Here is a 72,089-nt window from a genome sequence, read left to right as displayed (position 1 = left end):
GACTTATTGACACATAGCCAACAAGGTTTCGGAAAATATCGTTCTTGTGCAGCACAGCTAGCCCTTTATTCCCATGTAGTAATGAGTGCTGTCGACATAGGATTTCAAATCGATTCCATATTCCTAGATTTCCACAAGGCTTTTGATGCCGTTCGTCACAAGCGACTAGTAATCAAATTGCGTGCATATGGAGTATCGTGTCAGTTGTGTGACTGGATTCGTGATTTCCTCCCAGAGAGGTCACAGTACGTAGTATAGACGGTAAATCAACGAGTAGAACAGAAGTGATATCTGGCGTTCCGCAAGGTAATGTCATAGGCTCTCTGCTGTTTCTGAGTTCTATAAATGATCTAGGGCAGTCCCCTTAGACTGTTTGCAGATGACGCTGTAATTTACCGTCTAGTAAAATCATCAGATGATCAATTCCAATTACAAAATGATCTAGAGAGGATTTCTGTATGGTGCGAAAAGTGGCAATTAGCACTAAACAAAGAAAAGTGCGAGGTCATCTACATGGGTACTAAAAGAAATCTGATAAACTTTGGATATACGATAAATCGCACAAATCTTTGGGCTGTCAATTCGACTAAATACCTAGGAATTACAATTAGGAGCAACTATAATTGGAAAGACCACATAGGTAATATTGTGGGGAAGTCGAAACAAAGACTGAAGTTTGTTGGCAGAACACTCAGAAAATGCGACAAACCCACTAAAGAGACAGCTTACATTACACTTGTCCGTCCTCTGCTGAAATATTGCTGCGCGGTATGGGATTCTTACCAGGTAGGATTAACGGAGGACATCAGAAAAGTACAAGGAAGGGCAGCTCGTTTCGTGTTACCGCGTAATAGGGGTGAGAGTGTTACTGATATGATACGCGAATTGGGGTGGCAGTCACTGAAACAAAGGCCGTTTTATTTCCGGCGAGATCTATTTACGACATTTCGATCACCAACTTTCTCTTCTGAAATGCGTAACTATTTTGTTGACACCCACCTACGCAGGGAGGAATGATCCTCAGAATAAAATAAGAGAAATCAGAGCTCGAACGGAAAGATTTATGTGTTCCTTTTTCCCACGTACCATTCGAGAGTGGAATGGTAGAGAAGTGGTATGAAATCGATGAACCCTTTGCCAGGCGCTGAAGTGTGAATTTCAAAATAACCATGTCGATGTAGATATAGAAGAGGTGCATGTGATACGCAACCAGTGTATGATACCTTGCACGTTCCACTGAACCCATGGATGCCCATGTGAATGTCCCTAAAACAAAATGGACCCACCACTAGCTTGTCTCCGTCCTGCAGCACAGGCGTCAAGGAGCTGTTCCCCTGTAAAACGACACATTTGCGTCCTCCCACTGCCTTGATGAAGAAGGTATCGGGATTCATCAGAGCATGCAACACTCTGGCAGCGCACTAACGTCTAGCGCCGATGATCACGTGCCCATTTCAGTTGTAGTTGCGGGAGTCGTGGTGTTAACATTGGCTCATGCATGGACCGTCGGCTGGAGAAGTCCATCGTTAGGAGCGTTCGTTGCACTGTGTGTTCAGACACACTTGTACTCTGTCCATCATTACACTTTGATGTTAGTTCCGCCACAGTTCGCCACCTGTGCTCTTTTACCAGCGTGACCAGAGTCCGACGTCCGACATCTGCAATGAGCGGGGGCTACCCAACTCGACGACATCTGGAGGTGGTTTCATCTTGGTTTCGCCACGTGTTGAAGACACTCGCCACAGCACTCCTCGAACACCCAACAAGTCGTGCAGTTTTCGAAACATTTGTTCAGAGCCTCCAGGCCATCACAGTCTGCCTCTGTTCAGACTCATACAGATCGCCCGCCTCATCTACACATGGACAGCACGCTCACTGATACTACCTGCCCGGTGCGTGTGTCTGACGAGCAGTCATTCCTCGCCAGGTGACGCTGCTATCGTCTGGACGGGTTTATCATCCTCAGTCCGTGGTTCCACAAACCTGGACTTCGAAGTTTTATTTCGCAAAGCTTATGAACAGTTTCTATCGACTTAAGAGCTCTAGTACACATTTGTGGAAGTTCCATTGTTTCAGTCAATGCCACTAGATTGCACCACAATTTGCTTGCAGCACCCACTATGATGTTTTGAACATACGGTCGGCGAAATGGCTTCACACGGTGCGCGCTCTGAAGGTAATTCAAAATGGTACCTTATTCTATATCGTAAATTTACTTTTTTTGCTTTGCATTGTAAAAATAGTCAAAAATGTGAGTGATATATGTTTTTTCCAAAATTATCTCTTGTTGCGAGTACAGTGGACATCAAAAGTCGAAGTACACATACGTGTACTTCAGTCTCAACCTCAAAGTTTTTCTGTTTACCTTATTCATTGTGAAGTTTTAATTGTTATGAAATTGTTTCTGGAAATACTCATGATTATCCTATGGTTGAGGCAGAATGTTATACAGGGTGTCACAAAAAGGTACGGCGAAACTTTCAGGAAAGATTCCTCACACACAAAGAAAGAAAATATGTTATGTGGACATGTGTCAGGAAACGCTTACTTTCCATGTTAGAGCTCTTTCTATTACTTCTCTTCAAATCACATTAATCATGGAATGGAAACACACAGCAACAGAACGTACCAGCGTGACTTCAAACACTTTTTTACAGGAAATTTTCAAAATGTCCTCCGTTAGCGAGGATACATGCATCCACCCTCCGTCGCATGGAATCCCTGATGCGCTGATGCAGCCCTGGAGAATGGCGTATTGTATCACAGCCGTCCACAATACGAGCACGAAGCGTCTCTACATTTGGTACCGGGGTTGCGTAGACAAGAGCTTTCAAATGCCCCCACAAATGAAAGTCAAAAGGGTTGAGATCAGGAGAGCTTGGAGGCCATGAAATTGGTCTGCCTCTACTAATCTATCGGTTACCGAATCTGTTGTTGAGAAGCGTACGAACACTTCGACTGAAATGTGCAGAAGCTCCATCGTGCATGAATCACATGTTGTGTCGTACTTGTAAAGGCACATGTTCTAACAGCACAGGTAGAGTATCCCGTATGAAATCATGATAACGTGCTCCATTGAGCGTAGGTGGAAGAACATGGGGCCCAATCAAGACATCACCAACATTGCCTGCCCAAACGTTCACTGAATATCTGTGTTGATGACGTGATTGCACAATTGCGTGCGGATTCTCGTCAGCCCACACATGATGACTGTGAAAATTTACAATTTGATCACGTTGGAATGAAGCCTCATCCGTAAAGAGAACATTTGCACTGAAATGAGGATTGACACATTGTTGGATGAACCATTCGCAGAAGTGTACCCGTGGAGGCCAATCAGGTGCTGATAGTGCTTGCACACCCTGTACATGGTACGGAAACAACTGGTTCTCCCGTAGCACTCTCCGTACAGTGACGTGGTCAACGTTACCCTGTACATCAGCAACTTCTCTGACGCTGACATTAGGGTTATCGTCAACTGCACGAAGAATTGCCTCGTCCATTGCAGGTGTCCTCGTCGTTCTACGTCTTCCCCAGTCGCGAGTCATAGGCTGGAATGTTTCGTGCTCCCTAAGACGCCGATCAATTGCTTCGAACGTCTTCCTGTCGGGACACCTTCGTTCTGGAAACCTGTCTCGATACCAACGTACCGCTCCACGGTTATTGTCCCATGCTAATCTATACATTAAATAGGCATCTGCCAACTCCGCATTTGTAAACACTGCAAAACCACGTTCGTGATGAACACTAACCTGTTGATGCTACGTACTGATGTGGTTGATGCTAGTACTGTAGAGCAATGAGTCGCATGTCAACACAAGCACCGAAGTTAACATTACCTTCCTTCAATTCGGCCAACTGGCGGTGAATCGAGGAAGTACAGTATATACTGAAGAAACTAAAATGAGCTCTAACATGGAAATTAAGCATTTCCGGACACATGTCCACATAACGTCTTTTATTTATTTGTATGTGAGGAATGTTTCCTGACAGTTTGGCCGTACCTTTTTGTAACACCCTGTATAATTTTTACGATCTCGATTGTTTAAACATCAACAATCAATTTATGGCGTTATTTTCAGTAATCAACATTGAAGAAATACTGCGGAAACTGGAGGAGAGTGACTTCAGTTCACTTTCAGACGATGACAGTCAACAATTTTCCGATGCGGAGGCTTTCCCTGAATCCGCTGTCGCTACTCAACGCGCAGAAATAGAAATAGAAGACCCTACCACTGAAAGGTCGCAGGGCAGTGGACGTGAACATAAGGTACAATGGACTTGCTCAAAAATGAAAAGCAGGGAAACAGGTGAATATAATTTCGGAAATCTGACGTGTGGTGTGTTAAGGGATCTTACTGAATACCTTCTTGAATATTATGAGAAGAATTTTCGAAATGTTGATGCAGAAGAAACAAATCTGTATTATGTGCAAGAATTTTGTTTGTTGGGTTTGAGATTCTAATGGGTACCCTCAAGCTATCACAAGCCAAGATTTACTGGAGTAGGTTACATGGCCTGCCTCTCATCAGTGATGCTATGACTCGGGACAGGTGTTTCAAGTTACGAAATAACTTACATTACGTAAATGATTTACATGATCATGATAGGACTGGCAAACTTTGGAAAGTGGGGCCTATGGTTAATTTTTTGAGGAATAAGTGTCTCACCTTGCCACGATCTAAACATCTCTCAGTTGATGAGCAGATGTTTCCATTCTATGGCAGATGTGCGATGAGAACTTATGTACCAACTAAGTCTAATCCTCTAGGGTTGAATAACTTTATTTTAGAAACTTCAGATGGTTTAGTTCTTGGCTTCATAATATATACTGCCAAAGGAAGAATGCCTGACACTGAATTAAAAGAAATAGGTTTAGGTGCGAGTGTACTTAAGCTTTTGATTGTGACAGTTCCAAAAAAATGGACAGCATGTAATATACAGTGACAGATTTTTTACAGGCACTAAGTCAATTGAGCTTCTCTTAGGCAACAATGTATATCAAACAGGAAGTGTAATGTAAAACAGAATTTATGACATGGCTTCAAAATTCAAAACTGATTGTGATCTAAACAGAGGTGAATGGAATAAATATGTGAGGGAAGACAAAAAGGTGTGTGCAGTTAAATGGAAAGATGATAAGTCTCTTATTTTGGTATCATCTTGAGTCGGGATTGAGCCGTGAGTTACTAGTAAGCGATGGTCAAAGGCTCAATAAAGAATTATCGATGTACCACAACCAGCTATTCCAAGAGTTACAATTGTATCAAGGGTGGTTTTGACCTATGTGACAGATTCATGGCCTTCTACAGGTGAAATACCAGAACAAGAAAATGGACAATCGGATTGTTTAACCATTTTACTGATTTAGCTACTATTAATTGTTGGATTATCTACAGAAGAACCTGTGCAAAAGAAGAAGCACCAAAGTGTAACAGACTGTCCCTAATAAACATCAGACTGAATTTGGCAAATGTACTGATAAAGTGTTCTCATGTCAGAAGTTCCTCACAACTCTCCAAAGAAATAACCTCGGGTGAACAAGAGATCACTGACAGCTCAGGAGAAGACGATGACAATAAATCCAAAAGAAGAAAAGTTGTTTCGATGCCAAGGAAGCCAATTTGGTGTGACCAGATTGATCATCTTCCTCAATACGTAGAGGAAAAAATTCTTCTAACTGTCGCTTTAAAGGTTGCAAATACCGCACAAGAAACTTGTGCAAGAAGTGTAATGCTTATTTATGTATGAACAAAAACAGTTACAATATGTTTTTCAGTGTATTATTTATTTACCTGTTAAGACCTGAAGTTCACATACGAGTACCTCAAATATTTTTGACTGTACAAAAAATAAGAATACAAATCTAATGCTGAATGTAATTATGTGCAAGACTAATAAAAATAACACTAAAACAGTTTTCCTCACTTATTTTATCATCGGGACACAAGAGGTTATATCGATAATAGCTCGGTTGTCATAATGCTCTGGCTGACCAATGTATATCAAATACAAAATACACACGGCATATTCTCAATCACTCGAAATATTTTCTTCCTCTTGTTTTCTTCGCTTCCCATTACTGTCTGCTAAAGCTTATTTTACTCTTAATACATTGTGTAAAACATTAAAATTTCATATAATAGTACACTTCGATATCTGTTTACATTTTACACCCTATCAATCAGAGGTGAATGCAAGGGTGACGTTAAACTATATTTTATGCCTCATGAAGCTAATATTCTGAAGAATCAGGAAACTCTTTAACAATTTCCGGTCACATTATTGTCCCAGAGAAGTCGTTGATGACAATAGCTTGCCAGTTCCATTTGTCTCTTTTGAGCTTGTTGTAAAACTGTACGATCTTTCCAAACAGTAAAAATCAAAAACTGCCTGGGAACTACGAGAAAATCTAATAATACAGGACATTACGATAAAATGAACGTTTGTTCTACCTATGCAATTTTAAGTCATACTTTTTTAGCGGCAGTGAAGTGTGCAGTACAACAGAAAATACTTTTTCTGTTGCGTCAACTGCATATTTTATAGGGAATTTACATTAATGTCCTCGAGCAACAGAAAAACTGGAAGGAGTACAGCTGTTGAAGACAAATGTTGTGATGCTGTACAAAGCCTCACGAATGTTATTAAGCTGTTTGAGAATCGGGAATATAAATCCTGGAAAACAGGAGTAGTTCTGACAAGTACTACAGCAGTTGGCAGTCAGAATTTCTTCTGAATAAAAAAGTTTTCCACTGTGTTTTGCTGTGTAGGCTTTCACAAGATGCCCTGGAAAACATTTTCATCATAGTCCGAGCAAATAATTCAGTTCCATATTCCATCAGGTTGAAGACAATTCTAAGGCTTATTGCTACGTCACCGTAGTTTCGTCCCAGTCGCTGTTGCAAACACCACACAGAACGCAGATGTAGGTGAGATAATATAGTCTCTACATTATCTAGTTACGATAACTGTAAAACAAGTTTAGCAGAAATATATGTTATGTGATGTATTCCTTCAGCAAGGCAGCAGTATGAATGAGAAAGAATTCCTATGTTAACCTACCTCAAAAACTACACTTCCGACGACAGCTTAGAAAGCGTATTGATAGCAGCGGTTAACATTATTCAACCAGCAATAAACGTTTTATGTGTCAGTGAAAAACATATTTTGGAGTAAGCTTTTAACGTTAACCAAACAGCAGGAAAGGTTTTTATATCAATGAAAACCAGATTTTAGAGTCGACGATGTCAATTCAAGTACTGAAGAGAGGTGCTTGGAAAGCAGTCCACAAACTCCTTCACAGTATTCCGTCGCCGGCCGGAGTGGCCGAGCGGTTCTAGGCGCTACAGTCTGGAACCGTGCGACCGCTACGGTCGCAGGTTCGAATCCTGCCTCGGGCATGGATACGTGTGATGTCCTTAGGTTAGTTAGGTTTAAGTATTTCTACGTTCTAGGGGACTGATGACCTCAGAAGTTAAGTCCCATAGTGCTCAGATCCATTTGAACCATTTGAGTATTCCGTCTTGTTGCTCTATCAGGGAAAATTGTGTATGTATTCCTGGCAAAACGTTGCATATTCTTTTGAGGAAATATTACCGTCAGCTTGAGATGTGTGCCACTACAAGATGTGGTAGGAAAAGTATAGGCAAGAGAAATGCAGTAAGGTTATTTTAAGAGGCCGTCAGAAGGCAGATAATTTACTTCCTATATTTTTTGGCTAAATAAGATAAGTTGGCTGTTATATAAATGGTAAGCAACTTGTAATCTGTAGAGCATCTGTAAAGAAACATAAAGATGTTAACATGTATACAGAAGTATGCTCTTTTATTTCAATAGCGTCTGCAGTTCCCAAATCTCTAGTTCAAACTATCTATCTATACTGCTATTATATCTAGAGCATAATTTACTTAGCATAAAAGTAGCTGTGAAGAAGCTTTGCTCAGATGACTAGGAAAATAAAATGCCATAATTTCACTGACGAACTTACGAAAATCATCATTTTTAAATTCCGTCCATAGTGCAGCTACAGCCACAGTGGTTCAAAATGGCACTCGCCACCGAGTTGGCGGTGCTTTTTTTTATATTAATCCGTGGTGTCTGTCTGTTCCTTCGGACACGTCTGCCTTGATGGGCTATGAATCCACCACCTTCAGTGAAAATGCACAAATACGTTCGTCTTGCAACGGGAATCTCAAAGTAGCGAGCATGGATGACATGCACGGGGGCTACGTTGGAATGTGGGTCAACCGAGGGGCGTACTCGGATAGTTAGCACAGTTATGATAAACCTGCGTCTGGGTGGCGAAGAGGTTAACGCAACTCCCTAACGAGCAAGAGGCCCTTGGTTGGAATCCTGGTTTGATACACATCTTCAGTCGACGCTGTTGACTCCGAATGAGGTCCCGATGTAGCTGACATCATGAGTTCCTTTCTGTTCCTTTCTTTTCTCCTTCCCCCAACTTCTATTTACATAATAGGTACCTTCTTTATTCGGGCCTTTAGCTGAACCAAGGAGCAGTTCCATCTCAGACACCCGAGATGTCGTTGTTGTTCCTGCCGCCCAGAATTATTCCGATTTTCAGAAACTCCGAAAATTTTCCGTCATTATCTCTTCATTTTATAGAGAGTTAAATTGTATAACTACTGTGCTTATGGGACAAGCGCATGTGCATAAGTTGCAAATACTTTACTTACTGAGAAAAGTATAATGCAACACTCGATCATTACAGTTTCTACGCTGACAATCTGCAGCATCTTTATAAACTTTCTAACATTCTGCGTGGTGTCTGTTGTTCTATGTCGTGTCTCCCTACCAACGCACGTTACAATGAACGTGAACCAAAGATTTTTTTTATTATCTTCTTCACCTTTTGTTTTCTGATACTATTCACAAAACTAGTTAGACGCAACATGATTCATTCCCATAGCAACTGGTGGACCAAACCATCAGTAGCCATCCTTGCTCAAGATTTAACCTACAGCTGGTATATCTTTCTTCTCATACTTACAGGTGTACAGCTTCGGTGTAGAGATACATAAAGGCAAATTTTAACAAGAAGTCAAGGTCGCGACTGGATACAGAAAGCTGTTGAATTAGTGATTGTCACCCTAATGAAACCGATCATAAAGCGTCAGTTACACGAGGACGAATTACCAGTGTTAATAGGGCAAGGAAAAACTGAATTTAAAATGACACTTTCAAGAAGACAAGTATACCAGTCGCCAACAGCAGCTGACCTGTTTGTAGAATCTTTCGGTTTACTGCGCCGTTCTACACTACTATGCACTCTAATTGCTGGCCGCGCGGGTTAGCTGTGCGGTCTCAGGCACCTTCGCACGGTTCGCACGGCTCACCCCATCGGAGGCTCGAATGCTCCCTCGGGCATGGGTGTGTGTGTTTCCCTTAGGGTAAGTTAGCTTTAGTTAGGTTAGGTAGGGCGTAAGCTTAGGGACCGATGACCTCAGCAGTTTCCTCACATAGGATCTTACCACAAATTTTCAAATTTCTAAATGATGTACCCGATGTGGGGCATTGAGTGCACAAGCGAATCAAGTCACGATAAGGAAGATCTGAGAAAAAATTACATAAAGCTTTTTCTGAATAATTGGTTACAGGAAAAAGTTTACTCCATTTTATAATGCTTCAATGACGGAAGGTATTTTGTATAATATATTCTAATGATGATGCTGCTACATATTACCTTGAATAGAAATGTAAAATTTTATACTTGGTTATTTTGTGCACTGAATGTACACTGAGAGGACCAAGGGGATATCGATATGCACATATGCAGATGGCTGTAGAATCGGGTACACAAGGTATAAAGGAACAGTGAATGGGCGGAGCTGTCATTTTTATTCAGGTGCTTCAAGTAAAAAGATATAAGATGTGATTATGACCACGCGGCTGGAATTAATAGACTTTGAATGCTGAATGGTAGTAGGACCTAGACCCATGTGACAGTCCATTTCGGAAATCGTTAGGGAATTCAATTGTCCAAGATCCACTGTATCAAGAGTGCGCTGAGAATACCAAATTTTAGGCCGAGAGCAGCGGTGTTTGAGCAGAGTTGTCACTGCTAACAAACTAACAATGCTGTGTGAACTCAATCAATTTGGTAAATACGACGAACGTATCAATTAGGGCAATGCGGCGAAATTTGGTGTTAGTGTGCTATGGTAGCAGATGTCCGACATGAGTGCCTTTTCTAACAGCACGCAGCATCTGCAGCTCGTCTTCTTGGCTAGCAGCCATATCAGCTAGACACTAGACGACTGGAAACCGTGGCCTGGTCAGCTGAGTCCCAATTTCAGCTGGTAAGGCTTCGAGTGTAATGCAGACCCCACGAAGCGGTGGTTTCAAGTGGCCAACAAGGCGCAGTGCAGCTGGTGGTGACTCCATAACGGTGTAGGCCATGTTCACTTGGGATGGACTAGGTCCTCTCATCGAAATGGACTAACCATTGACTGTAAATGATTCTGTTTGGCTACTTAAAGACCATTTGCAGCCAAAAAAAAAAACGGAATATTTATGGATTACAGTTCACCACATCACCGAGCGACAGATGTTCGCTATTGGCTTGAAGAACATTGTGGAAAATTCGAGGGAATGATTGGCCACCCAGATCTCCCGACATCAATAACATCGAACATTTACAGGACACAGTCGAGAGATCAGATCATGCACAAGATCTTACACCTGCGACACTTGAGCAATTATGGACAGCTATCTCTATAGCTGCAATGATCCTTCAGCGACTTGCTGAGACAATGCCACGTCAAGTTACTCAAGTGCGACTGGTAAAAGGAGGTCCGAAACGATATTAGGAGCTATCCCATTACTTTTCTCACCTCTTTATTCCAATCTTCAGGTTTTATTGAGAAAATAGTACAGCAAATACATCCCTGGAATATACAGCTATAATTTTATTTCCTATGTCTGCTTGTAACAGATATATCCAAACAGAGTTTGTAAGTAGGCTGTTTAGGTTTTTATGTTGGTAACGCCACGTAGCGCTTTGTATGAAAATCACTGACTGTGCTGGGTGCAGTCTATCGCTTGTTCGCATTGTTGGAATTTTTGATATTGCAGTGTTGGGCAGTTGGATGTGAACAGAGTGTAGTATTGCGCAGTTGGAGGTGAGCCGCCAGCAGTGATGGATGTGGGAAGAGAGATGGCAGAGTTTTGAGAGCAAGCAATCTGGACGTGTGTCCGTCAGGAAAACGAAATTTGTATGACTGGATGTCACGAACTGACATATATATTATGACTTTTGAACACTATTAAGGTAAATACATTGTTTGTTCTCTATCAACATCTTTCATTTGCTAACCATGCCTATCAGTAGTTAGTGCCTTCAGTAATTATAATCCTTTATTTAGCTGGCAGTATTGGTGCTCGCTGTAATTGCAGTAGTCCGAACAACAAAGATTTCTGCGAGGTAAGTGATTCATGAAAGGTGTAATTTAGTGTTAGTTGGGGCCATTCTTTTATAGGGATAACTGAAAGTCAGATTGTGTTGTGCTAAACAAATATTGTGTGTCAGTTTAGTGATGAACAGAATAAGTAAAGAGAGAAATGTCTGAGTATGTTCAGTTTTGCTCAGCTGTTTGAAAATCAAATAACGTAAGAGGTTTATCAGCACAGTAATTCATTACTTTTTCTAAGGGGAGGTTTCATACGGCGACCCTGAGAAAGCTACAACGTTTCTGAGATTTGGCTGAGGTTTTATGATGTTATTATTATAACAAAAATGTGTATTATGCTGTTGAGGTATGTTTATGATCAATAAGCTGAAGCTACAGTATATGAGGACTGTGATTACCTGTTTATATGTATACGAAAAAGGATGTTGGAAACCAAGAATCGTACTTTAATAGTTATGACTTGTTTGTCCATGCGTGAATGTATCACAACACTGTTATTCATGAGATGTCGTTTCTACACATTTCTTCTGTAATTTTTCGGTCTGTGAAACTTCATTGGTATTAAAATGTCACTGTAGCGGAAACTGCCGTCGTAAAGCTTTGGTAAGAAAGTTAAGTGACCTTGACATAATGCGTTGTGGGCGCCCAGCTGCGCCAGTCGCATACAGAAAAAGCCATTAGGTGGAGAAAAAAGAGGCCGTTAACTTTGCTATTGACATTCGTTTGTAGAAAGCATCAGAAATATGACATGCTATTACTTGGAAACATATGATTATACTGTGGAGCTCGTACTTTGTGCTACTTACTGAAATGCTTATGAATTGATGGGAAATATTCTTACATCTGCACACCTGATTATGACAAGTGTCTTTCTACGAGAGGTGAGAGAATTTATACTGACCTATGAAATGCCACATGGCTATTGAATGATGTTTTTATGCTTTGCTTTGTACATAGTTGCTAATTTCATTTGATATTTGGTTTCCAGCTGTATTGCAGTATTGGTTTTATAAAATAAAATTAGATGCATTTTCTAAAGTGAACACTTTCTGTCTACAGACCTGTTAAATAATAGTTTTATGATCCCTATTCTTCAAAAAAAAGGAGTACTTGGAAAGGAAAGAACAATAAGAAGGGACTAATATCAGTAACTGCATACATAATTTTCTTTTCAAGTAGGTGGTAATTTTTTTTTTAGAATAAGTTGTGGTGCACCACTGTAATGATATGGACATTAAGATGGAGAATAGACATTTTCTTTATCTGCATTGTTGTCTTTAGTGTACTATTTTTTCTGCTTGTGGGTTTGTCAGGTTTAGATATAAGTTATTGCATTTGCTGCTACTGTTTGCCCGGCATAGTGCTAGTGAAGTTCTGTTTGTATTACTCTGTTAAGCCAGTTTTGCTACTGATTTTTTTTCTTGTTTGCTGCACATTGCCTTATATTAGTTGTAATAGTGCATTTGCTTGCTGATTTAGATATACAGCTTCTTGCTTTGCCAATTTGCATTTTTTTGTCATTCCTGTTTGTGTTAATTGGTTTGTGCTGCAGCATTGCCTCATCCCTTAGTTTATGCATCTGAGCTCATTAGATTTAAGTTAGCTTAAAAAAGGGTAGGCTATAAACGAGAATGAGTTGCAATGAATTGGAAGAAATGCATTGAGAAGTTATACGAAAAAAGTTTGTACAAAACATGTACTGTACAATGAAGAATAATTGTTTTGAAAGAAGATATGAATAGAATACAGAAACCAGGTATAGATATGACTTTTTGGGAATAATGATGAACGAAGAGAGATCTCCAAGAAATAAAGAAAGTTTTGTTTGAAAAATACTGCAGCAAAACAAACCCTGTCCTTTCCTTTTATGTTATTCCGCTTTGTGTTTGTGTACCCTTGTGTATTTGTGTTCTTCCTGTCTTTATGTGCTTAGCTAAAAAGAGTTACGTTGTACAATTTTTCTATTACTCGTCTACAGTCACTATTATGTGGAATACTGTTACCCTCAAATACAATTTGCATTTATAATATGTTATTTACTTTGTAAAGATGTTTAGACATTATTTTGGAAAGCTATTCTGATCTTTTATGTATTTACTTATGTCATAATTTCTGTAACACTGACGTTTATGTTCAATTCTATTCTTTTGTAAAGCCTGTACTACTACAAAGGTTATCTGTGTTGTTATGTTCTTTAATGATATGTTTTGTACCTTTGTAATTGTATTCTTATCTTGTAAATTTATAATTGTGTAGACACTACTTGTTCAAATTAAGTTTCATTTCACTGCACACGTTTCTGTTGGCCATAGTAAATGCACAATATGTGGAAAAAAAGGGACTGTTATTGCTCGCACATGTGTTGATAATTCAGCAAGGGACTGGTTAACAGCATTGTTGGTTCTAAGGACACCAAAAAGTTTGTTAGCGCACAAGTGGTGGTTTATGGACTTGCTATATTTCCAAAAGACTCTTCAATGGTGATTGTGCACCTGCACAGTCGCTAGAGATGGCTGCTGGCTGTCTCTATAAGGACTGCAGTGGGTCTGCACCTCTAGTGGCCCACCAATACCATAATCGATAGCAGGACTATAGTGGGACTGCTCTGTGATGACATACCTACCAATATTCTTCAAACCTTCGACTGACTCTGCTGTGGCTTTGCTCTGTTGCGGTCCATTACCTGTCTACATGCCAGAGCACTGTCTTTCCATTGGAATTACAACACTACTTCTTCAAGACTGCATGGAAATCCACTATTTCTGTGTGCATTTTCATTTACTGCTCAGACTTTGAGGAAAAAGAACGAAAACTGTGATTACTATTGTGATGAATGATCAGGACTGTCTTTATGAGAACAATTTTTGCTTTTGACCAACATTGTATCAATAAGTGTGTGCATTTGATATTTTTGTTAATGTATTTATGAAACATTTTATCAAATCATTATTGGGCACTGCCCAAAACAATTTGTAATTTTTTGGTGGGGAGCATGGGGGCTATGTAATTAGGCTGTTTAGGTTTTTATGTTGGTAACGCCACATAGCGCTCCATATGAAAATCACTGACTGTGCTGTGTGCAATCTATGGCTGGTTTGCATGTTGGAATTTTTGCTGTTGGAAGATGGGCAGTTGGATTTGAACAGAGCATAGCGTTGCGCAGCTGGATGAGAGCTGCCAGAAGTGGTGGTTGTGGGAAGAGAGACGGCAGAGTTTTGAGAGTGGACGATCTGGACATGTGTCCGTCAGAAAATCGAAATTTGTAAGACTGAATGTCTTTTGAACACTATTAAGGTAAATACATTGTTTGTTCTCTATCAAAATCTTTCATTTGCTAACTATGCCTATCAGTAGTTAGTGCCTTCAGTAGTTAGAATCCTTTATTTAGCTGGCAGTATTGCAGTAGTTAGAGCAACGAAGATTTTTGTGAGGTAACTGATTCATGAAAGGTGTAGGTTGTTGTTAGTCAGGGCCATTCTTTTGTAGGGATTATTGGAAGTCAGATTGCGTTGCGCTAAACAAATATTGTGTGTCAGTTTAGTGATGATCAGAATAAGGAAAGAGAGAAACGTCTGAGTACGTTCAGTTTTGCTCAGCTGTTTGAAAATCAAATAACGTAAGAGGTCTATCAGCACAATAATTCATAAATTTTTCTAAGGTGAAGTTTCAAGTTATACAATATAGACTCAAAGAAAAATGTATTTGCTTTCGTCTGCTTGCTCTTGAAAAACCGAGGATACTCTTGTGGTAATGTCACACAGTAGGATTTTGAAAAATGGTGACACACAGCCGCAAGATATAAACGCTCCATGTCCTTTCCCTTCACGTTTGTTGCTGTCGACATTAGGAGCGCCCTGCTGTTTGCTATAAAATTATGTATTGGGTAGCTGGGGTTGTCCATTAAGTCATTTTCCTCAGATTACATATCAAGGTATAAGGAGATTGTGTTTCATACTGTAACCATCTCATAGTCAGTCAGTTCATGAAGTAATAAACAACCTTTTTTTCTGTTCGTTACCGACTTCTCCAAGTTTCCAGTGTGTATGAAGTCTGAGAATTTCATTTCAATGGTCTCATATCTGGGGGACGTTTACTTTGCTGATCCAATGCTATTTTCAATTGGCATTCTTCACTAAACAAAAATCAGAGGTGCTGGGTAAGTGAGAATGTCTTGAAACCAATAATTTGTTATCAGTGGCTGAGGCTTCACATTCGGATCTTGATATAACTTCATGAAAGACAACGAAATTTTAATGTTCCTGTTTTTGCCGGTAAAATAGTCTAAATGTAAGATTATTTTAATTTTTGTAGAGGTTAGATACTCTTACGGATCTCACTCCAATCCATAAGTGATATATAAAGCTAATGTCCTTAGGATTTCCGGAACCAACACTTTTCTGAGGCGTTATAATTAGATCTGAGTTAACAAGTTTGTAAGGCGTCTCGATTTAACGACAGGACGATACAGTGTCAGATCATCAGAAAATAATAATTATATTATATCATAAAAGGCAATTGCAGTTAATCTCATCTACTGAAAATGAACAAAACCATATCTAACATATATGGACTGGAATGAACAAGCAATTTAAAATGAAAGCAATTTTTAGACGAAGTGAGCAGGTGGTTAATGATATTATAAAACTCCCTATTAGCAAGATAACAGCGAGATTCAGCGCAGAAAGAGATAACGCCAGAAGAATACATTATTCCTTTTAATCTAAATAAGGCCAAGACTGAGTGTAAGTGGCTACATGTCATTAACAGGGCTAGGTTGCGACCCAGCAAGAAAAATAAAATTGTATTCACCTCTAGCGAGATGGTGATTGGCTGAAGACATACTTCTCATGGCAGACCACACAAGTGTGTCTGAAATAAGCGAGGACGTTGAGGTCTTTGCTTTCTGTGAAGTGAGGACCATATGCTTCATGTATTGTGGCAACAGATGGCAAAGCGGTAGTAATTAATCGTGCAGGAATTATTGCGGGCAAAGAAATTGTGCAAATCGCTCCGGCCCATAGCGAGTATGAAATAGCCATTATTTTGACTAGGGAAAGTTTAATGTTCTACGGAATGCAGGATAGTTGCGACTGAGTGAATTCAGTCAAGATCAGAGTAGGGAATTAGCATTTCAGATCCATCATGGAGACAACACTATTTGAGATGCCACTTGGTAAAGTACCATCATGTATTAGACAACAGTAAATGTTGAGTCTAGATTTTCCTCACTCCAACTTGCATACGCTTTCACCATTGAATATCAAAAGCTTGGATACTAACCTACCCTCATGAGAATTTTTTTCATTGCTTAAAAAAGTAAATTTATTCTCCATCAACTCAGTGCATGACCAGCTACAACAACATAGATTTAAATGAGCTGATGAGGATTTTTAATGACCTTTCTTTCCAGTGATAAAAAATTTTCATGTGCAGAGATAACGATTTTAATAATCGTCATTTCAATATGTCGAGGAATTAAATATTTTGTTATGGATTGTCAAAAGTAACTGAACATTATTGTTGTTTATCAATTGACCCCTGAAAGCAACAGTTGATAAATTATATGTACAATAAAAAAGAAGGGGATAGCTGAGTTGTTTTTCTAGAATAGACCACAAACTTTCAATTTTATTAATTCATGCATTGTAGGTACATGACAGCAGCATTTCTAACGATTTTTATTACTATCCGCACCTGATATTAGCCATCTTACAGGGCCAGGGCCATATTTATTTAGAATGTCTGTTTGACACCCTGGGCTTCAGAATACAGTTCAGTCGTTTTGTCCATTTGTGCTTTAAGTGGTAAGCTATGTTTGCACACATTAGTACACTCACTGTGCAGATACAATGATCAGACTTATGACAAGTCACTGAAGATACAGGTTTTTCCAATTGTAATCAGTTTCTAGAAGAAAGTAAATGCATTTGCTCTTCATTCATAATTATCAGTCCGCTTCAATTATAACTTATATACTGACAAACCAAGCCATAGAAACTGTTAGAGTGGGAATGTTCCCCCTTTGTGCTCTAAGCAAAAGACTTCTTTCCTCCATGCTAAGCATTGCTGTCATTCCTATTGATGTTATTTAAAATACCTGGATTTGAATCTTTTGTACTAAGAAAACAGCTTCACAAACAGTAATTAGAAGATGACCAACAATGTACTTGATTCCCTTGTGCTCTGAACGCCACATTTGTGGATGACACATTCGTCGTCAGGACAGATGGAGAAATCGAATTTGGCCTTTTCCACCAGCATTTAAACCAATAACAAGACAAAATACAGTTCACGGTGGAAATCTAAAAGGAAGGAATCTACTTGTACATTTTCTCACAGTTAAGGTCTATACAAAACATAAAAGGAAACTCATACACAGAGTTCATGTGGCGGATAAGTAGTGGACAGGTACCTGAACACCATGTCCTGCCGCCACTCAAACCAAAAGATACCTTAAATACCTTAAATGTATTCCTAATTCCGAATATGGACAACCATCAGCTGCGTAATGGAATGGCAGCAGTGAAAATTTGTGCCGGACTGAGGCTCGCTTATCGCGAGCAGCCACCTTACCATTTGGCTATGTGTGCAGGAGTCACAGCCTGACTCAAACTTCCGTATGTTGTCAACCATCCATCTACAATCTGTACTCGTACATTCATTATGTACATTCCCGTACAGGTGAGATATTTTACTTGAATGTCGCTTGCCCAGTGTGGGCAGATAAATACGATATTGCAGTATTGGCAGTTGGGAACTTGGGCAACCATCGGTAGTTGTACATGCATGCATAATTCAGAATAACACAGGCATTGCAATATCGTATCAGACAAAACAGAGGAATTCCGAAGTTTATACAGCAATCACAAGACCCCACTGAATCAATGGCACTGATAGCCTGGGGGGAGGGGGGGTGAAGTAAATAAGCTATGAAACATTCGAGAAAATGACAGCAGTGAATGTACCGTAAGGAAAGCTATCACACAAGGAGCGCACGATCTTAGCTACGATAATGGACCGGCTTGTATAATTGAGATGGAGCACTCCATCAACACACATCTTGCAGAGAGTAGGAGATGCATATGGCTTGGTTGGCATACTAAAACGTCTGTGGAAGAACAAGTGTGATGGGCCAATACAATCAAACAAGCTCTTGTTTTAAATATACCGCTGTCTAACACTAAGCGAGAAATGAGTGATGCTTTCAAGATAGTTAAGGAGCCATCCGGTATGAACTGTGAAAAGGTGTATACATACTCGCTGTCTTGGCTGACAATACTTACAAGCCAGTGAGCTGACTGTGCTAGCGGAATCGCCCAGTTAACGTTACACTAGAGGCAACTGCGAACACAGAAGAATTGCAGGCACCACAGACCATTACGTAAGAAGCACCACATCACGACGGTAGCTTTCGCCCTATTCGCCAATGACAATCAATAAAAATTCACATAAAATTTCCCAGCAACAGCAGCTAAAACCCCTAGCCCTTGATTCTGTCCGCCCAATCAAAACATAGTACGCCATATCTTCAAATAATAAATGTGAAGCGGCAAGTAGACACCACGCTGAAAGTTGCCTGCAATAGCAGCCAATACGTCAGTGATTTTACCACATATGACTCAGCCACACATGCAAAAAAATTTTGTTGAAGTGGGCTCTCATAATTGTATTGTTACTCTGTAAAGAACCATTTGAGACCCAGGTCCCCAATACCAAAATACTCAGAAAATATCCCTGAACAACCCCTTATATTTCAAAGATGGTTTAAGACTTAACTCTGTTTGTGTCCTTTCGATTTCAAGTACATCTGCTTGACATTACTGAGAATGTTTATTGTTCAGATGTACGAGTCCTATAATTAGTTGTGTGAACCTAAACTGCAGACACCTATCTATTTCAACTCTTGAACATGGGACATCCATCATCTACACGATGAAATGCTTATATTGTATGTTCATACTGAATAGGTGTCCTATACTTTTATTTATACAATGTGTTTTACGTGTTTTCTATCTCATTTTTATTATATGTTATGTTATTTCATTAAAAAAAACAGAATGTGACGTTGACCACAGACTAATTATTTGGGAAGGTTATGTTATATAACTGAAATCATGATTGAGTATTACAAGAAAGTGATAATAAAAGGAGTCATCCATACTAGGTGTCTTTAAAGTTTAGTATTCACCATAAAATAAAACAGACATAACTGTAAAAAATTTATTTTAGAACAACATCATAGAACGAAATCTTACTTTCAGCAGTGTCCTGCAAGTTTAAATTCTCACAAATGGCTTTCATACATCAGTATTATACACAACCAATGTTAACTAACAGTAATTTGAGTTCATGGTATTCGCTGACCAATAAATCCAGATGATTTAACTATAAAAATTCCTCGATTTTTTGTTTTGTTTTTCATATCAATCTTTGCATATTACAGTTGAAACAGTTGGAGTATTTTTTGAAACGTAATGGCTGGATGCATGTCTATGGGGAATGGAATTATAAAGTGATATCAGAACATGTCTGTTCTAGCAAGTAGTTTTACACATCTGTTTCCGTATTGCTCAAAATAGAAAGCATTCTGAGACATGCACTGAAAGGGAAAGAGAACCTCTAGTGGTAGGCACCCTTGACAACTTTACGGCCAAAGCCCTTGATGACCAACTCCGCTATATCCCGGACAAACCCACCATCAGAGCTGTCAGAGCTACCGAAGCTTCCAGAACGACCAGAGCTACTATCGCAGTCAGAGCAACCGGAGCTGTCAGAGCTACCAGAGCTACCAGAACTACCAGAGCTACTATCGCAGTCAGAGCAACCAGAGCTGTCAGAGCTACCGGAGCTACCGGAGCTACCAGAGCTACCGGAGCTACCAGAGCTACCGGAGCTACCAGAGCTACCAGAACTACCAGAGCTGCCAGAGCTGCCAGGGCTCCCAGAGCTCCCAGAGCTGCCGGAGCTGCCAGGGCTGCCCCCAAAACCACCAAAATTGACAGGATGCCTTCCAAAAGTATAATCAACTGAGCTGCCAGATGAATAGCCAATTCTTGGATATCCTGCTCCACTGTTAACTAAGGAACCAGAGTCAAAGTCAGCACTGCCTACATGTCCAATAGGACCAACTCCACGACCTGCATGTCCAGCACCTCTGTAAAGTCCATTGTAGCTTCCAGCTCCACCAACCAGGCCAGGACCAGGAACTCCATAACCAACTCCCACTATTCCAGTTCCACCACCACTTCCAGGTCCCCAATGGCTACTTGTAGAGTCATGACGTTGGAAGCTACCAGTACCAGGGCTGGCTATACCAATAATTCCTGTTCCGCCAATAGGTCTATCTATTTCTTGTCCAAAACCTCCTCCATCAGATCCACTATGACCCAAATATCCTCCAACAAATCTCATAACAGCAGATCCAGATGAGAAACCATGAGAGTCTCCAGAGTATACTCCTTTAGCCCCAACAGTATCAGCTGCTTCACCAGCTCCCACACCATGTGCTGTACCACTAGGGCCATTGTGGTGTAACAAACCACCTGTTCCACCAGCGCCACTGTGACCAATTCCGCCAAATTTTGGTCCACCTCCAATACCGCCAACTCCTCCATAGCCTCCTGAGATACCAACAGAAGAATCTGTGCCTTTAAATCCAGTGGCACCTGGGTGAGAGCCCAAAGGTCCACTGCCAAATAAACGGCTGTCAGATACAATTTCATGTCCACCACCTATTACTGTGGGTCCACCAGCTAAGCCTCCAAGTCCACCAGTTATTCCTCCAGGTTCACCACTTAAGCCTCGATCAGCTATACCCCAATATTGATGTGCCACATCACCATGTTCACCTGCTATTCCTCCATGTCTGCGAAATCCTCCAAATGTACTTTCTCCAAGAGCAGTTTGTACAAATTCAGTTCCTCCTGTTCCAGGGTTGGCTCCTACACCACCTAGTCCCAGTACATCACGTCCTATGCCACCAGATTCAGTTCCAAGACCACTTCCAATAGCTCGAACACCATCTGTGTAGTGTCTGTATCCTGTTCCCTGTCTCCCAATTTCGCTAATGAATCCACCATGTTCATCAGCTCCTATTCCATGTGATCCAGCTCCAGGGAAAGGTGCTCCCAAATACCTTGATGCTGACTCTGAACTAGACCCTGAGCTGCTGCCACCTGTTGAGACAGTTGCAGAGTTAGACAATTGATTTCAACACGAAATAAAGATTGAAACAAGAAAAAATGTATTACTTTCGTTCTCATAGCATTCATTTTTCTTTCTTTTGTGGTTGAAGTAAATGAAAGTTGAACAAATATAATTGAAATATCACATAGGTCATTTGTTCAGTGATATACTCTATATCTTTTGCATCATAGCTAAAATATATATTCACCACAACACCCAAATATAAGGAATGGATGAAATAAAATTAAAGTTCAAATGTGTGTCAAAGAGAAAGCTATTCCCCTATGTGTCGATATTATTTGTAAATTGAGCAATGGCTGAAACCAATCCAATTGTTGTAAGATACGTGTTAAACAAATGTATAACGTTGTGGAGATTGACATGTAGATCGTGATCGTTACTAAAGACAAATAAATTAGAAATTATAAAAACTTTCGAAGGTGTATAAAGATACATTAAATATAGCGGACAGTTAGAGAACCCATTATGCCATTACTGCTCTTTACCTTATATGGTCATATGATAATCGTAGTTTAGAAGATTTCAGTTGTTTATTGAGGGAGATGGACACATATTTTAGACGCTAGAACCTGTTTTTAGAGGAGGAGCTTCAGTTCCATTCCAGATTCCTGTTGAAGTTTGGAGTGGATTTTCTAAATTACTATCGTTTCACAACTTTCTTATCCAATCTTGATTTACCCATAATAAAGGATCATAAGTGTTTGACATCCAGTGAACAGCGGGAACATTAGCTCACGTGGGTCAAGTGAGGGAAGGGAATTGGCTGTGTCCTCTTTCAAAGGAACCATATTTGTGTGTGAGTATGAGAAACAGGGGAAACCTAAATCATGAAGGGAGTACAGAGACATGAACTCTGAAACGTCCTAAATGCGAGTCTGGTGCCTTAACTACTGTGCAGCCTCGGAAGAGTTAATGGATATTTCCCACTTGTCCCTGTCATTTAAATGGCGCTATAGCAACAAGAGACCTACACCAATGTTTTTACAAGTTGGAGAGCCTGCAATAATTCATGAGGTGTTGTTCTACATTTCGGTCTTTCCACTTGATGTTTTGATCACATACTTCCACGAAGTTGTAAGAACATAAGAACATGAGGCAAACATCTTGGGTTAGGAGTTTGTTGACTGCTCATAAAGTATTATTGAGTGTGGAGTTTAAAACCAGACCCAAAGGTGTCAATGACTGTCTCATATGATTCTCACAATAAGTTTCGAGTATTTATGGCTCCATCATAAGGTGAACTGAATTACTGTTGGTACGTCGATTTCATGTATGACCTAAGTATCCTTCAATCATCACAATAATACTGTCATTTGTTCCTGAAAAGTCAGAGTCATAAGAAGCCACCAGTATTTTAATTCACCTGACGATTGATACAAAAATATTATTAAACACACTGTAAATTATGCAGAAAAAATTGTGGTTGGTTTCCTCTGAAAGTGACTCATCACAATGATTTTGACAGTAATTAAGAAGGGGTGACATGAATTGTATCTCCCTTGTGGACTACAGGCTTATCCATTGATCGTGACCGGGTCTAGTAGCTCACGAAACAAGCGTCAAACGAAAAAACTATAAAGAACGAAACATGTCTAGCTTGAAGGGAGAAACCAGATTGCGCTATGGTTGGACCGCTAGATGGCGCTGCCATAGGTCAAACGGATACCAACTGCGTTTTTTTAAAAATAGGAACACCCATTTTTATTGCATATTCATGTAGTACGTAAAGGAATATGAACGGTTTGGTTGGACCACTTTTTTCGCTTTGTGATACTTGGTTACAGGTAGGTTTTTTAAATTAAAATACAGAACGCATGTACGTTTGAACATTTTATTTCCGTTGTTCCAATGTGATACATGTACCTTTGTGAACTTATCATTTCTGAGAACGCATAGTGTTATACCGTGATTACCTGTAAATGCCACATTAATGCAATAAATGCTCAAAATGATGTCCGTCAACCTCAATGCATTTGGCAATACGTGTAACGACATTCCTCTCAACAGCGAGTAGTTCGCCTTCCGTAATGTTGGCACATGCATGGACAATGCGCTGATGCTTGTTGTCAGGCGTTGTTGGAGGATCACGAAAGCAAATATCCTTCAGCTTTCCCCCAGAAAGAAATCTGGGGACGTCAGATCCAGTGAACGTGCGGGTCATGGTATGGTGCTTCGACGACCAATCCACCTGTCATGAAATATGCTATTCAATACCGCTTCAACCGCACGCGAGCTATGTGCCGGACATCCATCGAGTTGGAAGAACATCGCCATTCTGTCATGCAGTGAAACATCTAGTAGTAACATCGGTAAAACATTACGCAGGAAATCAGCATACATTGCACCATTTAGATCACCATCGATAAAACGGGGGCCAATTATCGTTCCTCCCATAATACCGCACCATACATTAACCCACCAAGGTCGCTGATGTTCCACTTGTCGCAGCCATCGTAGATTTTCTGTTGCCAAATAGCGCGTATTATGCCGGTTTACGTTACCGCTGTTGGTGAACGACGCTTCTTCGCTAAATAGAACGCGTGCAAAAAATCTGTCATCGTCCCGTAATTTCTCTTGTACCCAGTGGCAGAACTGTACACGACGTTTAGAGTCGTCGCTATGCAATTCCTGGTGCACAGAAATATGGTACGGGTGCATACGATGTCGATGTAGCATTCTCAACACCGACGTTTATGAGATTCCTGATTCTCGCGCAATTTGTCTGCTACTGATGTGCGAATTAGCCGCGACAGCAGCTAAAACACCTACTTCGGCATCCCCATTTGTTGCAGGTCGTGTTTGACGTTTCACATGTGGCTGCATACTTCCTGTTTCCTTAAACAACATAACTATCCGGCGAACGGTCCGGACACTTGGATGATGTCGTCCAGGATACCGAGCAGCACACATAGCACATGCTCGTTGGGCTTTTTGATCGCAATACCCATACATGAACACGATATCGACCTTATCCGCAAGTTGTAAACGGTCCATTTTAACACGGGTAATGTACCACGAAACAAATACCGTCCGCACAGGCGGAATGTTACGTGATACCACGTACTTATACGTTTGTGACTATTAAAGCGCCATCTATCACAAATCGAAAAAAGTAATCCAACTAAAACATTCATATTTCTTTACGTACTACACGAATATCTAATAAAATGGGGGTTTCTATTTTAAAAAACGGAGATGATATCCGTTTGATCTATGGCAGCTCCATCTAGCGGGCCAAACATAGCGCCCTCTGGTTTTCCCCTTCAAGCTAGACGAGTTTCGTTCTTTGTAGTTTTTCCGTTTGGTGCTTATTTCGTGAGACATATCAACCAATATATTTCATTTCGAGACCAGAAGATATATCTGGTACATTACATCATACGACTCTGTGATTGTGGAAGCTATGGAATCTTTATAATGAGGGTCACCAAAAACGCTTTTGAAATACTATGGTAAGTTGGTGCAGGTTTCAATTACAGCTGGAGCAACGTGTAAAGCTTATTGTACCCTATGAACAAACCTGAACGATAGTATAGACTCAGTAAGGGCAGCATACTTTATGGGAAAACGTGCCAGTAGCTAAGCAGAGCCTACACCACAAGGCAGACTATCATCACGTACGGACATGTATTACTCACTGAAATGCATCATCAGTCTAGTGATTGAATAATAAAGAAATCGTGATACTTACAAAAAATTTAATTATTTTGAGAGCCAAACACTGGCCATGTCACAGATTAAAAATTAAAACAATAAAGACGCATAATAATAAGATTATGTCTGTCAAAATTAAAACGATTAAGGCGAACGTAGACGGAGCTACGCCGGCCATGATATAAGGACCACACGTGAGCGGCACGGAAACTAGGCGTCGCGAGCACTTCCGCGGCGAGGCTCGGCCGCCGCCAAGCGCATGCGCGAGCGCAGGCGCGAGAGACAGACAGTCTCAAAATTACTCAGAGCAAATATACATATAAACAAAATGTGACTGAAAGCCGTCCTACAAATGGACAAACCTATCTATTGGTATAGCAACATTAAACAATTTACCTGAGAACAAACTACAAAGCCAAGGTATAAACAATTTTTTACATTTATAGTAAGAGGGCGAAGCCCCGCTACAGTAACTAAAAAATTAGTGTCTAAACCATGCGTACTAAGCATAAAATGTCTTTAACATAAAAACGCCTTAGCAACTATGCGTCATTACCAAGCATATTACGAAATACAAAGAAACGCATCTACAATCGCACTATAATAAAGCGACAAAGCAGATAGCGAAAACAGCATTGGCCATTCGAAGCGGACTGTGGGTCAACTCCGCTGGAGTAAAAGTTGAAATCCTTCGAAATAACTTGCGTTTGCGCTCGCGCATGCGCTTGGCGGCGGCCGAGCCTCGCCGCGGAAGTGCTCGCGACGCCTAGTTTCCGTGCCGCTCACGTGTGGTCCTTATACACTCCTGGAAATGGAAAAAAGAACACATTGACACCGGTGTGTCAGACCCACCATACTTGCTCCGGACACTGCAAGAGGGCTGTACAAGCAATGATCACACGCACGGCACAGCGGACACACCAGGAACCGCGGTGTTGGCCGTCGAATGGCGCTAGCTGCGCAGCATTTGTGCACCGCCGCCGTCAGTGTCAGCCAGTTTGCCGTGGCATACGAAGCTCCATCGCAGTCTTTAACACTGGTAGCATGCCGCGACAGCGTGGACGTGAACCTTATGTGCAGTTGACGGACTTTGAGCGAGGGCGTATAGTGGGCATGCGGGAGGCCGGGTGGACGTACCGCCGAATTGCTCAACACGTGGGGTGTGAGGTCTCCACAGTACATCGATGTTGTCGCCAGTGGTCGGCGGAAGGTGCACGTGCCCGTCGACCTGGCACCGGACCGCAGCGACGCACGGATGCACGCCAAGACCGTAGGATCCTACGCAGTGCCGTAGGGGACCGCACCGCCACTTCCCAGCAAATTAGGGACACTGTTGCTCCTGGGGTATCGGCGAGGACCATTCGCAACCGTCTCCATGAAGCTGGGCTACGGTCCCGCACACCGTTAGGCCGTCTTCCGCTCACGCCCCAACATCGTGCAGCCCGCCTCCAGTGGTGTCGCGACAGGCGTGAATGGAGGGACGAATGGAGACGTGTCGTCTTCAGCGATGAGAGTCGCTTCTTCCTTGGTGCCAATGATGGTCGTATGCGTGTTTGGCGCCGTGCAGGTGGGCGCCACAATCAGGACTGCATACGACCGAGGCACACAGGGCCAACACCCGGCATCATGGTGTGGGGAGCGATCTCCTACACTGGCCGTACACCTCTGGTGATCGTCGAGGGGACACTGAATAGCGCATGGTACATCCAAACCGTCATCGAACCCATCGTTCTACCATTCCTAGACCGGCAAGGGAACTTGCTGTTCCAACAGGACAATGCACGTCCGCATGTATCCCGTGCCACCCAACGTGCTCTAGAAGGTGTAAGTCAACTACCCTGGCCAGCAAGATCTCCGGATCTGTCCCCCATTGAGCATGTTTGGCACTGGATGAAGGGTCGTCTCACGCGGTCTGCACGTCCAGCACGAACGCTGGTCCAACTGAGGCGCCAGGTGGAAATGGCATGGCAAGCCGTTCCACAGGACTACATCCAGCATCTCTACGATCGTCTCCATGGGAGAATAGCAGCCTGCATTGCTGCGAAAGGTGGATATAGACTGTACTAGTGCCGACATTGTGCATGCTCTGTTGCCTGTGTCTATGTGCCTGTGGTTCTGTCAGTGTGATCATGTGATGTATCTGACCCCAGGAATGTGTCAATAAAGTTTCCCCTTCCTGGGACAATGAATTCACGGTGTTCTTATTTCAATTTCCAGGAGTGTATCTGGCCGGCGTAGCTCCGTCTACGTTCACCTTAATGGTTTTAATTTTGACAGACATAATCTTATGATTATGCGTCTTTATTGTTTTAATTTTTAATCTGTGGCATGGCCAGTGTTTGGCTCTCAAAATAATTAAATTTTTTTTGTAAGTATCACGATTTCTTTATTATTCAATCATTAGACTGATGATGCATTTCAGTGAGTAATACATGTCCGTATGTTGTTTAATTTATAGGCTCTGAAAAAGATTCCATTACTGGAACCGAAACCTTGGTAAACGAATAAAAATTACCTTGCAACTGAAGGCTGAAAAAATTTACTTACTGTACATTTCACGGTTGCTGTACACGCTGCATTATGTTGAAGATTGGTATATTCCCTCATTAGTATGCTCGAGGCGTAACACGACCTAAAGCCATAACGACGAGCCACTGTGGTGGTGTGCGCTCTCACCTGCTCCGTATCCTGCCTGGCTGGCGCTGTGGCTTCCAGACGCTGAGCCACCCGGGCCTCCCAGGGAGCCGGCGGAGGAGGAGGACGCTGAGTGGCTGCTGGAGCCGGAGCCCGAGCCTCCAGCGCCGTAGGAGGAGGAGCTGCTGCCCGATTGGCTGCCGCTTCCAGAGCCGCCGCTGGACGACGACCACGACGACGAGGAGGATCTGGAGAAGCTGCCCGAGCCCGTACCAAAGTTGCCAAATCCGGGATTTAAGGCTGTGCAGACAAGAAATATACACCATCAGCAGCTACAGTAAATTAGTATCAATTCTGAAGGGGTAAAATACAGGGAGCGAAAGGTTATACACAATTTGTACAGAAACCAGATGGCAGTTATAAGAGTCGAGGGACATGAAAGGGAAGCAGTGGTTGGGAAGGGAGTGAGACAGGGTTGTAGCCTCTCCACTACGTTATTCGATCTGTATATTGAGCAAGCAGTAAAGGAAACAAAAGAAAATTCGGAGTTGGTATTAAAATCCATGCAGAAGAAATAAAAACTTTGAGGTTCGCCGATGACATTGTAATTCTGTCAGAGACAGCAAAGGACTTGGAAGAGCTGTTGAACGGAATGGACAGTGTCTTGAAAGGAGGATATAAGATGAACATCAACAAAAGCAAAACGAGAATAATGGAATGTAGTCGAATTAAGTCGGGTGATGCTGAGGGAATTAGATTAGGAAATAGACACTTAAAGTAGTAAAGGACTTTTGCTATTTGGGTAGCAAAATAACTGATGATGGTCGAAGTAAAGAGGATATAAAATGTAGACTGGCAATGGCAAGGAAAGCGTTTCTGAAGAAGAGAAATTTGTTAACATCGAGTATAGATTTAAGTGTCAGGAAGTCGTTTCTGAAAGCATTTTTATGGAGTGTAGCCATGTATGGAAGTGAGAGATGGACGATAAATATTTTGGACAAGAAGAGAATAGAAGCTTTCGAAATGTGGTGCTACAGAAGAATGTTGAAGATTAGATGGGTAGATCACGTAACTAATGAGGAGGTACTGAATAGGACTGGGGAGAAGAGGAGTTTGTGGCACAACTTGACTAGAAGAAGGGATCGGTTGGTAGGACATGTTCTGAGGCATCAAGGGATCACCAATTTAGTATTGGACGGCAGCGTGGAGGGTAAGAATCGTAGAGGGAGACCAGGACATGAATACAATAAGCAGATTCGAAGGATGTAGGCTGCAGTACGTACTGGGAGATGAAGAAGCTTCCACAGGATAGAGTAGCATGGAGAGCTGCATCAAACCAGTCTCAGCACTGAAGACCACAACAACAATAGTGATATTTTAAAAATTTTCCTGTCCCTCTAGAAAATAGTCCTTCACTGTATGAACTGTCTGATCCAAGGCCGGCCAGAGTGGCCGAGCGGTTCTAGGCACTACAGTCTGGAACCACACTCACGCTACGGTCGCAGGTTCAAATCCTGCCTTGGGCATGGCTGTGTGTGATGTGCTTAGGTTAGTTAGGTTTAAGTAGTTCTAAGTTCCAGGGGACTGATGACCTCAGCAGCTAAGTCCCATAGTGCTCAGAGCCATTTTTTGTGTGATCCAGGTTTTAATCTAGAGGAAGTTTCTGTTGACATTGTAGGAAGAAAAGACTGCACAAAACGCGCCAGTGATCGTCTTAACTCTCTTACACATGTACAGATATCCAAACACACAAGGGACTTTGTTATTAGGTCTGGAAGTATTGTCCAAGAAATAAGTAAAGCTAGATCAAATTCTACAATTCAATCCTGTGTTAGTGGTGGGTTTCTCTTACTCTTAAGGATAATTCCAAAATTTGAAATCCCCTCCAAATGTTCCCAGCTGGAACTCTTTCTGTGCCACTATAAGCTCGGCTGGAATTTGACTAAAAAGAATAATGCTTTGGGATGGGGAATAAAACACATGTATTAAAAAACTGCATACATTCCACATGTCGAACAAGTCGTCAACTCATCTCTCTTTCGAGAAAATACGCTATACCATAATATTTTTGATTAGTATATTTTATCTTATAAATATATAAAACATAGCATATATTGTTCAGTTAAAATTTACGGGGTGAGAGGCCGTGGTCGATGTATAAAACTGCTTCCTGACGTTTCGTCTCCAGCTTCGGGAGACATTGCCACCCAGGCTTGAATGACTGTAGCATTTAAAGAGCATCTGGGACAACCGAAAAATCGGCCGCAGTAGTGAATTTCTTCGAGATGAGAACCACGAAATGAAATTCAGAGACACGAGCATTCTAGCAAGGACATCGCATTATCATCCGTGCATGTGTAGTGAAGCATTAGTGAATCATAAATACCATCATAATTTTAATAGAGAAGAAAGAGGTTTGAAGTAAGATAAAATATGGTGCCAAAAGAATGAGAAGCGATTATTTGTGTAGTTCATCTGACTAAGATGTGCGCAATTGCACATATGGATGCTTCTTGAGATTACATCTGTTACGAGGGAGCAGAAGATAAGAGAATCTTCTTCACTAAGATAGAAGCATTTGAGTTTTGAACGCAGGGTTAGTTGCCTGATAGGTCAAATATCAATTAATTTTTGAGTGTTGCGTTGAACTCGACATACCAGGGAGTCAGTCATGGATCTTAACAGAGTGGTAGCTTAGTTGTATGATGTGGAGTGGAGATGATTGGATGGCTGATAGGGGGTTAAGGGACTAAATAGAAAGATCATCAGTCTCTCGTTCCAGGGAGAGCTCATCCAGAATTAGTGAAGCCCATGAAGGTAGTGTTTTGATGATTAAACTATGTAGGAGCAGTAAGGCGAAAGTATTGAAGACCATACTGATGCCGGAGATGTGAAAGAATTTAAGGAGAAGTATATGGATTGGGGCAGTAAGTAAGTCAGAGCAGATGAAGGGGCTCCCAGGGTTCATCCACTGGCCCCACCATGCATCCAACCCTCGCCAGCCCGATGTAGGACAAAGACAGTTACAGAGCAGGCTAAAATGTATTGGACATTGCTTGGATCATCAATAACAAAAACAAGAGGAGAGAAATATGCAAGGCAGGAGCACTCCCGGATCTAAGACATTTCCGAACGGGAGCAGAAACATTATAGTGGTGCCTGACACCCTCCCCAACAACCACCACTGGAGCGTTTGAGATAGGATGCCAAAATTTAAAAAGAAACGATTTTTTAAAAATATCTTCATTTTGCAGGGCACATATTTATGAAGTGCTTGATATATAAAACACGTATGTTATGTGTTCGAGGAAATGTAGGACGTTATTTGGTTTTAAGTGTGCCCAAGTACAGTGCCACATGTCTTCACACAGCGTTCTTCTACTGCGCGTCACTGTATTTCGCTGTGTGACATTCAGGCGGATTTAATTTGTAAATTCAGAATTTGTATATTCAGAATATATTCAGAATTTGTATATTCAGAACAGTGCAAATTAAAGTGTCCTGTTGTTCCTCTCCTGCTATCAGTCGGCTATCGGCCGGTTTGAGATCCTACAGCCTAGAAAGAAAAAAACAACCTTAGAATTAATACTGGGTGGGATTATTTGTGACAGGGAGAATAAGAAACTTTTCAAAAAATTTGCACTCTCTATTGCCTGTTAACTAATAACTTTCCCTTTTGTGTGACATTACATTAAATATAGAAACATCAAACCAGTAAAAACAAGAGACAATCAAGACAGTACACATTTCTTCAATCATTATGTTCCAGCATTTTTCCCCTCTAATCTTGATACAGCTTCACAAGGCGCGCATTCCTTTCTGCGAAAGAATCTGTTACCTCATCAAATTTCGTCAAACGTTTTGCTACATGAAAACTCAAAGTGTCGTTGTCTAATACTGAAAAAGTTGTTAGCACGAATAGTACCCAAGACTGATGTGGTTTCTCGATTTGGTTACGTATATTTCTTCACTGTCTGCTAGATAAAATGAAACAGCTCTTTCTATTATTGCAAGAATTGAATCAAACGCCAAAAAGCGAGACTCTTTCGGAACAAATGGTCATTTTTATGTACCTCATTTTCATAAACAACACGACAGAATATATTTCACTAACTACCAATTGAAACTTACTATTATGTATAAAGGAATGTAAGGCGAAAGGTTAGGGCCCATATAACATCATGTGTCATTTCCTGCTACTACCTTATTGACATAAATGCCTCTGAAACAGGTAGGCCTTAGGCAATCACTCAGTTAATTACAACACAGATTGAGTAAGATATCAGATCTCAATAATAGGGCCATAAAAACAGGCAGGCCTTGATTAATAAGTATTCCAACTAACCCAAATTACAAACAGCTCTTAATTGTATTAAGAGGCAACAGGCAGGCCTTCAATAATAACAACCTCAGTTACGTAAAATTACCAAATGGAAAACAGGCAGGTCTTCTTTAAAAACGGCTTCAGTTAAGTAAATTACCAAACACCAACAGGCAGGCCTTCACTAATAAGAGGTTCAGTTAAATAAAATTACCAAACAGAAAACAGGCAGGCCTCCAATGATAATAACTTTAGTTAAGCAAAATTACCAAATGCAAAGAGGCAGGCCTTCAACAATAAAAGCTTCATTCATGTAAAATTACCAAATAGCAAACAGGAAGACCTTCAATAATAACAGCTTCAGTTATGTAAAATTACCAATTCCAACAGGCAGGCCTTCAATAATAACAGCTTCAGTTAAGTAAAATTAGCAAATACCAACAGGTGGGATTTCTTTAATAACATCTTCAGTTAAGTAAGACTACCAAATAGAGAACATTCAGCCGTTCATGAATATCTGCTTCGGTTAAGTAGTCAAGAGTTTGAATTGCCCCCTCACAAGGGGTGGACCAAAAAGCTTATACCCGAGGGAGTGGCCGAGCGGTTCTAGGCGCTACAGTTTTGAACCGCGCGACCGCTACGGTGGCAGGTTCGAATCCTGCCTCGGGCATGGATGTGTGTGATGTCCTTAGGTTAGTTAGGTTTAAGTAGTTCTAAGTTGTAGGGGACTGATCACTTCAGATATAAAGTCCCATAGTGCTCAGAGCCATTTGAACCATTTTTTTATACTCAAGGGCTCAAGACTACCAAATAGGAAGGCCAAGAAAGTGTACAACGAGAGGACTGGCCTTCCTTTCGTTGGGTACAGACTGGTAAAAGAAATATTAACACAGCAAGATTAATTACGTGATAGCAACAATAACTAACCAAACGGTGTACCTGAATCAGTACAAGATGTCGCCTCTACAACGACGGCAAAACGCCTGAAAGAAAACCGGGCTGACAAACCCAATTAAACAGCCTCAGCAATTGCAAATTTTGACACGAAAGCATTCTCTAAGCAAATATAATTAACAAAGCGATGACGTCTGCAATGCCCGAAGGTATCTCAGAACCGGCACATGGTCGTATTACAAAAGAAAGGTACTAATCTGGTGTTAGAAGACTTTTGGTAGGGAGGTCGGTTAAAACCCAACCATCTAGGTACTGCGTGACGACAAAGAATTTGGATGGCTATTCTTGGCATGGAGAGCCAGAAAAAAGGGGGCTTCCACTGAGATATTTGTTACTGTCTGTAAGCCTTCACGACTGCAATGAGTGAATGGCTCGTTAAATCAAATAAAGTTATGGGTTATCTTGGAATGCCTTATGTGAGAACGACATAAAAGAGTAGATTCCTTTCAAGAGAAACGGAAGGAAGAGCTCCATGAAGCAATAATCTCCATTAGAGTGCGGAATAGCCAACCAGATGTCATCTCATTTCTGATGAGCAGTAATGTGCTTTGCTCACACAAATCTGCATGTGGGTCTAGCAAAGCGAATGGGATGTGAGTAATCGCTCTTATAGGTAAATGGTCCTCCATTCCTTGGGATACCCATATGACTTGGGACACAGAGAAAGACAACCAAGTAGTTATTAAGACTAAGCTCATCGAGATGGTAATAAATATCAGAGGTCACAGTGTGGTAAAAGTAACAACGGCCAGTAGCCTAAATTGAGCCACTACGTATTAAAACACAGTAAACGGAGGCCTAATAAAATGGAGGACTCTGTTAATGGCTATCAGCTCCACTGTGTCAAGACTGAATATAATGGAAGCTGAAAGGTTATAGGTATGACTGAGACTTTAGGACCTTAAAATAGATCGGTCCTACTTCATCGTTTGGGTACCAACCAATTGTGGGGAGGGGAGTGGGGTTGCATGAGAAAACACAGGAGAGGTGGAGATTCTGATAGAAGGCTGTAAGGCATATTTGAACTGGTAATTCCATCTGAATGTGAGTTTCAGGAGGTTGACGCTCCTCTTGTGCAAAACGAATGGGATACGTTGGATGATGAGGGAATTGTGGAGGGCAAATGTATAGGAGACAAAGAGTTGGTACCATCAAAATTAAAGAGATAAGATCCCCACTACGACAAGGAGACTGTCTACAGGACTAGTCTAGAAGGCGCCAGTGGCCAGACGAACTCAACAATGATAGACTGGGTCTAACAATTTCAAAACCGAAGGTGTCCTTGATCCATAAACCTGGCAACTGTAATGCGGTCTAGATGAGTCAAGGTTCCAGTAAATATGGAGAAGAGTAGCATGTTCTTCACTGCAATAGGTGTGGGCGAAGAAGTAGAAAGTGTTAAGCTTCTGGATACAACCAGTCTTTATAAGACGGATATGGGACAGACAAGTCAGTTTTATCAAAAAGGAGGTCCAAAAAACGGACGTGAGCAACAACTTCCGAGAGCTCGGTTCTGAGCAGGCTTCAGGGTCAGGATGGACCCTAGTGCCAAAACAGAAATTGATAAGCCACGTTTAGCAGTCGAGAATTGGAGACCATGTGAAACGGTCTATGCAGAGTCCCATTAAATGCCACTTTGGAGCTGACGTTCAGCTGAGGCTACTGAGTGGGATATGTACCAAATGCAAAAGTAGTCCACATACAGTGCAGACATGAACAAATTCCCTACAGAGATCACTAGCTGATTGATGGCGATGAGGAATAGTGCGACACTGGAGCCCAGTGAGAGCTGTTCTCTTGGATCAATGAAGAGCTGTATGAAGTATCAACTTGAACCTAGAACAGCTGGTGGAATAAAAGTTGGCGAACAAATATCGGCAAGAAGCCTTCAGAGCCCCAGGCATGGCGGTTAAACAACATGTGGTGGCGCCAAACAGTGTCGTATGGCAATTTTTTTTGGGGGGGGGGGGGTGTCATCAGTTTTCTGGCTGGTTTGATGCGGCCCAATTCCTCTCCTGTGCCAAAATCTTCATCTCAAAGTGGCATGTGCAACCTAAGTCTTCATTAATCTGCAGGCTGTATTCCTCTTTCTGTGTTCCTCTACAGCTTTTGCCATCTACTGCTCCCTTTAGTATCATGGAAGACTTTCCCTGACGTCTTATCAGGTCCTATCATCCTGTCCCTTCTCCTTTCCTCTCAAGTTCTGCGCAGAACCACCTCATTCCTTACCTTAGCAGTACATCTAATTTTTAACATTTACTCTGTAGCACCACATCTCAAATGTTTCTATTCCCTCTCTTTCTGGTTTTCCCACAGTCCAGGTTTCGCTACCATTTTATCAATGCTGTGCTCCAAAGGTACATTCTCAGAAATTTCTTCCTCAAGGTAATGCCTACGTTTGATACTAATGGACTTCTGCTGGCCAGGAATTCCATTTTCGCCAGTGCTAGATTGCTTTTGAAGTCCTCCTTACTCCGTCAGTCATTGTTAATTTATCTGCATTGGTAGTAGAACACCTCAACATCATGTACTTCGTCATCATCCATCCGCGTGTAGAGTTTCTCGCTGTCCTCATTTCTGCTATTTCTCATTAGTTACATTTTTTTCTGATTTACCCTCAATCCATAATCTGTACTCATTATACTATTCACTTCATTCAGCAAATCACGTAATTCTCCTTCTCCTTCACTCAGGATAGCAATGTTAGCGAATCGAATCTGTGATAGCCTTTCACCTTGAATTTTAATTCCGCTGCTCATTATTTTCATCATTGCTTCTTCGATGTACAAATTGAACAGTAGGGGGAAAGACTACATCCCTGTCAAACACCCGTTTTTATCCGAACACCTCGTTCTTGATCGTCCACTCTTATTATTCCCTCTTGGCTATTGTACATATTGTATATTGCCGGTTCTCCCTATAGCTTACCCCTATCTTTTACAGAATTTCGAACATCTTGCATCGTTTTACATTGTCAATCGCTTTTCCCAGGTCGACAAATTCTATGAACGTCTTTTGATTTTTCTTTAGTCTTGCTTCCATTATTAAACCGCAACGTCAGAACTGCATATCTGGTGCCTTTACTTTTCCTAAAGCCAAACTGATCGTTATATAACAAATTCTCAATTTTCTTATGGCTTATGTAGATTAAAAAACTACAGTGAAGTTAAGCGCCGGATCGCGGTTTTCAAGGCACCAGATGGTTGGTTATGTATCATCGCGCCCAGAAGAAGCACTGATGGGTCGAGAACCCAGCGTAAACAGTGGGCAACCATCATTTCTAGTTGTTTGCAGATCATGTTGGCGAGGCTAGTCAGTCGGTAGCTTTCGAGATATGTTGGGTTATTGCCTGACTTGGGACGACCATACTATCTCGTCATTCAAACCAAATACTGTCGAAGATCCCGTAGAAGATGTTTGTTCGTCTGATTGTGAATGAGCCAAGAGCCTGAAACAGTTCCCAGTCAGCGAAAATTTCATTATATGATTGAGCTCGGTTTCGTTTCTGCAGTGGAAAGGCAGCTGGATAAGAAGAGACGCTGATGCTTTCGCAAAGTTGGTCAGAAGTTGATCACCAAGAACTGATGTATCAGTACAAAGACCACCCCCAGAACAAGATCCACAACAGTTGTTGGTCGTTGGCAGCCCAGAAGACTACGGAGCCTGGTCCACACCTGGAATGAAGAGGCATTCGTTTGCAGGGAAGAGACACAATGCTCCCACCATTTCTTCATACTATGTTTAATTAGATAGCGAGCCTTACAATGAAATCACTTAAAAATCATATCGTTGGTCTGCAAAGGATGTCGCTTGAAACGTTGTAGGGCTCTTCACCAACATTAAACAGCTACTGCAGTGCCATTGGTTCACCATGACATTAGCCAGCGGTGTAGATGACCTGCAGAAACGGGAATAGCAGTTCAAGCAGCGTGGATGACAGCGTTGGAGACATCTTGCAGAACTTGATCGATAGAATCTGACAGAGAAAGAGGGGTGGTAACAGACTGTTTAAGGTGTTCTTCCTCAGTCGGTATTCTCAACAGAAAGATTTGGAAAATGAAGATCAAACTCAGAAGAGGAGCACAAATTACTTTAGCCGAATAATGGTGAATGAAAGAACATTCCAAGAGCCTAAAGAACAACTGGGTCAACATAAATGGTTGCCTCCAAGAGAAAGAGAGCAAGAGAAGCAAAGATAATCAGAGATGACAGATTGCATTACAGGACAGGAAGAAAGTGCTGCAGAAGTTTGGGACCCTGTGCTCGCCACGAAGGAGTGGATATGATTTTGACCCTTCCGATTTTTTAGATTGAGGGCTCTACTTTAGTGTGCTTGTTCCGCGGTAACCATGTGACGAGTCTTAGGGCTCGTAGAAAACTAGAGTAGTTGTTGACTTGAGGAACTGACTTGGTTAAGTTTGTACAAGTGTGAATAAATTACATTGGTGCCATCAGCACGTAAGTGAGCTTTCATTATTTAACTCTGAACAGTTTTCAGTATCACTGCGACTCTCTTCCTTTATTATATCCCAGGAATAATTCGGGAGATAAGGTGAGAGTGTTAGTGGTGGACAGTTTTCAATTCAGACAGAAGCAGGCATCAAGCCAGTGATGTAAGAGACTTGTAACTCGTCTCGCAGATGAAAGTGAGTCTTGCAGCTTTTATCAAAACAGTTTCACGAGTATTCGAACAATGGAAGAACATTCGAGTCTGCTGCAAGTTATACATGCCTTCTAGAAAATGAAAGCAAACGTTCTAGCGAGACTGTGGAAAATCACTGTATTATTAGAGTCAGAAACTAGTACGGTAAATTAAATGTTCAAAAATGTCAAAGGTGTGTGAAATCTTATGAGACTTAACTGCTAAGGTCAGCAGTCCCTAAGCTTACACACAACTTAATCTAAATTATCCTTAGGACAAACACACACACCCATGCCCGAGGGAGGACTCGAACCTCCGCCGGGACCAGCCGCACAGTCCATGGCTGCAGCGCCACAGACCGCTCGGCTAATCCCGCGCGGGGTAAATTAAATACAAAACTTACTGCTCACCGATCTGGAAGCGCATAGCAGAGACTACATTCTTTATACAGTATAAATTTAATGTTTATTCATGACTGTAAAACGAGATGATGACTGTTTAAAAAAATGATTCAAATGGCTCTGAGCACTATGCGACTTAACTTCTGAGGTCATCAGTCGCCTAGAACTTGGAACTAATTAAACCTAACTTACCTAATGACATCACACACATCTATGCCCGAGGCAGGATTCGAACCTGCGACCGTAGCGGTGGCTCGGCACCAGACTATAGCGCCTAGAACCGCACAGCCACTCCGGCCGGCTGATGACTGTTTACAAACAAAATATTTTCTTGAGATCAACGTTGCTAGTAGAACATAGTTTCTTCATCTACGTTTACATCCACATATACTATATGTTGCACCATCGGTGAATTATTTTAGGAAATTATTTTAAATGTATTTTGTTATTACAAAACGAAGTAGTGAGCTTCAGACCCTCATGATGATCCACCCTTTTGTGTGCTACAGTGCGATTTGTACTTAATTTACTCTTAAATATACTGCTGAGATTAGAGAGCACTTTTTGCTTTTTTAATTCGAAAAAATAAGTAGACTTTTGTAAAATGATTGTCATCTTCCTTAGAGCTTTTGTCAATTCATATTTTTCGTTATTTTTCACTCTCCTGTAGGAGTAGAAACGTAAGAAAATTCGCGAGGCTCATAAAATGTGGATAGTGCTGAAAAAATATTTACGATTCTCAGGGGCATAAAGCTATGTTTCTCTATGTTTAGACCATTCAGCAAATATCGGACGAGATTGACATAATGTTAATATTTATTGAATACTCATGCTCCATGTTTATCTAACACTACTGAAGATAATAACGTTATGTGTGAAGCTCCGGCAGCATCTTTCTGTGGCCATATCGAAAGTACGTTCTCAGTCTGATAATGACTCCCGACTGGGACAATCAGCTGTGTGCCTTGAATTGTTCTCTGAAATCCTCATTTACAGGCATTAGTCACATCTCTTCTTTAGCGGGCATCGAGATAGTACAGAACCAGAAGAAAGGGAGGACATATCGAATTGAGTTCATTAATTCGATTGATCACTTTTGGGTTAAAGGTGTGAAGTCCACGAGGGGAATATATACGATTACTCACCGATCTTTCGAATCTGATAGAAACTGACATTGTATCTCAGGTCAACTCAGGGCTCTCTTTTGTACTGTGCACTTATCACTTGAGTTGTCTGGAAACTTCTCACTGACCATTACAACGTTTCAGTTAATCATTAATTCTCACTTACCAGACCGCACAAGTTATCGAAAACCTTAGAAAGCGAGATGAGTTAAATTAATGAGACTAAAATCAAGGTCGATTTCTGGATGGTACGTACATGAATAAGCAAAGCAATAAGGGAGATAAAACTTCACGACTGTATACTATTAAACGCTGGAGAAGTATACAAACAAATCGTGATGTATGATTAGCATCGTATCGGTCCAATTGGAGAAAAGGATGCAAAGTGTCGTGTCCTACTGTAACGGGAGCCTAGGAAGTTATGGTAGAGCTACGGTGGTACAAACGTAAAGGAAAAAAAAGGTTCTATGTACCGTTCACAGTTCCTCTAGCAGCTGTGGATGGAAAAATAGAATCCTGCCGCCAGAGGTTCGGGTCCTCCCTCGCGCATGTGTGTGTGTGTGTGTGTGTGTGTGTTGTTCTTAGCATAAGTTAGTTTAATTAGTGTGTAAGACTAGGGGTCGATGACCTCAGCAGTTTGGTCCCTTAGAAGATCACACACATTTGGACATTTTAAAAATAGAATTTTGCTACTTTCCGGTGGAAAACAAAGTACATATACTTACTATCAGAAACGAAGGGCTCAGCTCCAAAGTGTTCTCCCAATACCTCCAAGATCTTGACGCCACCTAGAACAACATAACAACAACGTCAACAATTGCCCTTTGCGTCATCATGCGCAGGCAGTGGCGCTCCCTCTGCGACCTCGGTCTTGCTGTAAGACCACAGCATGACGTCACACTTCATGACTTCTTTCGTCGAATACCGGCGTTGCGCTTTGCAGAAGACAACTGATAGTGACTAGTCGCATCACGTTTCGTTCATCGGTCCAGGAAACATGCTGTGCTTCTACAGTAAACATATACAGACGTATTCGGCACTCGAATAGGTCAATGCAGTTGCTAAATTTTGCATTTTGCGATGAATTTTATCTCTCAACTACGTGTTAGCTGCATCCTCATTTCCACACAATAAGGTCGCTTTGCTTTGTAATTTACTCACGTACTATACTGACAGCGATGTTTACTGTGATAGTGTGGACGACTCACTTTGTGCAGTTGTTAAATTTTAGTCTTCGATTATGGACGCGAAGACCTAGAACGGCTCAGTCATTTGTCCTTACGAGAAAGTCTACTCGAAGCGGTGCAGCACTTCTTTCCTCAGTGCAGGGTGTAGTTAAATTTCCTTCAATAACGTTTAGGACTTGTATTGTGTAGCAAGGTGATTAAGCTTTTCGTAGGAACTCATATTTGGAAACGTACCGTTTTCCCGTTGCACGCAAAATACCACAACACACGTTCTTATATCCCAAATTTCTGGCGCCGCTGACTATTACATCCATCACCGATGAATTGATGCCCCATGCTCACCACAGGTTTATTTACACGCCATTCAACTGAGTTTGCGCTCTGCCCATGGAGGTTTGTACGTGCTGTTGTACTTGTGATGTTTGATCCTACTGTACGGTAGTAATCACTCACTGCAGTACAGAATGCAAGCCGTGCCCACATTTCATTTGTAGTGTGTTGCTGTTGACCATAGTGAACTACACGTTTGTGAAATACCGACATTATGGTATAGAACGGAGAAGCTCGGTGCATTTGGAGAGTTGCTCGTCAGTTGAGTTCGGAGCGTTTTCCACACCGCCAGAGACATTCCCACTGCCTCTTTACTACGGAATACCAGCAGGTCTCGGAGGCGGGTATGTTCACCACCAGTAGGGCTAGCTGGCCGACTGCTGTGCATCATGGCGGTGCCGCACAACCGAATTTGAAGAGGTTGTACTCAATGCAGTTGAAGGGGATGCGACGACGAGTACCAGAAACATAGCAAGTAGACTCAATGTGGAACGACCAACTTGTAAAGGGTAAAGTTCGAAGGGTGGTGATATGTAAGGTGTCAGGCAAATCCAACACCTTCCATGAAAAACCTGACATAATAAGCAAAAGCAAATCTACTAGTATGTCACATAGCTCCGATTAAATCGTGACATGAAATTAACCAAAGCAATACAAGTAACGAGTGAGCAAATGGAATGTCACAGACTAACACAAGAATGCCTAAATGCATGTCGTACCTTCCCACCGTGAGACAGACGCAGTTCCGAGGGGAGAAACGAGGACAGAAGCCGAGAGCAGAACCGTGTTAAGCTAGAAGGCCCTACGATAACGGACGGAGGGACGGACACCCACGTCTCCAGCTAACCACTAGGGCTCACCAGCCGCACGTTTTAGCGTGAGACTTTTTCGCGTCTCAGGTACGTCAAGGACAACCCCCAGCCCATGTTAAAAGCTAGAGCCCTCCAGAAAAACAGTATAGATCTTACGATAACACAAAAAGGGCCACTACCACCCGCAAGTTTTAGCGTGAGCCTTTTCGCGTGTCTGTTACATTAGGATCACTCCCCAGCCCATGTTAAAAGATAGAGCCCTCCAGAAGAGCACTATAGATCTTACGATAACGCTAAAAGGACCACACTAGCTGCAGGTTTTAGCGTGAGACTTTTTAGCGTCTCTGTTACGTTGCAAACTTTAAAAACATTGCCCCACCACGAAAAGTATAACGTTTCTCATTGGATAGACAGAATTTTTGTAGGCGGAGCTTAAGGTTAACATTGAGACCCTGATTGGTCAGATGAAAACACAGCCAGATAGTTTTTTTTTAAACCAACTTCGGTAAATTGTAGTAACGAGAAGTTAGAGTAGAGTTGGTTCCGAGACGGCGAGCTGGATGGCTGCTGCGCCGGCCGCTGCCGCCCTGACGCTGCCTAAACACCGACAAGGTAATGAACGCACGCGATGCCGCATTTTTGAGCGCATAAGGCTTCACTCAGAACTGCAGAAGACTCAACTGTTACACCCCTTTTTTTTATAATACTAGTGTCGATCGTTAATTAAAACTCATGGTGTTCACATTTGCCACTTGAAGTAAAAATCTGAAACGCGATGATTTTTCTGTTATATAGTTATTGAGAAGCCACATCAGCCACTGTAATTTACGACATGTTAGATAAGTAATTAAAGATAATTGAGGGTCACTCTAGACCATTTTGATAGTTTTCTCTTTTGTGAAACTTAATTTAAACCTAGATTATAGATGTGATATGGCATAGGTCATCCTTGGATCGATTGTAGAACTTGGAAACCCATTCAGGGAATATTCGTTCACATTTTTGTTGAACGCTGTAGGTTTTCACCATCCTGTAGTAAAACATTTCCTTTTATCGATAGTGTAGTTTATAAACGATGTTTTGTGAATAGAATAAAATTTCCAATGGTAAACTTAACTGCATTTTCGACGTTATTTTACCAGCTAACTAAAAATAGGAAAGCCTTGAACGCTTTCCACTAAATTCAGTTAGTATTAAGATTCTTTTACAGGGAGTGCAGTGGAGCTGACGCTGAGATCATTAAGTATTTGGTTATATCATCGATAGTCTCACTGAACTCTTCTGAATTCTACATGTCATGTGTGGTCTGGCGTCTCCTTACCAGCAACAGGTCCCAGGTTCAAACTAGTTAATTCCCTAAAAAACACACTCAGAGCGTCGTTGCGCGAAAGTGGTAGGGAGACACAATATAGTACAAACAGACACCACCATGAATGTTTAGAAACTGTCTGGCGTGTTCTAGATGGCAGCAGCTACACCAGTAACAGCTCCCTCTCCCCTCTGGAAAGTATTGGCAATGCAGCTACAGGATTTTTTCGTCAGGAGCCACTTTCTACAGCTGGTTCTTGCAGTGTTGTGTAGACGAGCACATTGTCCTATAGCCAGTCGTTTTCACGGATGGAGCGAAGTTCACCAGGAAATGTGTTCTCGATTCCTACAATAGTCCTGTGCGGGCTGATAAAACCGGCATGCCGCACGCCCCATATGTTTCAAGACGACATTGTCTGAACATCTGGGCAGTTATCCTGGATGGATGTGTGGCTGCGCCGTACCTTCTTCCTCCACATCAGAAGGTGCCATGTATTTGCGATTCCTTGACGGGATACTGCATGGGCTCTTGGAAACTGTGGCACTGCAAGTAAGTCGAAACATGTGGTTCTAACAGAACAGCACACCACCTCAATTCTCATGTGCTGTCCCTGATCGTCTGGGCAAGCTGCAGAAGTCAGAGAACAACTATATTGCGCTATTTTGCGTGTGGTGGCAAACGGTACTTACCTGGACATGAGAACTTACCCTAAACTTAACCGTCTTGATCCCCGCTACGAGCCCTCAAAGTCTGTTCAGGAAATTTGGTTACACCTTGTTCACAAGCAATCAGAATTACGTATTTGGTACATGAGTACTGCAGTTGGAGTGAATAGGGTACATTGAAGCAGATTTGGGAAGTAACTACTCTATAATATTACAGTATCAAACAAGGCACTTCGTCCAGTGTGAGAGTTACATATATGGCTTATCAAAAGTAAATGATCTATTTGTCGAGAAATACGTTACAATTAATTTTTGAGTTGTCAGTCTTCTGACTGCTTTGATTCGGGGGAGAAAAGAGGAAGAGAATGAAATCTGCGTCGACTCATAGCATACTTCTTTAGACGAAACAAAAGGGCACCGTGCTTATCGTTTCCCTTCGGCAAACGGATCACTAACAAAAACCTTCAAGAGGCACAGAGTGGAAAAGAAATTTAACGTAAGACATTGGAAAAAAGACAATAATAAGGAGCCTTTCGCTACCTTCCTCGCTTCCCCTTGCTTGCCATATACTGGCAATGAAAATTTGGATTTCTCCGCTTCATCATAAGCAGTCGTTAACAAAATCGACTTCAGAGCAGCGGAGACAAATGATTTGTTAGACGCATGGAATATATTATTAACACATTCGTTGACCACGAAATGGTCGTTGCTCATCCTTTCTGCTGACTTGCAACTGCAGATTGCATCCGTACGAGGAGGTCAATAAACAATGTGGCATATTTTTTCTCGGCCAATTTCGGTTGAAAAAAATGCAAAATTTGTTGTGGGACATGGTGGTATATTCTCATTTCAGCCGCTATGGTTTCATGAGTTCCGATAGTTGGTGGCGCTATGTGTAGCCTCTAAAACGGCGTCTGTAACGAAGGCGTGTCCTGAGCACAGAACAGTCATTGAGTTTCTTTTGTCGGGAAACCAGAGTATCACAGATATTCAAAGGCGCTTGCAGAATGTCTACAGAGACCTGGCAGTGAACAAAGGCACAGTGAGTGAGGTGGCGCAAACCTGTCCGATCTCCCGCGTGCCGACCAGTTACACACAGTTGTGACTCCAACAGTGGAGCATGCGCTCAGTCTCATGCGATGTGACCGACGTATCACAATCAAACAGCTCGCTGCACGACTGGACGCCTCCGTTGGCACTGTTGACATATTCGTTCCCCTCACAGTGCGACGATCAACTCGAATTGTATTGCGCTACCCTCAGGAGATTGAAAATCGACTTGAGCAATAAGTTGTCACAAAAATACAAACGAACTTCTCCTTCTCCATGGGAACGCAATGCCGCAAACAATTCTGCACACCCGAGACTTCAAATGGTTGAAATGTTTCTCCAGGTGAGAACGACCTATGGAAATGGTGCGTGGGTGCAAGGTTTGTCGATCATGAGCGTGGCATCAAATAAACAGTGTACACGTTCATTAAAGCTCAATTTGCATGATAAAGTACGGAGAGATACAGGAAAATTACTCTGGGTGAATGTGGGTACTGACCTACGAAACAACTTGTTGTGTTTTATATAGGGCCATTGAATCACAATTGCGAGTTACATATTTCACACTGTTTTGTGCTTCGGAGAGTAACATCATTCATGCAGGCAATACACGGAGATTACGTGTTTCTGGCGAGTGTAGGAAATTGTGGGTCTGACTAAGTATATCTACTAAAGGGTTCTATGGTTGCCAATGTGTACCATCAATGTATCTGCATTATATGAGCAGGTAGAAATTTAAAAAGCTAAACAAGGTATGGATACATTGCAAATACGATTCGCAAATATGTTGAATCCTAGGGAACCATTAAGAGCCACACCTGTGTCTTAGGATAAAATACTGGTTGAGAATAACTCCCTAACTTACAAAAAGCCGGAAGAAAAACACACACACTTTGAAACTATAACGGAAGAATACATCACTTAGTATCATTATCGAGGAAGTGATAATCCATGGGAAGCAATCACTGCCATTAGTCCAAACAAGTCATTGGATGAAGTAAGGAAATATAGATCTTGTGATTCTCTATACCAAAATGAAAGGACAATCACGAATGTGTATCCTTTACCAAAGACAACGGATATTTTGGGCAGCCATGGTCAATGTAAAAATTTCTTGAAGACAGATTTGAAGCGATTTTGGGCAACCTAGGTCACTATAAATATTTCTCCAAGATGGGCTTGAAGAGTTAATATCGACAGTTGGCAGTGCTTCCAGAAGACAACCTGAAAACTATATCTACCAATCCTTGGATCACTATCAGTGTCGATGGATGTAGTATGGCCTCGACCACCAGCCACATTCCGTGGGCTGTTGGATGGAGTGCTAAGGGAATTTAAACCACAGCAGTGTATGGTCTATTTTTATCAGTGTTATTGTGTTTTCTAAGAAATTAAAGAAGCATGTGCAACAACTGACGGAAGTGTTTAAGAGATGATATTCAAGGCATTTAACATTAAGTATTGAAACATGCTACTTTACATGTACTAAGATAAACTATACAGGTCTTGTGATCAGCCAAAATGGCGTGAAGACTGATCCAGGGTTGATATGTGTTGTCTCAGATTTCTTACTGCACCAAACAACCAAATTACTTTCATCATTTTAGTAGTGTATAATTCTTATCGAAAACACCCTGAAATTGCTAGACCATTAACTCATTTGTTGAAAAAAACTATAATATTGCAGTAGTCAACTGACTGTCAGACCACATCTGAGAAATTGAAAGAGGTGTTAACAACAGGTCTAATATTTACATGAAGATGGTGTCTGTTCTTTCGGATATGTCCAAAAGAACAGATACCATCTTCATATATAAATAGTTAAGGCTCACCTGCCATTTGACCATCTTCTTCTGTGTGGACGCACAAAGAGTGCCCGAACTCTCACGGGAATCAGCAGTAAAGCCGCAAGTAATGAGTATAATGGGCAGGGGCACTATGAAAATAGTGCGGAACTATAAGTTGCGAATGTGGGTCTCATGGAAGGCGTGCCAGAGATAAGTCCCTGCAGTTGCTCTATCATCTGTCTCCTCGGCGGCTCAGATGGATAGAGCGTCTGCCTTGTAAGCGGTTTCGAGTCCTGGTCGGGGCACACCTTTCCAACTGTCTACATTGACTTATACCAACGCCTGTATTCAGGTAGGGGTATTCATTTCATTGTAATTTCAAGTCTGATATCATATTACCTAATTACAAAAATAGTTTATCCTATTCTGTGGTGCAGGCAATCAGGTGACTGAATAGTTTTAAGTCAGGATATAGAGAGCAAGAAACATCCAATAGCGTATGGACTAAGACATTTGAATAAAGCAGAATGGAATCACTCAACCATGCAGAAAGAGGTGAAGTGTGATATATGGTATTACATATATTACATATGTGGTAGGGAGATCAGTTACTATTGACATGGTCTCGCGGTTCTATGCGCGCAATCCGGAACCGTGCGACTGCTATGGTCGCAGGTTCGAATCCTGCCTCGGGCATGGATGTGTGTGATGTCCTTAGGTTAGTTAGGTTTAAGTAGTTCTAAGTTCTAGGGGACTTATGACCACAGCTCCTAAGTCCCATAGCGCTCAGAGCCATTTGAACCATTTTTTTATTGACATGGTGTCAAAATGTTTACTAGGACTGGAAGATTCTTTGAGTAGGTTAACCCATCAGGCGTTAAAGTTCAGTGGATTCGAATATGAGACAGTGCGTGAACACAGCAAGAAACATAGCTCTGTCGATGGCTAGAGCAGAAAGATTTGGGTCATACGATTGCTTGGCAGAAGCCTTGCTCCCTGTCAAGAAACACAGACTGCTGACAGCGACTGCCATTTATTTCGGACACAGTCGCAGTTTGCGGCACATGAGGGACTCGTTTATAAGATGATGAAGTACACACCATGGGTTGTGGTATCTACAACTTTAAAGGATGAACTGATGAGGGAAATGCATGACCATGCATCAGCAGGTCACAGAGGCAAAAGAACAACTGATTGTCAAATAGCTGAGCAATACTGATGGAGGACAAGGAGGTAAGACGCCAACCAGAATGTGAGGAACTGTATGCTGTGCATACAACATGCTAATCTCAGTCATCAATGAGTCTGCTGCAAAGATTATGGAGGCATCCAAGCCATTTGAAGTGGTAGGGAGGGACATTTTGTGTCCATTCAGTTTAGCATTGGTGGGTAGCTCTACGTGTTAAACATACAGAACACTTTACACATTATGTCACGATGGTTGCAATCCAGACTCACAAGCGAGTACAGTGGCACATGCTATGGTAAACAGCTGGTAATTAAAGTCTGGCATTTGGAGCACTATGATTACAAATCAGATTATTAACATTATGTCCAATGTTGTTATGCAGCTATGTTATCTATTGCGGAGCCCTTCCATCCTCAATCAAACAGAAGAACGAAATGTATATATTGTACGTTTGGCAAGATTTTAAGTTATTATCTAAACAGCTCTCACAATAAATGGGACATTTACCCATTTTACATCATAGCTACATATGATTGTAATGTACATATCAGTGTTGGATTTTCGTCATATGAGGTGGTATATGGTAGAAAGACACCATCATATTTTGAAGAGATTAAGGCCAAATTGGGGAAAACAGGGACATTATGTTAATATTTTAATGTAGTTATTATGCCTCTTTGTGTTAATGAGAATGGTGCAAATTCCATTCCCTCGTTACCATCAAGAAAATCCAGAAATCGTAACCCGTCAACAAATTTGTACAGATGAAAACTCAGGCAGTGTCATCAGTCTCCAAGGGCAAATATTGCTCTGTATTGATGTCAATGGATGAGTTACACGTGTGCCAGAGAGAGATAGAGGGAATTAATATATGTCTGACTAGGTTGGTTCAGACTGACACACAAGCCTGTGCAATTCTGTTATTCCTAGATAAGGGGAAAGCAGCAGGATGTCATAGGGAAGTGTTGGAAGGTGGGTATGCATCCGGTTTATTCTATGTTTACTCCAGAGGTAGTGATTGTAAACTGCTAGAAATGTGGAAAGCCCAAAGCAATGATGAGATTCGAATGAACAGATAGTGGGATGTTAATCGATCATACGACTTATAACAAAGCTGGTCCTATGTTCTTTATCCCTGCTACTGTCACTGAAGCAGCCATAACGAATCTGACACGGCCTTTGTTGTATTAGCTGGAGAAGCTACTACGTATGATACCAACCAAGAAGCTAAATAGTTTAAATCACACCATAAACCGACAACTCATTCACCTATTGAATGAGTTTATCACCTCACTAAAGGGTCGAATCACTGCTGAGCGAATATGTAAGAGGGTAATGGAAACCACTGCATTAAAGACACATAACATGCATCCACAGGACACGTCGCCAGTAAGTGAATAAGTGTCACGATGATCTCTCCATTGGGAAAAGATTACGGTACAATCACCCATTCGGATATCCGGGAATACACTGCCAAGAGGGAGCTGACCAAGAGAAATAGAGTCAATAACAATGAAAGCATAACGTTCTACGAGGCGGGCGTGGAATGTCAGAAGCTTGAACGTGGTAGGGGAGATAGAAAATTTGAAAAGGGAAACGCAAAGGCTCAACCCAGTTATAGTAGGGGTCACTGAAGTGAAAGGGAAAGAAGACACGGATTTCTGGTCAGTTAAGTACAGGGTAGTATCAAAAGCTGCAGAAAATGGTGTAACGGGAGTAGGATTTGTTAAGAATAGGAAGATAGGGCAGAGAGTGTATTTCTGTGAACAGTTCAGTGACAGGGCTGTTCTTATCACAATCGATTCCACACCAACACCGACAGAGATACTTCAGATATACACTCCTGGAAATTGAAATAAGAACACCGTGAATTCATTGTCCCAGGAAGGGGAAACTTTATTGACACATTCCTGGGGTCAGATACATCACATGATCACACTGACAGAACCACAGGCACATAGACACAGGCAACACAGCATGCACAATGTCGGCACTAGTACAGTGTATATCCACCTTTCACGGCAATGCAGGCTGCTATTCTCCCATGGAGACGATCGTAGAGATGCTGGATGTAGTCCTGTGGAACGGCTTGCCATGCCATTTCCACCTGGCGCCTCAGTTGGACCAGCGTTCGTGCTGGACGTGCAGACCGCGTGAGACGACGCTTCATCCAGTCCCAAACATGCTCAATGGGGGACAGATCCGGAGATCTTGCTGGCCAGGGTAGTTGACTTACACCTTCTAGAGCACGTTGGGTGGTACGGGATACATGCGGACGTGTATTGTCCTGTTGGAACAGCAAGTTCCCTTGCCGGTCTAGGAATGGTAGAACGATGGGTTCGATGACGGTTTGGATGTACCGTGCACTATTCAGTGTCCCCTCGACGATCACCAAAGGTGTACGGCCAGTGTAGCAGATCGTTCCCCACACCATGATGCTGGGTGCTGGCCCTGTGTGCCTCGGTCGTATGCAGTCCTGATTGTGGCGCTCACCTGCACGGCGCCAAACACGAATACGACCATCATTGGCACCAAGGCAGAAGCGACTCTCATCGCTGAAGACGACACGTCTCCATTCGTCCCTCCATTCACGCCTGTCGCGACACCACTGCAGGCGGGCTGCACGATGTTGGGGCGTGAGCGGAAGACGGCCTAACGGTGTGCGGGACCGTAGCCCAGCTTCATGGAGACGGTTCCGAATGGTCCTCGATGATACCCCAGGAGCAACAGTGTCCCTAATTTGCTGGGAAGTGGCGGTGCGGTCCCCTACGGCACTGCGTAGGATCCTACGGTCTTGGCGTGCATCCGTGCGTCGCTGCGGTCCGGTCCCAGGTCGACGGGCACGTGCACCTTCCGCCGACCACTGGCGACAACATCGATGTACTGTGGAGACCTCACGTCCCACGTGTTGAGCAATTCGGCGGTAGGTCCACCCGGCCTCCCGCATGCCCACTATACGCCCTCGCTCAAAGTCCATCATCTGCATATACGGTTCACGTCCACGCTGTCGCGGCATGCTACCAGTGTTAAAGACTGCGATGGAGCTCCGTATGCCACGGCAAACTGGCTGACACTGACGGCGGCGGTGCACAAATGCTGCGCAGCTAGCGCCATTCGACGGCCAACACCGCGGTTCCTGGTGTGTCCGCTGTGCCGTGCGTGTGATCATTGCTTGTACAGCCCTCTCGCAGTGTCCGGAGCAAGTATGGTGGGTCTGACACACCGGTGTCAATGTGTTCTTTTTTCCATTTCCAGGAGTGTATATGCCGTCGTCGCGAGCTGAAAATAGGAGATAAAGTATGTGGGGATATTGAAAGGGCAATACAGTATATAAATAGAGGTGAAAATCTAATAGTCACGGGGACTAGAATGCAGTTGTATGGGAAGAAGTAGAAGAAATGGTTATAGGGGAATATGAGCTTGGGACAGAGAGTTCGAGAGAAGAAAGACTAATTGAGTTCTGTAACAAATTTCAGCCTGTAATAGCGAATACTCTGTTTAAGAATGACAGGAGGAGTAGGTATACTTGGAAAAGGCCGGGTGATATGGGAAGAATTCAGTTAGATCACATCATGGTCAGACAGAGATTCCGAAATCAGATACTGGATTATAAGGCTTACTCATGAGTGGATATGGACTCAGATCACAAAGTATTAATGATGAAGAGTAGGCTGAAGTTTAAGAAATTAGTCAGCAAGAATCAATACGTATAGAAGAGAGGTACAGAAGTACTAAGAAATGACGACATACGCCTGAAATTCTCGAAGGCTAGAAACACAGCAATAAGGAATATCTCATTTGGCAGTACAGTTAAAGAGGAATGGACATCTCCAAAAAGAGTAATCACAGAAGTTGTGAAGAAAAACATAGGTACAAAGGTGATAACAGCGAAGAAACAGTGGGTAATAGAAGAAATACTTCAGTTAATCGACGAAAGAATGAAGTACAAAAATGTCCAGGGAAATTCAGGAATGCAGAAATACAAGTCGCTGACGAACCAGAAGCTAAGACGAAATGGCTGCATGAAAAATGTGAAGAAATCGACAAAAAATGATTGTCTAAAGGACCGACTCAGCATACAGGAAAGACAAAACAACCTTAGGTGAAATTAAAAGCAATGGTGGTAACATTAAGAGCGCAACATGAATTCCACTGTTAAGTGCAGAGGAGATATCGGGTAGGTGGAAACAGATGTGGCGAAAAAATACTTTCGAAAATATATCATCCACACAATTCCGAAGACTGCAAGAACTGAAAAGTGCGAGAATTATCGCACAATCAGTTTAACAGTTGATGCATCCACGTTGATGACAAGAATAATATACAGAAGAATGGAAAAGGAAACTGAGGATGTGTTTGATGGCGATCAGTTTGGCTTTACGAAAGGTAAAGGCACCAGAAAGGCAATTCTGACGAGGTTGATAATGGAAGGAAGACTGAAGAAAAATTAAGACACATTCATAGGATTTATCGACCTGGAAAAACCGTTCTTCAACGTTACATGGCGTAAGATGTTCGGAATTCAAAGAAAAATAGGGGTAAGCTATAGGGAGAGAGTGAACAACTACAAAATAAGTGTTCGGATTAAAAAGACTGTAAGACATGGAAGTATTCTTTCGCCCATACTGATCAATCTGTATATCGAAGAAGCAATGATGGAAATAAAATAAAGATTCAGGAGCGGAATTAAAATTCAAGGCAAAAAATGACAATGATACGATTCGCTGATGACATTGCTATCCTGAGTGAAAGTGATGAAGAATTACGTGATCTACATGATGGGATAAACAGGTCTAATGAGTGCAGATTATGGACTGAGAGAAAATCGAAGAAAGACGAAAGTAATGAGAAGTAGCAGAAACAGAACAGTGAGCAACTTAACGTCAGAATTGATGGTCACGAAGTAGATGATGTTAAGGAACTACCTAGGCAGCAAAATAATCAATGACAGACGAAGCAAGGACGACATCAAAAGCAGAATAGCACTGGCGAAAAATGCATTCCTGGCCTATAGACGTCTGCTGGTATCAAATATTGGCCTTAATTTGAGGAAGAAATTTCTGATAATGTACGTTTGAAGCACAGCATTGTATGGTAGTGAAACATGGACTGTGGGAAATCCGAAACAGAAGAGAATCGAAGCATTTGAGATGTGGTGCTACAGACAAATGTTGAAAATTAGGTGGACTGATAAGGTAAGGATTGAGCAAGTTCTGCACAGAATCGGAGAGGAAAGGGATGTGTGGAAAACACTGACAAGGACAAGGGATAGGATGATAGGCCATCAGTTAAAACAGTGAGCAGAAGTTTTCTGCACTGAAAAAATGTGTTCAGTTCTGACACAAAGAAATTAAAGTGAGCATTATGTATATCAATGGGGCGAGTTGAAAATTTGCTCCAGAGCGATATTCGTACCTAGGCCATCGAGACGCAGTGGTCACCACAACCACACGAACGACCCCAGTACGCCTCCCATCAGGTACAATTCTCAACTTACAGCACACACTACTGATGTAGTGCCACCTCTCATTACCCTCCTTACTCGCGGCATTCCTGTCAGAGGTCAAGATTGGTGTGCATCGGCATTGAAGGGATCATTGACTGTCACCGCCTTAATTAATTATTAGTTTTTAATTCTGAGATAAGGACGGAATGAAATTGACCTAATAGTATTTTGTTACCTCTAATTTCGGCATGTTCTTTCGACCACGGAGTGTAATGAAATACTGATTTACATTTCTTTCCGGAAGACACTATGTAACAACATACGTGGTGCTCCAAACAGTATAAATTACGTCTCTGAAAGGAAGAAACAGTATCTGACAGTAGTGGTAAGCATTAATACGGTGCTGTATGGAGGCGCGGTCGTAAACTAGTCTTGCATCTTTCATTGAAAGATCGGTATCCCTTGGATAAACCACAAACGAGTATAGGCGGAGCAGTCAATGAATGGGAAAATATCGAAAGTTCTGAGACAAAGCAAGTAATACAGATTGCAGTGCTGTAAAACTCATTTGCAGTCATAATGATATGAAAAGCCGCGTTTAATTAATCTTCCAATGAAATAAGTTGCTGGCAGAAAAGAAAAACTGTGTCTTGTTGGTTTTGTGTGGTTGGTACGTCTTCTTCGTAACTGGTGTGTACTGTGAAGAACACTTTTCGTCTACGCCACATGTCTTCCTTTTGCCAACGATACTGGTGTGAGCTGCCTTCTCGCAACCGAATTGCACTATCATTCCGTATGACTCGCAGAACTTTGTTTGTGACAAGTCTGAAGATGAGCTGATGTCATCAGGCCCTTTAAAATGCAAATAATACCTCCTACAAATCGAGACGCATGAACGTGGCGTGACTTGTGAAGAACGTACATAAAAAACTTGAGTATCTACCTCTCGAAAAATATTTCGTAGGTCCGGGTGTTTACTTGGAAACGATGACGTTCAGCGCAGTCACTCCCGTAATGCGAAATTTACCCGTACTTAATAATAAACCTACAGAAACGCAATAATTGAAACTGATATTCGACCATACGCGACACTTTGAATTAATCTAGTAAGGGGTGGTGCACCTCAAGCAATCGCTCAGATACTCTGGTAGAACTTTCTCGATAACATATAACACATGGAATATGCTACGTCTTTAGGGTAACTTCAGAAGTAGAATTTACTGAAGTACAGAAGCTGCCTGTAAACGTGTCTGTCTGAATAATCGATAGTGCGATGACTCAAACCAAAACATAACGAAAATGGGCCAGTAGCCATAGTTTCAGAGTGATATATGTAGAGACATCTCATATAATCATATTAAACGATCGCTCTAATATAAACGACAGAAGTTTTCCAGATAACAGTGCTTTATATAACATTTTAGTCGCTTCGGCAGAACATGTCAATTACTGCGACGAACAAAGCTGGTGGAAAACTAGAAGAACTGGTTAAAATATCGTCCGATTCACACCGGGAGACAGATATCAGAATATTCATTTCCACGACATTGGACTGGCACTAAATACATGTTACAAACTGTGCTGATTAACGACTGGTAATTTTTAATATTATTACAGCGCACAAGTCGTTGTTAGGGAAGTTGTGAGGTGGTTCATAACTGACACATTTGCTCCTGGAAATCTTTTGATCATTAAAATCTGTTTTTCCGGTCTCTGTCTTACTACTATGTAAGCAATTCTAAACCCTTCGCTATCTTCCACGTACAAAGAAGACTTGCATGGTATGTTAAGTGTTATAAGTTAAGTGTTATAAGTTACATTGTGCTTTGAGCCTAACTTCCCATAATTTTCGTTTCCGTCAAGCCGTGTTCTCTTGGTATTTTTCGTTTCCTTTCGTTTGCTGCTATCGAATTCCAGTCCCAACAAGAGTTACATTTATATTTTTAACTTCAGCGTGCCTTTCTTTCAGTTTCTTCGTTATATGCATTAGTAGTAAGCATATATAGTGTAAGTACTTTGGTGAGAATCAATATCATTCATTATTAGTCTTGATAGATTCAAACCTGGTGTTTACATCTTTTCCGTGCTGTTTCTCTACTACGTTTTGCACGAGTTTGTGTAAGGGTCAGTCAAATGAAAACGAAATGGATGGGAAAAGTAAATAAACTGTTTATTATTTAAGAAATAATCGCTATAATTTTAATACAATCATCCCACTGTATAATAAAACAATCAGTGCCTTCATGGAAAAGCATTTGCGATTGCTTAAGGAATCAAGCGTGCACCTCTTCTTCCGAAGCAAATCGACGACATCGAATGTCTTCCTTCAGGGCACTCGTACTCTAAACGACTTTGGCAACATATGGGCCATGATTTTGGTAGGAGATTGTTTCGATAATACTGCAGACGTTTCGATAGAAAGCACCTACATATCCTCCGTACAGTCCCGATCTCTTCCCATGCGATTTTCATGTTTTTGGAGCCCCGAAGGAAGACATTATTGGCTGTCGATTTGATCCGGACGGAGGGGTACACGACTGAGTACAGTCATGATTGCAGAGGCAACCACAAACATTTTTGCATGAAGCCATTCACCGTGTTGTCTCACAGTGGGATAAATGTATTAGATGAGACTGTCGCCCTCCTCCGGCTAATATACCTGGACTTCTATCCAGCCCAGGATGCTATTTCCTTAAGGGGCTCCATAAAGCTCCTAACATTGGAGATCCCATTGAGGGGGGTAGGACGTCAAACGGGCCGACTTGGAGCAGGAGAGGCACCACAGGACATTTTATTTTCTACTGTCTATACTTTTATGAATAAAATCATAAAAGTTTGTCAGCATGACCAGGAAGGATTCAGAATTCACACTCATAGCAGTGGAAGTGCAAAAACATAAGAAAAATAATTTTTTTTAGATATGAAATTTCATCATTTTTCACTTACTGTTGGCTGCATTTGTTGCTATAAGTACGTTTTTCTTCACAAGTAAGAGAGATTCTTTGGTGAATTTTGCACAGCATTCAAACCATACTTACAAGGGTATGAAACTCTAGAATTTTCCAAATCTATTAAAAACTGTGGTAAAAACTAAGATAATTAACTACAAATTTTGATTTTTTTCGAAACATGAAGTTTAAAACGTAACAGCTCATTCATTTTTTTTCATAAATTAAAGAGATTCTAGAGTTTCATACACTTTTAAGTACGGTTTGTATGCTGTGAAAAATTCATCGAAGAATCTCTCTCATTTATGAAGAAAAATGTTCCTATAGCAACAAATGCAGCCAATAGTAAGTGAAAAAATGATGAAATTTCACATGAAAAAAATATTTTGTTTTTGTTTTTGAACTTCCGCTGCTACGAGTGTGAATCCTGAATCCTTCCTGGCCATGCTGACAAAGTTTTATGAATCAATTGTAAAAGTATAGACAGTGGAAATTGAAATGTCCTGTGGTGCCTCTCCTGCTCCAATTCGGCCCGTTTGACGACCTAACCCCTTAAATAGCAAGCCTCATTCCTCGTGTGCCTACTCGGACGCCGGCAGTCAGACAGTTGTCCACATAGAGAGTGAAACGGTGGGGTCAGTCGGCCAGTCCTGACGTTGACTCTCTGCCCTGAGCGACACTAACGCGTTACTACCCGCCAGTCACTCCGTGGTGAGTGCGAATTGACTGTGTTGGGTAAACTGCAATGTACCTAGCTAGCAGAACCCACGGTCGAAAGAAGCGACGTCTGAGTTGATGGCGATTACTTTTAAGATAATAAAACAGTTTACTTACTTTTTCCATCAGTCTCGTTTGTCTGCCTGTTATAATTATAAGGTATATTATTTTCCTTGGAGGAAGTTTAAAATATATCAATAAATAAACGAACTACTGAGAACGTGTTACCCGGCCGCGGTGGCCGAGCGGTTCTAAGCGCTACAGTCTGGAACCGCGCGACCGCTACGGTCGCAGTTTCGAATCCTGCGTCGGGCATGGGTGTGTGTGATGTCCTTAGGTTAGTTAGGTTTCAGTAGTTCTAAGTTCTAGGGGACTGACGACCTCAGTAGTTAAATCCCATTGCGCTCAGAGCCGTTTGAATTTTGAAAACGTGTTATGCATTGGAGCCAGTGATGACCTTCAGACTTTCACCTGTGCCTACTAGGAAAGAGACATCGTGTCAACTCGTCTTTCAAAAAAATGGTTCAAATGGCTCTGAGCACTATGGGACTTAACATCCATGGTCATCAGTCCCCTAGAACTTAGAACTACTTAAACCTAACTAACCTAAGGACAACACACAACACCCAGCCATCACGAGGCAGAGAAAATCCCTGACCCGACTCGTCTTTCTTTATCTACGTTTATTTCGAGCTGAGCATCTAGTGAAGACTGTTGCGTCCATCTCCTATGTTCCTAATACTTCGAACAAGAGCGGAACGTAATACTGACATCCCGCAGTACGGAACTGCGTTCATGCTACGGAAGAGAAACGCTGAGTGCATTCGTCAGACTCACCCAGTGGGTTCGCTGTAGCGACAGCGAGCAGCAGCAGCAGCAGTGCTGGTGAGGCTGCCTCCAGCAGCCTGTGGGCGGTGGACGCCATGGTGTGCTGCCGCCGGTGGACTGGCTGCCGCTTCCTCCGCCTCTCCTATATACCGGCGACTACGGTCAACACTCAGCACGCTGACGCCTCGCTCAGATCACTGGCCGCTCCCGCCCACCGGGCAGTCCTCGGCCCAAGGTTAAGGAGCCAGGGGGCCTGCACCATACACGTCATTCGGCTGCAAACTCACACAGCTTTTCTCAGACTTGAACTTTTCTTTACCATCACTGCATCCACACGATTACTGCGCGATTCGTTCTGTGGTGTTTGGCAAATGGTTCGTAAAACTACACTACTGGTCATTGAAATTGCTACAGCACGAAGATGACCACCGAGCGAGGTGGCGCAGTTGTTAGACACAGGACGGTTCAATACCGCGTCCGGCCATCCTGATTTAGGTTTTCCGTGATTTCCCTAAATCGCTCCAGGCAAATGCCGGGATGGTTCCTTCCAAAGGGCACGGCTGACGTCCTTCCCCGTCCTTCCGTAATGCGATGAGACCGATGACCTCGCTGTCTCGTCTCCTTCCCCAAAACAACCAACCAACCAACCACGAAGATGACGTGCTACAGACGCGAAATTCAACCGACCGGAAGAAGATGCTGTGATATGCAAATGATTATCTTTTCAGAGCATTCACACAAGGTTGGCGCCGGTGGTGACACCTACAACGTGCTGACACGAAGAAATTTTCCAACCGGTTTCTCATACACAAACAGCAGTTGACCAGCGTTGCCTCTTGAAACGTTGTTGTGATGCCTCGTGTTAGGAGGAGAAATGCGTACCATCACGTTTCCGACTTTGATAAAGGTCGGATTGTAGCCTATCGCGATTGCGGTTTATCATATCGCCCCATTGTTGCTCGCGTTGGTCGAGATCCAATGTTAGCAGAATACGGAATCGGTGACTTCAGGAGGGTAATACGGAACGCCGTGCTGGATCACAACGGCCTCGTATCACTAGCAGTCGAGATGACAGGCATCTTATCCGCATGGCTGTAACTGTTCGTGCAGCCACGTCTCGATCAATGAGTCAACAGATGGGGACGTTTCCAAGACAACAACCATCTGCACGAACAGTTCGACGACGTTTGCAGCAGAATGGACTATCAGCTCGGAGACCATGACTGTGGTTACCCTTGACGCTGCACCACAGACAGGAGCGCCTGCGATGGTGTACTCAACAACGAACCTGGGTGTACGAATGGCAAAACGTCATTTTTTCGGATGAATCCAGGTTCTGTTTACAGCATCATGATAGTCGCATCCGTGTTTGGCGAAATCGCGGTGAACGCACATTGGAAGCTTGTATTCTTCATCGCCATACAGGCGTATCACGCGGCGTGGTGGTATGGGATGCCATTGGTAATACGTCTCGGTCACCCCTTCTTCGCTTTGACGGCACTTTCAACAGTGGGCGTTACATTTCAGAAGTGTTACGACCCGTGACTCTACCCTTCATCCCATCCCTACGAAACCCTACATTTCAGCAGGATAATGCACGACCGCATGTTGCAGGTCTTGTACGAGCCTTTCTGGATACAGAAAATGTTCGATTACTGCCCTGGCCAGCACATTCTCCAGATCTCTCACCAATTGAAAACGTCTGATCAATGGTGGCCGAGCAACTGGCTCGTCACTATACGCCAGTCACTACTCTTGATTAACTGTGGTATCGTGTTGAAGCTGCGTGGGCAGCTGTACCTGTACACGTCATCCAAGCCCTGTTTGACACAATGCCCAGGCGTATCAAGGCCGTTATTACGGGCAGAGGTGGTTGTACTGGGTACTGATTTCTCAGGATCTATGTAGCCAAACTGCGTGAAAATGTAATCACATATCAGTTCTAGTATAATTTATTTGTGCAATGAATACCCGTTTATCATCTGCATTACTTCTTGGTGTAGCAATTTTAATGGCCACTAGTGTACTTTCAAACTATTTCTCGAGCACTCCAGTCTCGAGTAGCACCTAAATCCTTCATTGTGAGCTCTGATTCTGTTATTTTATTACGTGGGTCATTTGTCCCTATACAGGACACTGCTCAAAAGTATTAGGTGAACATGAATTTGGGTGTCTGTCATACGGGACTGAGCAATAGTTCAGGACTGGGTGTACTGCCACCAAAACTGAAGTACAAAGCAAAACGTCATTGCCTCGTCGACCGTTTACATGAAATACCTGTAATTTCCGGTAGGTATAAGACCAAAGTGGAAACAATCATTCGTACCATCATTTGCATTGGGCTTTGAGAGCTTCAGTAACGTGTATGCCCTGTGAGAGAATCACTCCTGACACATATGTGGCACGATCCCTGTAACTCCATGGAGGTCATCTTGCCACATCTGTTCCCATTCTTCAATGAGAGCCAATTTAAGTTCTTGATGCATCTATGGTGAAACAGCACGACCACCAACACATCTGACAACCGTGTCCCACACATGCACTATGGAGTTTACATCGGTACTCGCCGCCGGCCATTCCATTAGTTCAATGTACGGCCTTCGCAAGACACTCCTGCTGTTTCTCTATGCGGGGGTTGTGGCACTGCAAGGAATTCAGGCCCACCTCCGTATGCAGCAGCCACCTCATGGTCGAACAGGATCTGTTCGATGTTCTGCCTGGCGGTAAAGCGACCATGGACAACAACATTCACATGGCTTCCAACACTGAAGCCGTCCCAGAACATCTCAGAACTTGGGCCGAACTCGTCGATTTGCTGGACAGCATTTGGCAGGTACCGCTCGCCACGGGTCTCCGCACACGAATACGGCCATCACCTGGCGTCTGAGGGCACATAGACACGACTGTAAATAGCACATTTCCCCAGTGACCAAACTGTAAGTTGTCATGCTAACGGTAGAACTGAAGGCAACGTGCAAGAAGTTGTCGTTTCAAGCGGCGTATTAGAACAGAAAGTCTGCCTTCTAAGATCCTGCCTTGTAACCTGTTCATTATAGTCTGATCGCACACTGCGGCTCCGGAGAAACTTCCGAGATAGTCTTGCAGTGCTCTGCGGTATCTGTATGACGCCGAAACGCAGAGTTGGACAGATATCGGCCTTCTCCTGCGTCGGCTATCTTGTCCAACTCGCCTTGTGTAGTGAACTGTGTTCCTGTAGAGTGTACACAACCTATGAATGACACGTGGAGAGGAATTAGAATCTAGAGCAACACGACCAAAAGTGAATTAGTTTTGGATCAAACGGACCTCCCTTGCATCTTTCACTGTATTCAATTATTCAAAATGACAGTCACAATCTCATTACTTATTTTGCCGCCAGCCGGTTTCATCCTAGGATTGGGTCATTTTCAAGGCAATTTTCACCACTTGGTCGCTCGCTGCAGTCGTCACCCTGCCTGTGCACGGTTCGTGATAGTTACCAACCGTGCGCAGGCAGGGTGACGACTGCAGCGAGCGACCAAGTGGTGAAAATTGCCATGAAGATGACCCCATCACGGGTTGAAACAGGTTGGGGGCAAAATAAATAATGAGATTGTGGCTTTCATATTGAATAATAGATTATAAGTAAATTAATCGCTGTTATCTCCACACAACTATGTTGACTAAAAATTTATTTTGCACTGTATTTAGATGTCGCATTGTACGTGCTTGGTGTATACAACCTCCACAAAGGACGACTGCATCTGTACACTTCACCAGGAAACACTAAAGCGACATCTGACACTAATGCACAACGCAGCCAATAGATGGCGTATGTTTCCTACACTGACAGGGAAGATCTCAAGCGATGCAATAATACCACGGGTACCGCCATATCAAAATAGATACACGTCTTCCTCTAATTATTTTGAACAGTGTATATAAATGTCTAGTGTCTGTTCTGTCAAACATATCCACCAGGGCAGACACCGCACTGTTGTCTGATGCAGCGCCCGTAAACATTAAATTATTGTGGGTAAACAGAACATAACATACACTACTGGCCATTGAAATTACTACACCAAGAAGAAATACAGATGATAAACGGGTATTCATTGGACAAATATATTATACTAGAACTGACATGTGATTACATTTTCACGCAGTTTGGCTACATAGATCCTGAGAAATCAGTACCCAGTACAACCACCTCTGCCCGTAATAACTGCCTTGATACGCCTGGGCATTGAGTCAAACAGAGCTTGGATGGCGGTACAGGTACAGCTGCCCATGCAGCTTCAACACGATAAAATAGTTCATCAAGAGTAGTGACTGGGTTATTGTGACGAGCTAGTTGCTCGGCCACCATTGACCAGACGTTTTCAATTGATGAGAGATCTGGAGAATGCGCTGGCCAGGGCAGCAGTCGAACACTTTCTGTATCCAGAAAGGCTCGTACAGGACCTGCAACATGCGGTCGTACATTATCCTGCTGAAATGTAGGGTTTCGCAGGGATCGAATGAAACGTAGAGCCACGGGTCGTAATACATCTGAACTGTAACGTCCACTGTCAAAGTGCCGTCAATGCGAACTAGAGGTGACCGAGACGTGTAACCAATGGCACCCCATACCATCATGCCGGGAGATACGCCAGTATGGCGATGAGAAGTACACATTTCCAATGTGCGTTCACCGCGATGTCGCCAAACACGGATGAGACCATCATGATGCTGTAAACAGAACCTGGATTCATCCGAAAAAATGACGTTTTGCCATTCGTACACCCAGGTTCGTCGTTGAGTACACCATCGCATCCTGTCTGTGATGCAGCGCCAAGGGTAACCGCAGCCACGTCTCCGAGCTGATAGTCCATGCTGCTGCAAACATCGTCGAACTGTTGGTGCACATGGTTGTTGTCTTTCAAACGTCCCCATCTGTTGACACAGGGATCGAGACCTGGCTGCACGATCCTTTGCAGCCGTGCGGATATGATGTCTGTCATCTCGACTGCTAGTGATACGAGGCCGTTGGCATCCATGACGGCGTTCCGTATTACCCTCCTGAACCCACCGATTCCATATTCTGCTAACAGTCATTGGATCTCGACCAACGTGAGCAGCAATGTCGCGATACGATAAACCGCAATCGCGATAGGCTACAATCCGACCTTTATCAAAGTCGGAAACGTGATGGTACGCATTTCTCCTCCTTGCACGAGGCCTCATACTAAAGTTTGACAAGGCAACGTCGGTCAACTGCTGTTTATGTATGAGAAATCGGTTGGAAAGTTTCCTGATGTCAGCACGTTGTAGATGTCACCACCGGCGCCAACCTTGTGTGAATGCTCTGAAACCTAATCATTTACATATCACAGCATCTTCTTCCTGTCGGTTAAATTTCACGTCTGTAACATGTCATCTTCGTGGTGTAGCAATTTTAATGACCAATAGTGTATTTGAAGTGTATTCCGCCGCACACTCCACTGCAGAGTGAAAATCTCATTCTCATTCCAAGCACATAAAAAGCATTATAAAATGCCATAAAAGCAGAAAATTGTAGCAAAATTATCAGGTATGCATTTACGCAATAAATCACAATAATTGACTTCCAACGTTATGCGGAACAGAAAGTACATGAGAGTCTCCAACCCTCGAACAGAAGAGGACCAGTCAGCTTCTTAAAATCTGCAGTCCGAAACTAACTACGCAGTAAAACTTCTCAGAAACGCAACTACCCGACCGTTGGGAGGATTCATGAATATTCTTCTTAATATACTGGCGTACTGTGTTCCGCACTGCCCCTGTATCTTCTCGTATTGATCGTAACAGTGCGTCGAAAATCACAGCATCTTCATCCTATTGTCATCATATGTGCAACTCACTGCCATCCCTGCAGTCCAGTTGCCCAAGATTCATATTCAGTTAACAAGTTATCTGCAGTTGGATTTCTGTGTAAGTGGTATGGTTGAGGAAGGCTATGATATGACATGTCCGAGTCCACATCTCCACGTTTCCATATTAAACGGTGTTCGCCCGTGTCATAAGCGCACAACACCTGCGAATCAACACGGGCGAATCAGCCACGTTTATCACGTGCAGTCTGTCCTGTGTCACGTACTTGTGATTGACTAGAACATACCATGACGTAGCTGTAGTCTACAACAAACGTTGCGATGTGAGCAAGTATCGGCGAAATGTTGCCAACTGGAACAGGCGATGCTTAATAATGTGGCATTAGCTTGTCAGTCAGTTCCAACGTTATTGTATGCGTCCTCTGGAGCCATTTTCTGAGCATTTTCCACATGAACAGGGCCAAAGCTCTAATGTGGACATTCGTAAGGCCGAGTCCACAGTCCCACGTGCCGAACCTTGAGCCTCATCCCGTGTCTGACCAAATATTCGAAGGCCGCCAACAGGCGATCAGCAATTCCCGTCGCCTGTACAAATGTCTGTGGAATATGTGGCAACCGCGATGCAAGATATACATTGATATATTGCACGTGTTGTGTCATGTCCAGAACTGTTGAGGAGTTATCTCGCACCCAACCGCGAATCATGTGGAGCGGGTGCCTATAACCGTCCTTCAGTTGTCACTTGTGAAAGGGATCGCGGGCATCTCAACATTTCCACCATTTGTACTAGGCCAAGATCTCCATCCAGGTCTCATCCAACAGGGGTTATCCCCGATTTCACCGTATTCAGAACACTGCCCGCCTCGACTAAGTACTGTGTGATCCAATCGAGGGACCCCCGCACCTCCTCTCTGCATTGGGAGCAGCATTTCCTATGCACGTGGGTGATAATGAAGGTATTACCCCTCAAGTTCATGCCAGTGACCGTCAATCACAGTCGATTCATGAACGGTTCAAGTGCTACTGCAAGGACGACCATTGATGGCCACCTTGCCTTTATGTACTCATGATCGGCATAGGGTTCGCATCTCAGCCCTTCACTACTACTCTGGAGACAGCACACTGTAGCAGCCGCAAATTGATCTGAACAAAAACGGGTGGAAACGCCATTAGGTGCAAGAACGGTGTTAGAAAGTTATGATGAATCTGGTCCAAAATTTGATCAATGTCGACGTAGACGAGCACCGCTCTAAGTCGACAGGTAGTGGCCAGTGCAAACAAAACTTTACAGACTCTGAGCCCCGATTGTGTGTTGCTATTTATTACAAGACATTTCTGATGCAGGGAGATATTGTGTGACAACACTGTCTTGAGCAGTGGTCCCACCAGTCGGACAAAGACCTTATAGTCACTATCAAGCTTTGTAAACGGTAAATATTGGTCCACACTGTGACCTCCAGCCTTTTCCGGTATTGGTACAAGGTAGCCGTCAACGAAGACGGGCGGCATTTACGTATCAGGCTACATTAACTCATTGTACATTATTATCCATCGGGGTCTTATAAAGTCTCTAAGAGCCCTATAAAATTCTAGGAGTAAGTCGTGCGAAGGGGTCAATTTATTTATTACCCCTTTTTTGAGTGTCCCCAATATTTCATTTTCCATGATTTCTTTCCCCGGACACTTCCTCACCCATCAGTCTCGCTTGCGTTGGACACAAGATCTGCTCCCCAACATAGGGATCTGTCTGAGCACCAATAGAAAGTTGATGAAATCTGTTCAAAAATGGTGAAGCTATGTTCCTTTGTGATGTCAGATGCCGACCACCCACGAATGGAGTATTTCGATCAACGTTCGGCGAAATCGTCGTTATTCGCGTATCACATGATGCACTGATGGGAGTTATCCGCCAACACCATCCAGACATCTGGTCGTTATAACTAGGCCTTCCATCCTGCTTCGCATGGACGTAATAATACGAGCCTTAACATAGTTGACTTCAGCCTGACGGTAAGAAGAAGGCATTTGCAACGACCGCTCACGAAGCAGTTTGTAATAATAATTCATGGTGTCCTGGTACCACTGCATTTTGTCTCAGCTGTAAGTAATAAGGGCGCGATGTAAAGCCGGGTTCGCACATTTCAATCACCACTCTTTTACCACTGCATACTCTGCGACTCATCAACCACGTGTGGTCCTCAGATTTTCAGTTAGCTCATAACACTCTCCTTCAAACAATAGAGAGACGTTTAATTTCCTAGACTGTGTTACACACCCTGTCGTGTTATGTTGATGGCGCAAAAACATGCCAAGTGATCAGTAAAAGCCGTGGGCCATGTTACAGCAGCAATCGTCGCTTCCTCTAGTGCTCCGGATACAGAAAAACAGTCAATACGGTTCGCCGAGTGTCCGGTGAAATATGTATAACCTTCCCTGTTCACATGGATCCGTTCCCAAGTGTCACACAGGTTCATGTTCTAGCATATCACTTGGTGTTCCATGCAGGTGCTGAAATTGGAAGTTTCAGCTTTCGAGCCAGAATGTAGTTGAAGTCGCCGTTGAGGAGAAAGTGGTCATACCTTCAGGCAAATATCTGCAGAGTAAATTATGTCCTTTCCTCCCACTAATGTTTAATGGGCTTAATGTAGATGTTGATGAAGGAGGTTCCCTACATTATAGCTGCCACACCACATGCTGATGTTAGAAAAGAGAGATCCAAACTGTACTCCTTGCACCAATGTCAGTCACTAATAACATCACGAAAGATTTACAACTTCAATGTCGTACCAGTGCTTTTGATGGTCACCCTCCCTATTTTATAAGCTTGCGGCTTGTGTCCATCATACGATTTACAGGTGTAGTAAGGGGTGCACTCACAGTGTGAACTCACACGGTTTCCATGGCGGACTTACTTTCCTATAGTCGTCCAACATAATCAAGGTACCAGGAACCAAAAACCTTCCGTGATCCGTTTTGCTGGGTAGTGACCCCAACGCCTCCGTCACATCCTTTTTGCATTTAAAAATGTACGGGATCCTTAGGGGAAGAGTAATCATAAAAGCATGACGCCATCTGAGAGCGCAAGGTCGACGTCATTTTAGTGTTGCAGTTGTCGTGACGAATGTTCAAAGGCGTTATAATTATCACTGATACCATATGGCAGATAATGGACATCGTCTTGATTGAGTCAGCTTTGGCGAACGCTACTTACAAGTATGTGTATTGCCGTCCTTAGTGTGAGGTTCGCGCTGGTGTGCATCCTTCACTTCGTCGCGTCTCACTTCGGGCGTTCTTGCGTCCATATCCTGCTCGAGTCTTCCTTCGGTCGCTGCTGGCACTGACCGTTATTGTGCCGGGCGTAATTGTGATCGATGTCTCCTTGAATGTATGCAGTGGCATTGTCACCGCCTCCTGAGTCGGTGGATCCGTAAAAGGCTTTGGCGTCGGCGTCATCGTGTACTGAAGTACCACCACATATGACAGCAGAAGAGACGTGGTCACATCTGTAAATTGATCGCTTGAAGTCAATTGCGTCAATCTCCTCTGGAGGCATTCCGATCGGACATCGCCGTCCGTCACGTATCATAACGGTTTCTCTGCAGTCTTCAATGCACATATGTGAGGGCACATGTTTTGTCAACTCAATATGTACTTGTTGCACACCATTAAGTACTGGACAAGTTGTGAAATTTTTCCTATTTTTCGGCTGTGTGACTGATCACTATACCACATTGTTATGACACGTCTGACACCATCATTTCTGGTGCCTCGAAGGGCAGATCAGAGACCTGTATGGTGCAGATACCTAAAACCACATTATCCACCAAAACATCTCCTATATAGCTGTTGAGTGTCGAAATTTTAATCCTCATCTCACACCGTTCACTATCACATGACGTACCTGTTACCAGATGGACAAAAACAAGAAATCATAGGCTCATTATCAGCCTTCTCAGCCTCAGTACTACAATTAACACTCTCTGTTTCCCCCTTCGGAACAAGTTCACCAGACTCACTAGTTTCAGCATCAGAACAAACATTCACTCGTGCATCCCATACCATCCTTACTTATCAGATTAATTATACTATGAACATCAAATTTGTTATCAGAATTAGCGCATTCACTCTCACGTTCTTACTGTTCTCTAGACTATATAGATTATGAAAAGTTTCTGCATCCAGTCTACATTTGTATCTTTCCTCAGTTTCTAATTCTCTCCTATTGGGTTCATCGAATTTCATTGCTCTTCAAAATTTTCTATTGAAACATAATCTGCCCACCTGGCAAGTCCATGTACTACTGAATCTGTGGGATTTCACGTTACCTTCTCTAGTCCTATAGTGTTTTGCGTGATTCCAATGATTTGCTCTCACCCCGAAGTGACAGGCACCAGTTAAGGCGACCTTCAGTTCTCGTGATCTTTACCTCTATTCCATTATCTCATGCTATTATATTCCCTACTCTCTCTCTTCCATTGCCTAGTCCTGTTTTCTCTTTCTCTTCTCCTATTCCTGCCTCTATTACTCCATTGTTATCTCTTCTTTTTTGTCCCCCATGATAATCATCTATGAAGCTATTCCCATATTTCCTCATGTTGTTATCCTGATTACTAATCTCATTCCATCAATTTGGTTGATGTCTGTTATTCCTCCGGAAGTTACTGTCTTCATTTCCGTTTTGTTCTGTCTAGTCTGTTCTCGTACTTTAGGACCTTCTCTACAGATTCATCCGGTCCAAATATAAGCCCCCTTGCGCTCTACTCAGAAGTCTATTTTACGAGGCCTGAGTCAGACTGAGTTTTTTCAATTGCTTTGTTCAGATGAATTTTTAGTCTCCTATGTTGTTTTTCGCAAAATGCTTTCATGCTTATGTGCCTTTCTCTATGAATCAGTTAATAAAAATACGCTCTTTATTCTTACTTGCTGTGATTATGACAAAAACTTATTTAAAACCTCCTCTCAAATTCATCATAAGACATTTCAGTATTAATATTTTAGTTTGCCCATGATAGCGCCTCCCAAAGAAAGCTTCTTTGCAAATCTGATTTTCATTTTATCAGTCATACCACTTACAAAGACGTCCCTGAATTGATGCAAAAAATCAACAGGGTGAATTTTACAGTCACCTGGAAATTTGGTTAATTGAAACGTTACCACACAAGCCAACACAGTTACTGCATAGTTTTTAGCTACAAAATTTTCCTGAAACTGAGTTCGTTTTTTATTCATATTATTCATTTCGCTACTACACTCATCAATATTGGTAGTTAAAATTAGTGAAATTCGAGTCTAACTCCGATACTCTGTTATTACAATGATTTTCCGATTTTTTGAACTGAAATCCTAAATCTTACTTGTATTTATCACTTTTTTCAATTCATCATAACCATCTGGTATATTTTTGTGATCAACCTTGAAATTTTGTACAGTACGAACAGTTTCTGCATTGAATTCTGTATCGAGAGTACCAATTTTGGTTTCCAAAGACCTAGCTTGAGCATCAACCAGTTTCCCACTTGTTTCTACATTTCTAAGCTTTGATATCTCCTCTTAGTTTTCCGTTATTCTTCTGTTACTATGTTACAGTTGTGTTTAAAGGTCCTTCAAAGTACTGTTTGTCCTTAATTTGTCCATACAGGATGCTAGTTAAAGTATTAGCTGTTTCGGTAATTCTGCCACCACAAGTATTAGTTTAAGTATTAACTGTTTCAGACAATATGCTTGATAATAATTCTACAGTTCCACTGTTAGAGCCTACAGCTTCAGTTTCACCAAAACCAAGGGATGGTGGACAAGCACTAACGTTAACACTTCCTACTGCCTCATTGTTATAAATCTGGTCCTGTACTACCTTGCTGTTTACTTTGGTTTCATTTTCATTACCTGTAGTGCAGCTGCTTACGTTTTCTGCTCTCTAATCCTGATTTTCTACTGGTTACCATTTCTCACGGTATTGATAAACAAACACAATTCTAAACACTCTGAATGAACATTTTACTCTTCACGATAAAATTCAAGCCACAACACGAAATTTCTACCACGCAGAAAAAAGGAATAAATAGTCAAAGTACTTGTCTCAGTTGTCAGCGACGACGTATTTCCATGCCACAAACATATTTTTTTACGTTCGTTTTCTAGTTACTGTTTCTATAACCTCCTGTTTCGTAATTACCTATAGTCCATCTCAGATTTACATGCCAGTGCTTTCTTTTAAATTTTCCATTGCATCGGCCTCCATTATTACATAAATCAACCTGAAATTCAAAATTCCTTTATAAAAATCTCATTATCAGGACAGCCTGAATCCAAAGAGCCAACACCACAACAGATAATAGCAGATACTCGTCTCGTTTCTTGGCTATTTCCGATGCTGGAGTGGCTGTAAAAGAATTTGCGAGTATCTGCTGCACCAAAATTTGCTGAAACTAGCTGAGTTCTTTATATATATTATTATATTTATTATTAATGTTAATTCACAAAATGCCCATTTATAGGTTGGTGACAATAGCGTCTTTTGACAGCTGTTAAGTTTGTAATCAATATGAAACTAGGATCAGAGCATTAAGAACAGATACAAAATGCAACACACACACACAGTTATGACTTATTCCAACGTGTCATGGTCCTCGTTATCATAATTTTCATTTACCCTGTGGTGCAGTTGTCCACTGCAGTGGGCTGTTAATGACGCTTCTTTGCGTTTTTAATTAGTCCCTAGGCTGCAAATGCACGCAGAGCACAAAACCAGTAGGGACTGTCCACGAATGGACTACGTGCATTTGCAGCCTCACAACTGACTAAAAATAACAAATAAGCCACATTAACAGATGTCCACTGCAGTGGACAACCGCACCACAGAGTTAAGCACATGCCGTGAGTTTAGGTTCAGATAAAATTGCTGATATACGTCCGATAATGAAGTAATACTACTATGTTCACAATTTACACACTAAATTACGCTGTGAACCATACATAACAATTGAGTAGCGCAAAGTAATTATTTGTGCTTTGGACTCACATAGAAATGAATAAACGAGGAATCGGTGAGACAGCTTTTAGTGATTGTTCATATCTGTATTGTGGAGCTACAGATATAGATAAATCTGGTTCACAAGAAAGATCGCCAGATTTCAGGAGCGTGCACTCATATATGCTACAAACTCAAAATTTATGACTGTGTGCTTTTGACCCTTATGGTTCTCAACGCCTCAACTGATCTTTGAGTTTTGCCATTGTATACTACGCAAACAAGAACTTGGTTGTGCAATAGGTTATATTTGTTAGTGGTGGGTCACCCAACGATGGAACAGTCATAGGACAGTGAAGGACTCTGAAATGTAATTCAAGGCTGAGATTAATAGTTATTTATTTGATCTAAAGATTGACACCAATCACAATAACGTCAAGAGAGAGAAAAGTAGTCTAAAACTCAAATGATCTACATCTACATTAATACTCTGCAAATATACTTACGTGTCTGGCAGAGGGTTCATCGAGCTACCTTCTTCATCTACATCTAGACAGATACTCTGCAAATCACACTTAAGTGCCTGACATAGGGTTCATCGAATCACCTACACCATAATTCTCTATTATTCCACTCTCGAACAGCGAGCGGAAAAAACGAACACCTATATCTTTCCGTGTGAGCTCTGATTTCCCTTATTTTATTATAATGAGCCGCTTGTGAGGTACGATATCAAAAGCCTTCTGGAAATCTCGAAATGCGGGATCAATTTGAAATTCCTTGTCGGTATGATTCAACACTTCATGCGAGCAAGGAGCTAGTTGTGTTTCACAAAAACGATGTTTTCTAAATCCTCATTGTGTATTAATAGACCGTTCTCTTCGAGGTAATCAAATTTCAAAATGACTCTAACATCGTGGAGAAATGACAAAAGATGTGGAAGACTGTACGAAGAAAGTTCAAGTGAGCAGCTAGTGAAATAAAAGGTAATGATACAGATTGTAACGAGACCAAGCAATACAAGTTGCGTGGGGAAGTAAATAAGTTACAACTATTCAGAATATAGACCAATTCCGGCAATATTCAACACTTATATTGCTGCAAATCAGCCATTGTGCATTAATCAGCACCTCTCGACCCAGAGAATAATGCCCAGAATCTCAATTCACAGCTCTGTAACCCGTACTCTCAAGAAACTCTACATGGAGTGGAAGACTCAAAGCTGTGTTACCCCGAAAACCGGGGTAACACAGCAGAAGCTTCCCACTCTTGATTTACAATACTCACAGTAACAAATACAAGGTTGGTACCAACCTGGAGCAGTATTTCCTGTATTTGTTGGGCTTTCGCGAAATGCACACTGGTGGGGCGACTCAATTTGATTGGATAGCCAAAATTTTGGAGGGAAAAGAACTATTGTTCTGACATGGGCAGGTAATGCCACAGCATCTTGGTTTTTGATGTTCATTCAGGAAAGGCATAAATGTCGAAATAAGTTATTCTCTAGGGATGGCTGTCACAGCATAGTATCCTATTCAAACCAATAGGTCACGACAGCACGAAGCAGTCAGCAAATTCACTTCTATGGAAATTCTCGCCTCTCCTAATGAGATTCACTGGTTGCCTTCTGAACAAAGTAAGGAACCTGAGACCACACC

The 72,089-nt window shown here is 42.3% G+C and overlaps 1 protein-coding gene across 1 annotated transcript; it reads right to left on the bottom strand.

Moving 5' to 3' along the window:
• Nucleotides 1–19,635: 19,635 nt before the first annotated feature.
• LOC126346409 (uncharacterized) lies at nucleotides 19,636–57,775 on the bottom strand. The gene is made up of 4 exons (XM_050002184.1): nucleotides 57,643–57,775; nucleotides 40,091–40,153; nucleotides 27,966–28,223; nucleotides 19,636–21,604 (listed from the first exon to the last, which is right to left on the bottom strand). Exons 1-4 carry the CDS (start codon nucleotides 57,728–57,730, stop codon nucleotides 20,049–20,051), a joined length of 1,965 nt encoding a protein of 654 aa, XP_049858141.1. The 5' UTR covers nucleotides 57,731–57,775; the 3' UTR covers nucleotides 19,636–20,048.
• Between the last annotated feature and the right edge of the window lie 14,314 nt (nucleotides 57,776–72,089).

Source organism: Schistocerca gregaria, chromosome 1 (assembly GCF_023897955.1).
Source record: "Schistocerca gregaria isolate iqSchGreg1 chromosome 1, iqSchGreg1.2, whole genome shotgun sequence".
NCBI classification, from domain to species: Eukaryota; Metazoa; Arthropoda; class Insecta; order Orthoptera; family Acrididae; genus Schistocerca; species Schistocerca gregaria.
Note: the sequence above shows the minus strand (reverse complement) of the source record. Positions and strands in the feature narration are given on the sequence as shown.

Coding starts and splice junctions, on each gene's coding strand:
- LOC126346409 (XM_050002184.1), bottom strand. CDS start 57,730: ATGGCGTCCACCGCCCACAGGCTGCTGGAGGCAGCCTCACCAGCACTG. Junction 40,154..57,642: donor CGCTACAGCGAACCCACTGG/GTGAGTCTGACG, acceptor ATGTTGTTCTAG/GTGGCGTCAAGATCTTGGAG. Junction 28,224..40,090: donor TGAGCCCTTCGTTTCTGATA/GTAAGTATATGT, acceptor TTGTCTGCACAG/CCTTAAATCCCGGATTTGGC.